This window comes from Carassius auratus, unplaced genomic scaffold (genome assembly GCF_003368295.1).
Source record: "Carassius auratus strain Wakin unplaced genomic scaffold, ASM336829v1 scaf_tig00016867, whole genome shotgun sequence".
Lineage (NCBI taxonomy): Eukaryota > Metazoa > Chordata > Actinopteri > Cypriniformes > Cyprinidae > Carassius > Carassius auratus.
Window position 1 is genome coordinate 130,708 of NW_020524714.1, and position 71,875 is coordinate 202,582.

The following is a 71,875-nucleotide window of genomic DNA, read 5'->3' on the forward strand; positions in this document are numbered from 1 at the left end:
GATCTGTGAGAAGAGTATTATACCTCTCATACAGAGAGAAACATCATAAACAAATTTTCTTCCCGTGTTTTTTTTTTTTTTTTTTTGCTGACCTTATTAACAGTACCAAACATTCAGAATGAATGATTATCATATATAGCATTGCTGCTGCTGAAGTGTCACCTTTGAAGCAAATTGTAGATCTACCCAATATTGTTTTTTGTATCACTTATATGCTATACCAGTTTTTATTAATATTTAGTATTTGTTTGCATTTTTATGTCTGTTTTCATCTTAATTTCATTTAAAGTGTTAGCAGTTTTGTTGTGTTTTTATTTTGTGACTTAAAGGCAAACTAAACACAAAAGAGAAAGGTTGCTTTGGCAGCTAGCTGAAATAAAATACTTTATTAAACACTTTATTTGTATAGTACACTACAGGCATTCTACTAACTATAAGTAACTTTGCAAATGCATGTTAACTAGCAGTCATGGTAGCAGTCTGCTTAATATCTGCTAACACTATTTTGATGGTTCCCCAACACATATCCTTCTGATATAAGTAAATTTCCAAGTACATGTAAACTTATTTTACTAACAATAATCTAACAGTTTTCTAATACTCTAGTAGTTATTCAATTATGCAGATTAAAGGGCTATTTTACATGCACTGAAAAGTTAGTTATAGTTAGTAAAATATCTTAAGTAAAATGTCTTAAATCAAAATAAGATGTCAAAAATTTAAATTATATATATCTCATCAGTTGATGTTTACTTAATACAGTAACTAAATACAGTCATATTGTTTTATACAAAAACACAAATGGTGCAATCATAGTGTACTTTTTAGAACACTAGCTCCAAGATAAACCAAATCATTAATTTGGTAAAAGAAAAAAAAAAAAAAAACAACAACATTATACTGTTAAGAAATTATTGCGTAAAACACATTTTACAGTTTTATGGAAATAGACCTTATCATGAGTAGATTTTGCAACTCTCAAGAAGGCCTGTACTTTTCTGGGTCTAGCTTTATTAAATTTGCCAAAGCAGTAATACAGATCAGCTATGTGTTGCACATTCAATATCCAGTCTTGTATCTGCATTACTAAAGTTTAAGAATTGTCTTCTTTGCTGCAGTAAAGCCTGAAAAGATAATATTTTTGGCCCGGGTACAAAGAAGAGTTCAAGAGGCACAGAAGCAACTTTGAGTTATGAGCTAATACAATATTTCAAATTAAATCAATAGCTTGAGTGTAATTAGTTACTTCTTTCACATCATGTCCTTGCCACCCTATCTGAGTTTATTTTGCGATACCACACAACTTTTTTTTTTTTTTTTTTTTTTTTTACATAATACATGATGCAGTAAAACCAAAAAAAAAAAAAAAAAAAAAAAAAACCACTTACATCAGAAAAGAGCAAAAGCTTGTCAAATAACATGGCGCATGGCATCACTGAGACTGGATTGGACAAGATCATTTCTAGGTGCACCTGAACAAAGAGTACACTAATGTTAAGGGATATTCTGGGTTTAGTGTCATAATTAGTGTCATAATATTGTCCTAATATTGTCATAAGTGCCTCAAAGGAAAAAGGTGAGGCACTTGTGAATGGGGCAAATTAATAAACAATCTGTATACTGTATGCCTGTTAAAATTATTTTACTGAAAATAAAATAAAAAGGATTAGTTAGCTTTGGATAAGCTACAATGAGTTTGTTGTACTCCTCTCATGCCAGTATAGGAGCATTCAGACAATAACCATTTGCTCTGTCTTCTGACTCGCAAGGGTTTCTCTAGGAGCTACCCACTGAGTGTATAGAGCTTGCACACTAGTAATTGCAGTGCATTTGAAGGAGTATACTTGATAATGTCCACTATGGTTTCAGACACCACTACATATGGCTTTTTCCATGAAATAGTGCACTATACGGGGTGGCAGGAACAGAAAACAACTGTTGTGCGTTGCTCTGAGCAGTAAAACAGTTTTTTCTGCTTTTGCTTTGTTTTAAGCGAAACATATACTAAGAAACTGGCCATACAATGTCTAAACTGTAAGTTTCTCAGTATTAACTTATTGTTTACTAAATTATTTAAACATCTCTGAGCATCTTTATTTGCAATTCCTGTATCTGTCACATGGTTTGTCACCAGTAATAATTGTGAGAGACATATTGAACTTCATATCTGATGTGTTCAGGAAGTGACTTCAGGAAGCTGTAGCAACAGTCTGTTTGCAGCTACTGTGTGTTCTTCTAAACATTTAGCAAATGAGAATGACTTGGTGAATTATTTAGGAATGTTAATGAACTTCTAATTCTTCAGTGCTTCTATCGATTCCACATACAAGTTTTGATATTATATGATTTTAATATTAATATGATTTGCATTTAACCCATCCAAAGTGCACACACACAGTGAACACACACACAGAGCAGTGGGCAGGTATTAATGCTGCAGTGCATGGGGAGCAGTTGGGGGTTTAGTGCCTTGTTCAAGGGCACCTAAGTCATGGTTTTGCCGGCCCGAGACTCGAACCCACAACCTTAGCTGTCAAACTTTCTAACCATTAGGCCACAACTTCCCCAATTTTTTTTACACATTGACCACAAGGTGTTTTTTTTTTTTTTTTTGGTCATCGCTGACACTTAAACTACTTAAACACATCTGTACAGGAATAATGAACTAAATGTTTGCAAATGGTTAAAGTGCGAAAATGTCTGATGATATTTATGATGGCATCAGGACAGAGACTGACATCATTTGAGAGATTATGATTTAAAGATAGAGACAAACAAACACCAACCACTACACTGTACAGATAATCACATTCATTTATTTGATTAAATGTTCAAATTTGCACGTTTATGGAGCGTATAATATAAAAAAAAAAAAAAAAAAAAAAAAAAAAAACTAATAATAAAACTTGAATATTCAAGTAAAAAAAAAATAAAAAATAAATAAAAAACTGAACTATGTTAAATGCCACACAATATTCAGTTTTGTTAAATGACACTTGTCAATAATTCAAATTTACACAATACAAATTTAATTTGTTTTGTCATATTATAAGCTCCATACATGTTCGGTCATCTAATATCATGTCTGTGATCCTCGGCTAGTGATTGTGTAAAGTGATTATAATTGTCCGTGTGAAAATACAGGTGCGTCTCAATAAATTTGAATACTTCATAAGACCACAAATAAATAAATGAATAAATAAATACATTTAGTGAATTGTTTCCTTCTGGAAAGGATGTTCATTTACTGTACATGTACTCAATACTTGGTAGGGGCTCCATTTGCTTTAATTACTTCCTCAATTCTGGTGGCATGGAAGTGATCAGTTTGTGGAACTGCTGAAATGGTGTGGAATTACAGGTTTCTTTGACAGTGGCCTTAAACTCATCTGCATTTTTTGGTCTCTTGTTTCTCACTTTCCTCTTGACAATACCCCATAGATCATAGATCCTCTCTGGGGTTCAGGTCTGGTGAGGTTGCTGGCCAGTCAAGTACACCAACACCATGGTCATTTAACCAACTTTTGGTGGTTTTGGCAGTATGGGCAGGTGCCAAATCCTGCTGGAAAATGAAATCAGCAGCTGGTCAGCAGAAGGAAGCATGAAGTGCTCCAATATTTCTTGGTAAACAATGGACCAACACCAGCGGATGACATTGCACCGCAAATCATCACTGACTGGGGAATCATACAAGTGGACTTCAAGCAACTTGTGCACAACAGACTGAGGAAAAGAGCTCACAGTCCTCCTCTACCGAGCATTCTGCTTGCCAATGTCCAGTTTCTGGAGAATTAGATGGACGATCTTATGGCAAGGATAAGTTTCCATTGGGACATTAGGGACTGCAACATCCTTTGTTTGTCTGAAACATGGTTCACGCCCTCGGTCCCAGACACTGCTGTAATGTTGTCTGATAACTTCTCTGTTTTACGGATGGACAGAACAGCCGAGGCTGGTAAATCCAAAGCTTAAGCAGTGTGCTTCATGAATAACAAGATATGGTGTGACCCCAGGAATTTCCAGCCTGTCCTCCAACAAAAAACGACCATATAGGTCGTTTGTGCAAGCATTTATTACGACCTATATTTACGTTTTAAAGTTAAAAATAATGACAGTATCGAGTTGCGTCTGTCATCATGAATTGACGTATAACGTCATTACCAATCAAAACGCACGTTTATTTAAATGCAATGTGTGGGCGTTTTACACCGATCTCACAGTATTTCCTACATATTTTACTACTGTAGGTGGCTTATTTGTTCGAATGACCACACCTAACCCCACCCCTAAACCTAACCCTCACAGAAATCATGCTAAATTATGATTTTTGAGCATATACATTTTCGCGCACGTCTGTTCCCTGGGATCGAACCCATGATAGCATGATTACATATCAAGGTATAACGCAATAATCTACTAACTGAGCTACACGAAACACAAACCAGAGGGCAAATAAAAGAGTACAAAACATTCATATGAAAACGACCTTTTACCTATAGGGGCGCAATTGTATTATACGCTCTGATGGGTCGTATTTCAGGGATTTGGACAAACGACCTATACAAGCGTATTGGTTGGAGGACAGGTTGGGAATATCACCACTCTGTCACGCTCCTGCTCACCTCATCTGGAACATTTATCCATTATTTGCCACCCATTCTATCTTGGCCAGGAGTTTTCATCATCATAATTACTGCTGTTTACATCCCACCACAAGCAGACAATGGATTGCCTTTTTCTAAGCTTCATGATCACTCATCAGCAACATCAACAAACATCCTGACTCACCTGTTATCAGTTTAAGAATGCCTACAAAGCTCGCTCACTAGCAAAGTTTCCTCACACCAGAATATAAAAAAAGGCTCATTCAAGAAACCCCCGGTGCTGAGGGTGGTGATGCGCTGGTCTGAAGCCATGCTACATGCAGCTCTTGATGATGTAGACTGGGACATTTTCCGAGCGAGTTCCTCTGATGTCACTGAGTTCACGGATGTAGCATAAAGCTTTGTAAACACGCTAGCCGAGCAAGCAGCTGAATCAGTAACTATAAGGACCTTCTATAATCAGAAACCGTGGGTGGACAGACAAATCCATGCAGCAGTAAACAAACACACTGCTTCTTACAACACCGGCCTTTTGTCGGGAAACATCATGCAATGCTCTCTGATGCTTAGTAAGAGCCACCAAACTCGGATACATGAAATGAATAGAGACTCATTTTCAGCTCAATGTCCCCCTACGTCTAAGGACCATATGTGCCTTTGGAAACAAATCCTCTGCAGAGGTGAGAGCATATGCATTGCTGGCTGATGAACTAAACTCTTTCTATGGTCATTTTGAAAATAATCTAAGTAGCCATGCAATTTTTATTATTATTATTATTTTTCTTTTGTGAAAAACTATTGAAAACTAAAGTCGGTATCATTCATAATCTCTGATAGTAAGCCATTAAACAATGCAACTGAACCCAATAACTGATTTGTGAACAAAATTAGATCAGTTTAATGATCTGAATAAACTGATTCACTGAAAAATACATCTGATCAATATACCAAACATGAGGTGCTTTACTCATTTTCACTGAAAGGTCTTTACATATTCATTAAAAACTCCTGTTTTTTAACCTTATTTTGTTCATAAAGCACCTTACACGATTTGGGACTTGACCTCAAAACACTTCCGTTCTGCAGTTCTCGGTGACTCTGAAAATAGCATCTAAAAGAAGCATAGGTGTCAATATAAAATATGCAATCAATAATATAGATATTGAGCACAATTAATTTATGATATTAATTTAATTTTATATATTCTGATACATTTTAAGTTCACTGGATTAAGGCAGGTAACTCTTTCACCTTCATGTGCTAATTTGAAGCGGGGCTGCTACATCTAACCACATGGTCACCACACCACACATGGTACCATTTAGCATTAATTTTTTTGTTATGCGTATTAAGAGGTATGTTACGGGAAGTCACATTGGCCTCACCTACTAAAACTTGAGTCTCAAAACCAGAGGACAGCAGGGTACAAACACGACTGCTTCCACCATTGACATTACTTAGGTCAAACCTATGACAATGTCTGAGCCTGTTTATGCCAATATAATTACTGATGGAACACATAATGACAGACGTAACAAGAGAAACCAAACACCCCAACAAACAGGTACTAATATACATTCAGAATTTTCTGTAGAAATTAAGAAACATTTATCTTCGTATCTGTCATCTCCAGGAAGTGATTCAGTGAAGAGCAGGAGCTCCAGAGCAGCTGTAGTGTGTTTGGTTCTGCTGTGTGTTCTTCTGCTGACTGCAGTCATAGCACTGTGTGTCCACATCCATACAATCAACACAAACTACACACAAGAGAGAGACCAGCTACTAACCAAGATTAACAGCCTCACAGAAGACAGAGATGAGCTACAAACCAAGATTAACGGCCTCAACGAAGACAGAGGTCAGCTACTAACTAACATTACCATTATCAGAGAAACAGATAAGCTAATAATAAAAAAACAGAAATCTGTCGAACGAGAGACAGCAGCTAATAAATCAACTTCAGCTTCTTTGTAAAGAGGGTAAGTTTCTTTACTCTGTGTATTTGGGTTGTGGTCTCACCTGCAGTTCATGCTATATTTTCTGTGAGCAAGCTAGGGCTTCAAATGATCAATGATTGATAATAAAACAAAACTACTATTAGAATGATAAATCAACTAATCAGCGATTATATCAACGGTAAATCAGTAGATTAAGACCTATTATTCAGCTTTTGTAGTTACAGTATACATGGGTCATTCAGTGTCACTGGAATTACAGCTTGATTTTCTGCTTTACACAGCTCTATATGAATATGTAGTGTATGGCCCTTACGAAAGGAAAATATATTTACAAATATATTTCTTAAAATATATTGTGACATATTGTAATATATTATTTTCCCTTTTTATTTTCTAATATTTTATATATTTGAATACATTTTATAATATATTGATGATACATATATTATATAATATATTGCAAAATATACAAATGATTGCTGCTTTAATATATTGCAATATATTGGAAAAAATAAATATATACACAGTAAAAACAGAAGTGTTAATTTAACTCCTAAAGAGTTGAATTTGACTCCGTTTCAGATAACATTTGGTCCCACTCAAAATCAGTGTAAAATTTACTCTTTGGTCAGTGTCAAATTTTTAGAGTTAATTCTACTCAATATTGTGTAAAAAATAACAATGAAATGTGTAAAATTATTTAACACTGTAGTCTAATCACACTGTTAAGAGTAATATAATTACACAGTATAGAGTTATTTATCTACATTTTAAAAAATGACACTTTCTAAGTGTAATATTTACTTTTCATTTCTCTACAGTGTTTAAAAAAAATATATGAATCATAAGATGCAGTGTTAATGAATTATATATATATCAACTACTATCCAAATAAAAACAGAGCACAATAACAGTAGATCACAGAACTCACAATTTATTGTGAAAAAATAAAGCATTTCAGTGTCATTGAAATTACATTGCAAACCCATTGCCTCGTCTCTGACAAAAACATGTATAAAATCATAAAAAATGTTACCAGAGAAAGCAATATGGCACGACAAGGAGAGTTGTGTCATTCCCTCCATATGACATTTGTATGTCAAAAGGCCTAGGGTAATGCAGGTTGTCGACATGAAAAAAAACAAAATCCTGCTTTGTTCTGATCACCTCATATGCATGGAAATGTTCTTGAAAAGTAATTGTACCTAAAGGCACTGTGAGTAGCAACAGTTTTTCACACATTATCAGAACTGACTCAATCTGATAAAATACGGGCACTTCAGATTCAACTTTGCCACAGATAACCAAGTTTGGGCGATAAACAAACCCATTATGTTTAGCCCAATTAACCTTCATAACCTGAATGCTACTGGGCACTTGCATTGCCATAGCAATTTCAGAACCTCCTTTTACCATATTTAAAGACACCATTTTTCCTGGACCAATGTCTAATCGACTAAAAGTTGTTGAACTTTGCCAACTATATGCCATATGATTCTGATGCTTTTTTGCCAGTGTTTTAGTAATATTTTTAAATGATTTAAGCTGTTTTTTGAAAAAAATTATGCTTGCCCTCATACCTCATACACCAACTATGCAGGACAGGCCCAATTTTCTGGATGCAGCGGGGATAGTGGATAAGAAAATGGTGCTTTGGTAAAAGGTTTTTCTGAGGATACAACTTCTTAAACAGTGTGTGGTGATCCACAATTAAATGTTTTAAATATACACACAAACCTTGAGATAACATGGGCGAAAATATAATGTTTATTATTTGAAGCAGTAAAAGAAGCAGGCCCCAGTGTTGGTCAATAGAAGTTACTAAATCTCCAAAGATAAGAGGAACATTTCGAAGTAAGCACCAGGACTGAACTGCATTCAGTCCCAAATCATTAGATCCTTCACCTAAATTAACAGCTACAGGCCTGTTGTTTCTCTCCATGAAACCATAATCAAAACTTTGTATTCTTGAATTTATTTCTGCTGATGTAACATGTTTTTCCTTCAAATACAGAAATAATAACTTCAATTCGTACTGGCCCACCCCTTCTAACACATCATGCATCACATCAACTGAGAAATTCTCTGTCGTGTGAAAATACTCCAATGAATTTAATATGCATGACCTTTTCACGCCAAAAACGTATGGAAGGGATGGATTACAAGCCATTTCTTGACAGTGAGCAGTGTGTATATCTTTGGTGCGCAAAACTACTTTGGAAGAATCTTCAGAGAATTCTGTCTGAAAGTCCTCCTTTTCTGCTAAACAGAACCTGCAACAGTACCTTGCACTGAAAGACTCCACCAGACCAAACAAACTATGCAAACCCAAATTATCACCTGTAACCTGTACTACAGTGCCACGAACAAAACCATTGAATAATGGAATCTCAATACCATCACTCTCTAACAGTTTAATGTCTCGAACAATGGGAGCAAAAATTTCATTAAAACCATACCGTTTAACATCTTGAGTATGAAATAAGGCGCACAGGTGTATGTTAGCCAAGAAAGAATTCCATTTTGGAGAGAAGTTTCTTAAAGTAAAATATACTCCACCCAATTTATGAATACCTCGCTTAGGACCCAGAGGGTTGGCGACCTCAAAGTCATCATAGAACATCTGGATCTGTATTGTCTGCTTCTCAGTTGAGAACAGGGGGTGACTTTTAAAAAAAGATCCATCACAAATATCTCTCAGTCTAGAGTCGCTGGTAGCTGAGCTTTGCAACATTTCTGCAACATACTGACTTTTAAATATTGACTGCAGTGTAGATAAAATTGGAATATACATGAATTTATCTTGAACTACTACCTGATCATATGTACCAGTCTTTTTATTTCGTCTTGTGTCAAATCTCGAACCAATCACACATTCAAGTGGTTCTACTATTTCCCACTTGTCAGTCATAAATTTTGATCGCTTGTATTCCGAATTTAGAATTGTGAAAGGATTCTCTAACCCCTCAAAACACGCCTCAACTTTCTTGCACATTTCCGTTTCTCTTTCATTACTAAATACATGCTTTATCACTGTCTCTTTAGCATGCTGATGGATATCTTGAACAATCTCTTCCATGGAAATCACTACAGAATTCAGTGTACTTTGACCAACACCTGCCGCCTTTAGATCAGAAATTACAGCTGAACAACTATTTACAATGTATGGGGAAGATAACTGTGACTCAGCCTCTAAATATTCAGTCGACTGTTCAACATGAGACACATTACTTGTATTGACGGTACATTGAGGATATGAAAGATCATATTCTACAGAATCAACTAAACTGCTTCCATGGCACTTATTAAGATGCTTTCTTAAACCAGAAAAACTACCAAAAGAACGTGAGCATCCTTCTTGTCCACACTTCAAAAAAAGAGTCCTGCCCGTACATAGCCCATGAATTACCTTAAAGTGCTTAACAAGGTTGTTTGGACTTCCATGTTCACTTTTGCAAAGAAAACACTTCATAGCTCTATCTCAACTAACGCACCATCCTTGCCCGCAATTCTGCAACTCTAGGGGTCTCCTTTGTTTCCCCCATGTCGATGTTATAGATGGTTGTTTGCACAAATGTGAAAAAGCTGCTTAGGGAAGAACTGTATGACGTACCAAAGACGTAATGGGCTTTAAAGAGTTCGTCAAAAGCTCCAACTGAACCTGTTGCCTTGCATGGAAGTGCATGCTTGTCAACCACAATGAAGTAGGAGTGAATGGTGCTCTGTGTGGATCCCTGGGCGAGAAGGTAGGGCTGACTGCTTTGGGTGATGTTGTCTAGATGCTGCTGCACACTGGTTCCAACCTACAACAAAATACATTCAACAGAATTGTTTTGGTGACTAACTTCTGACAATAGATCAGATCACTACCAACTGTGCACAAGATTGAGCTGAGGAAAGATATATTTTAAACAACTGTTAAAGAATTCATTCACTTTGAAAAATGTTTTTGCTGATAATTATTCACCCCCGTGTCATCCAAGATTCATGTCTTTCTTTCTTCAGTGGAAAATAAATTAAGGTTTTTGAGGAAAACATTCTAGGATTTTTCTCCATATAATGAACTTCAATGGTGTCCAACGGTTTGAGTGTTTAAATGAAGGGTCAAATGTCTTTCTCAACGTAGCATCAAAGACTTGACAATACCTGCAGAGAAATAAGGGTCTTATATAGAGAAACGATCGCCTAATAATTAAAAATAATATACTTTTTAACCAAAATTTGACCTTTCCGACATCATGACGTATTGCGTGGCGCATCTTGAGATTCTACAACACATGCAATTGTTGTATTTTTTTTTTGAAAACAACTGATTGTTTTGCTAAATAAGAACCTTATTTCTCTGCTGGGATCATATCTAGAATTTGAAGCAACATTGAGAGACTTTGAACTATCAAACCGTTGGTCACCATTGAAGTTCATTATATGGAGAAAAATCCTGGAATGTTTTCCTCGAACACATACATTTATTTTTGACTGAAGAAAGAAAGACATGAACCTCTTGGATGACATGGGGGTTATTTAATAATCAGCAAAAAAATAAATAAAAATTATAAGTGAACTAACCCTTTAGGCATACCTTTTGAAATCTGATGAGCTGATCTACAGCTTGATATGCAGAAAGCTTTCCCGGCCTCTTTCTACCTTGTGCAGATGGTGGCAGCAGATGTAGCAGCAGCAAGATGGCCGACATGTCACTGTCCCAGCCTACAAATAAGTAAATAAAAACCTGGTTAACATTATGCCATAGCATAGCATTCAAAACGACAAACTTGCACCATTACAAAAATGTAAACTACACACCTACATAACCCACAATAACAAGTAAAACAGTTCCATTCATACCATTCTCAACTTCAGCAGCTGACTCAGCATTGCGCATCAAATCCAAGAGTTCTGTGGTGGGTTCAAGTCCATGGCATTCCTTTATTACTTTTTCTTTAAAAGTGGTTGGCCACTTCTCCAAGAATTTGTTGGCCGTGGCCTCACCAAACAGAAATCTGAAATCTTGTTCTATCTGCAATGTAACACACAGAAGTGATGAGTGATACCTAATGCTACATTGGATATTTTGGTGATGTTGTGAATTAAGATGTCATACCAGTCCTGGTGTGTCCAGAAATCGTGGGAAGACCAAGAAGACATCTGATGATTTGGCTTCATCGTTGACCATTGCTTGCCGATATATGAAGGTCATTTTCATCTTCTCACGGACAGTCTTTTCATCAGCAGAGTGTCTCAAAACGGCAATAGCTGCTTCCACATCCTCATCAGATGGCTCTCTGTCAAAGGTGAAGGGCTGACGAACACGACCTGGCCCTCCAACTTAAGACAAAATACATTTTTTAAAACTAATTTCTGTACAATTCACAGGTCACCAATATAATCACGTCACTGATCAGTAAACATACCTTTAGGAGATTTGCTGACTGAGGCACCCCTTTCCTCTGCTGTTTTTCTTTGTATTGTCTTCAATCTCCATGCAAGGTATCCTGAACCACTCTCTGGATCATAGTAATGTTCCTAAGTAATTATAAATAAATTATAAAGGAGTAATATTAACATTTCAAAGAGTGAATATCTGCATAATTTTGCAATAACCCATTTACTTACATATCCATGTTGTGAGTATGGGTCTTCTAGATAGGGGAACAAAGCTACTATCCCCTGTGCATACATCACTCTGACACTTTTGGGGGGGATGTTCTAGCATATGAATTCAAAGTTAACATCACACTCAAATTACATTGCACAACACACTTTACATAATTAATATTTGTAAAATAATAACAATGTTTATTTACAGCCCAGCTATATGCTTACCCATGTGTTTCTGTCATCTCAGCAGCAAGTATGTTTATCATCTGCCTTCTGGTGGCATCGGTCAGGGATTTGGTTTTATCATACTCATGCATAATGTGTTCACCACCAGGCTTTGATGTTAAGATTTTTTCAATCAACTATAGATGGAATAAAATGTGCTTTCCGTTATTGTAAAACCATATGTAATAATGATGGAAAAAATTGTTATCTAAAGAACACTTTCCATGGTGAAACAACATTTAGATTGGACTTAACAATATAAGCAACTTGGACTTAGCAATTTCCACTACTTACCGCTTTCGCCTCATAGTTTATGTGGCATGGCCTTTTAGGCTGGCTTCCTTCGGCAGCGGCTTCTTCTTCAACAGGGTCACACATTGTGAAATTCAGGATGACGGTGTCATCAGATGTACCCGAGCCTGATGATGATTGAGAGGCACCTGTTCATTATGAAATTGGTACAAAATATAGAAACATATTACAAGAAAATGTAATCGGTGTTTTAAGACAATAAATGTTCTCATTTCGGCCTTTAAACTAAATAAACTAATTTGTGAATTGTCTGGATGAATACCAAGCCCTCCATTGCCCAGCATGATTCTCAGAGTTCCAGGTGACTCCTTCACTATTTCTTCAAAAACCTCTGTGTCAACTTCTGTGTCTGACTGGTCATACACCTTAATGTCTGGCTGCCTGCTTTCTGGTATGTTGAATTTTAGACACGCTGTTTAAAAAAAAATTAATAAAAAACCATGCATTCCCTTCTCACAAGAAACCAAGTTCATATTTAAGTTTGCCTCATGTATTCCCTAAATGAAGCAAGACAAGTATCTGCAGCCAATTATATGAAAATGAAAATATAAAGCACAACACAATTGATTATTGACCTAACTATATATTATGGCATAATTGGTTAAAGCTGTATTATTTTGTCATTGCGTAATATATAGGCTATAGCTTTAACCTAATGTACCCACCTTCTTTCAAGAAAGCATCGAATGTCAGCTCAGACACCTTCACGTATTTCTGCTCTTCCCCAAATTGAACACGCAACAGCATTTTGTCCCTGTTAACAAAGAAAATATGTATTCAAAATCATAATTTAGGGCTGGTTCAACTAAGAGTTACCTATTCATTTCTCTCATGCACTATGCATTACTTAGATGTTACACTGCAGTTATAAATGGCGACTGAAGAAGACAAAGTTGTGCTGGTTAAATATAACGTAATATATATTTTCTGCAGCAAATTAGGCTAGTGTCCCATTAGCTACCAAATAACTGTGCCAAAGGCCAAAGTTAGCTAGCTCATTAGCTATTTTAGTTCAAACCGTAACCAGTTTAAAATTGTTAAGCCATGTTAAACAAACACGTCACGCAATCAGTGATCTAAGTTATCGTTTAATGAGACTAACGTTAACTATCAGAGGCATGCTAACATTACCAGTAACGTTATATATAAACCTACATGCGTTGCCTGGGAAGCTAAAAAATACGTTAGTTAAGAATAGCTATTAACTGTATTAAATCTTTTGTTGTTATATTGACCGAGTTAAAGTTATTTTAAGCATAAATCATTCTGACAAACTTCATTCGTGAACATATTGCAACACATAAAGAAACACAGTTACGTTACCGATACGGATTGCTATAACTTGTAACGTTAATATGACCTCAACTAATATCAGCACACTTTTAAAATTATGTAAATAAAAAATAAAATAAAAAAGCGTTTTGGTGTGGACAGCACAGGATACTCACCTAGCAATAGAGTTGCTCCTTCTCAATCTTCCTCCACCGAAATGCGTGCCAACCGAATAACAAGCACAGAAGAGTGGCGGGTATTCATCACTGCTATAGAGTTGAAATTGTCACTGCGTTTCTGCAGATTTTTACACTCACTTTTAACTCCACCGATTGAGCAGCTTTACTCCCCAAAATGTTGAAAATACTCTTTCTGGGTTAAAATAACTTTACTCTGAGATATTAACACCCCATTTTTTACTGTGTATAAGAAAATATGCCTAATATATTACATGATATCTTCCAATATACTGCAATATATTTTTGTTTCATAAGGGGGGTCATTCTGTGTCATAGCTATGTAAAGCAGAAAACCAAGTTGTAAATCTATAAACTCTAGCACTGATTTTCATGTTTAGTACTATAAAGCTGCTTGCCTAATGGCAGTCAATTGTATACTGCTATATGAAGAAAACGCGCAATGACATGATTTGATTGGAGTCTTGAACTGCAGAGCTTATGCAAACATTCACATCGCTATGATCAGATACTTTCTTAACTGCTGTTTTCCCATGTTGCCCATGTTTGTTGGGTGATAAATTTGTTGAGGGGAAAGCGTGCATCATATTTACATAATTAGTATCAGGATGTTCACTAACATTACACCACTTGTTTATATCAAACTGTATATCGAAGAGCAAAAAATTACTTCACCTGTGAGTATATCGAGGCCTTAACATATGACAGCATTCTTTTTTTTTTTTTTTTTTTATCACACTTTACTGGTTAGTCTCTGCTGTGTGTGTCTACTATTGCATTGCAGCCAAGAAGGCTGAATTGCAGTGCCACACCAGTCAAACCACATCACTACAGGCCTTTACGGTTATTTGTGTTGTTTAATTTTATTTTTTTGTCAAAATCGATAACATCTACCAATCATTTAATTCATAGAGTAAACCATCTGCTACAATTAGGCAGGTGAGAGGAAAGTGATAATTGCTGACCTTGTCATTTACAGATGAATGGATTTATTATCAATCCAGTTTTTACTACATGTCCAATGAGAGGAAGAGCTGGACTGAGAGCAGACGAGACTGTTTGAAGAGAAAAGCAGATCTGATCATCATAAACAACAGAGAGGAATCTGTGAGTGAAAGATGCTGTGTGTGTTTGTGGTGTTTAGCTGAGATGGTCAGATGAAATGTGTTTATTGTTTTGATATAAACATAATTACTGCATCTGTTTAGGATTTTGTTCAGAACCATACTGTTAAGAAAGAATTCTGGATTGGTGTGACTGACAGTGATGTGGAGGGCAGCTGGAAATGGGTTGATGGCAGCGCACTGAACTCTGAGTGAGAAATTACTGAACTGATTATTATGTAATAATTCTCAGAGTCATATCACACAGTTATCTAATGTTGATCTGTACTTTCAGGTTGTGGGCATCTAGAGAGCCAAATGGAGGAAGAGTAGAGAACTGTGCTGTGACTTATTTAACAGAGAGGCCTGATTTATTAGGGTTGATTGATGTTAGATGCAATAATGCTTATCAATGGATCTGTGAGAAGAGTATATGGCCCTAGGAACATGTACACCTTTAACCATCAAATCAAGGTCTTCAGGATCACTAAGATTCCAGGCAGGTGTTTCGGAGCTAAAGTCTTCCGTATGATGACCGTGGACTGGACACCCCTGATTTTAATGGAATACCTGTTTAGGCCTTATACTGTACTGTGCAAACACATTTCACTTGATAAAAAAATGAAGGAATTGTTCACCTAAAAATTACAAATTGGGCATTAATTACTCACCCAGTTGCTGTTCTGAAGCTTTATTGCACAACTCTGTGGAATTCTTGATTCTGATTGGTCAGTCGCGACATTCCGAGTTGTGTTATCCCTCGATGGCAACCGGTAAAAGCTGATAACTCCTGCTCATCTGGGAAACAGCAGTCGGCGCTGTACTCTTGCTAAGAACATGTTTTTCTTGATGGAAGCTTTGTGTTTGATAAGTTAATGAAATATTAAAACATCAAAATGGTGAACAGTTATTTAATTATGTCATCCTGATATTGTGGACTCGCTCTCTCGTTTCATACAAATGTAACTGCTGCCATTTTGCTGCGATTGTTTTTGTACGCCGTAATGGATTATAAGATAATTAATAAATTGGTAAGATTTTAAAAGTTTCGGCTTAAATATTTTATTGCCTTAATTATTAATGTGGTGAAATGTTGTGTAAAGAGTGGTTTGACAGCACCGTTTCCCTTAAATGTCCGTTTAGATTGAACTTGTTGCTTGCTCGCAACTGATGTGTTCATGGAAGCTTTTCAATTAAATATTTCAACTCAACTCGATATCTCGTGCCTACTTATTTACTTATGTGGCAAGCAGCCGTGTAATAAGTGAGATAATGTACATCCAGCATGTTTTCTCAGAATAAATCCTGATCACCCTGTCAGGGTTTATTATGAGAGAAAAACCAGCTGGATGTACATTATCCCTTACTTATCACATGACTCTCAGGAATACTTGATTCTGATTAGTCAGTCATTACATTCCAAGGTCTGATATTTTCTGATAATGAACGACTTCAACAGCAAGTCTGCATAACAGACCACTAACCCTGGTATCTTAAATGTGTAATGTGCAAATGTGAATCTTGTTCATTTGTAGCAACTGACTAAAACGTGTTTTATTTCATAAAAGCTTCGAGTTCTGAGCTAATGCAGTATTTCAACTATTTTATTTTATTACTTTTTTTTGCATTGTGCCCTGATCAAACTGATCAACCACTTTATTTAGTGATAATAATAGCGTGGGTGTACTGTATATTGTATCTTATGTTCTTCATCTTCTATTTTGGACCAAAAAAAAAAAAAAAAAAAAAAACAGTTTCCTAAGAATCAAATACATACAGTATTTCTAGAGGATTTGATCTGTTGAACAACACAACACAACACAACACAAAAACACACTATGAACTGCTTTAGAGAGATTTAACAAGATTACATACATTCAGTAACAAAGTAAGCAATGCTCCAGAGCAGCTAGAGTAAGTTGTTTTGTGTTCCCAGTAGTCTATAGGACTTTTAATTAACAATTACCGACCAAACATGTGTTTTCTGGAGAATCTCTAACCTGATTCCTCCTCTTACATCTGCTCTGTCTGTGCTGAACTAATATGAGGAAGAACTACAGCACAAACTCTCATTTAACAGCATGTCTGTCATAATCAGGATGTTGTTCACTAATGCCAGGGTTCTTCAGAACAGCAGCTGTATGTGTTGAGATGCACCAAACTAAAATTTCATTGCTCCAATAGCGTTTCTTCTTTCACATCTGTTCCGAAGACAGGTACTGTTTCTAGAGTATATGTATTGTGTTTCTTTGGCTAAAAAGGATTTGTTCAAATCAGAATCAGACCAGAGAAACAACAGACCGTAAACACTAGTTTCAACACCGACTTTACCAGCATAGTGCTGTTAGTTACAAATCACCTGCTCCTGATTTCAAAACATGGTGAGCAGAGATTCAAGCCTGCAAAAAGGACACAAAAAGAAGGTCAAGGTCACCCATAAAGAAGTTACTTAGCAGAGTAACGTTAAGAAAGTTCAAAACGTTTATTTTGGCCATTCTGAGAATTGCAAGTCATGTGACTTGGTTTCACACACTGTCCTCAGATCAGTTCCGTTCTGCTGTTCTCAATAACTGTCAACTGTCCTAAAATAGAATCTAAACCCAACCCCCCCAGAAATGTGAAAAAAAAAAGATATCCAATCAAAACAAAGTTATATTTTTCTGATTTAGTTTAAATTCACTTGGTTAAGTTAGGTGACTTCTTTCTCGTGTAGGCCTATAATTAAACTAATTTGAACTCGGCAGCTACATTGAAACCACATGGTGACCACACAAAAATGCCCTCTTTTTTCTATTGTAGAAAGGATATCACATGCTCTTGTTCAATGACAAACTTTTCCACCTACTGGCCTCACCTACTAAAAGCAGAGGACTACAAAAACTCAAAAAGAGCATCTACCGTTTAAATGAGAGAGGTCATGGGAACAAAGGTGTCTCAGCCTGTTTATGGCAATATAAATACTGATGGAACACGGGATATGGACCGACGCAAAAAGAGAAACCAAACACCTCAACACACAGGTACAAACACAAACATCAGGAGATCAATTTTCAATATTACCAAAGATTGCTTACTAGCATGCATATTTTTATTATATATTGGCAGTTACCTTACTATCACCTTACTAATTAGTAATAAGAGGCAAATTGGGAGTTTATTAAGGCAGAGGTTAGTTAATGATGAAATTTGGTCCCTAAATTAAAGTGTGAACAATAAAATTATCTTTTTATCTGTCATCTTCAGGAAGCAATTGTGTGAAGAGCAGAAGCTCCAGAGCAGCTGTGGTGTGTTTGGTTCTGCTGTCTGTTCTTCTGCTGACTGCAGTCATAGTGCTGTGTGTCCACATCCACACAAACAACACAAACTACACACAAGAGACAAAACAGATGCTAACCAAGATCGCCAACCTCACAGAAGCAAGAGACCAGCTACTAACCATGATTACTAACCTGGCAGAAGAGAGAGAACAGCTACGAAACAAGAACATAAACTTGACAAATGAAAAATATGGATTACTAACCGAAAACAAAAACCTGGTTGAAGAAAGAGACCAGTCCAATCAGGAGAAAAGTGAACTGTTTAAAAGTCTTCGTGAAATCGGTAATGTTTTCTTAACTTTAGTACACACATGCACACACTAATTCACATTCAGTATACACTATAAACTATATGTATATTGTGTGTATGTGTGTGCGTGTGTGTGTGTGCAAGTGTGTTAGTACAATATATAGTGTGTGTGTAAGCATGTGGAAAGGTTCTGCCATCTACAATGGCCATTCTTGGACAACAGACCTACTTTTAAATTGACTGCTTCCATGGAATAACTAGCAACAATGGAGTGCTTGGGAGAATGCATAAGATAATTGTCAATTGTGTCTGGAATACCAGCTCAGGTTTTTATTTTTTTTATTTTTTTTATTGGCCTGTCATCAGTTATTCGGTTGATTGATTAATTGATTATTGATTGATTGTTTGCTCGGGACAGTGTTCAGCAGCAGTGTCTCTATTAAAGTGAAAGTTTAAAGAACAGTGGCATTATCTCCTCCATACTACGATAAGCGTTTCAGTTGTGAAACTATTTATTTAATAAAGCAGCAGGTAATTACACATTACCGTGTGCGTGCATTGCTCTGTGTGTGTGTGTGTGTTTAATGAGTACACAGGAGAGAGAACCTGCCTTCCATAAATAATAAAACAGTTTTGTAGAAACTTAATGTTTGTTATATTTATTTGCTTGCTCTGTGTTTTTGTGGATTTTGGTTCTTTTGCTGCTGCAGACTGTAAGGACCTTATGAAAAGTGATATGTAACTCTAATGTGTTTCACAAAAAAAAATGTAGAAGCTGATCTGGTTGTGTTAACAGATGGACATATCTATCAGTCCAGTTTTTACTTTGCTTCTGCTGAGACGAAGAGCTGGGCTGAGAGCAGAAGATACTGTACAGAGAGAGGAGCAGATCTGATCATCATAAACAACAGAGAGGAACAAGTGAGTGAATAATAGAGTAGGGCACACAAGTTTGTGTTGAAGCCTCATTTACAGAATGTCTACTGCAGAAGTTAAACACTGCTGTCTGGTTAATTTTACTAGGAGTTCATTCAAAAGATTGCTGGTGGCAAAGGAGTCTGGATTGGTTTGACTGACAGTGATGTGGAGGGCATATGGACATGGGTTGATGGCAGAACACTGACCTCTGGGTGAGAAAACAATGAATTGAACTGAGTATTATCTAAAAAATGATTCTCACAGTCATCTAATGCTATATTTTCAGCTTTTGGGCGACTGGAGAGCCCAATGGACAAACCGGAGAGAACTGCATTGCCTCTTATCCATCAGGGTGGTATGATTATCCATGTACCACTGCATTTAAATGGATCTGTAAAAAGAAATTGTAAAATTATACTATATTGTGCTATATTTTAACTCAACATCTGAGTTAAGCTGCTGCTTACCATCACCATAGTTGTAAATAATGGCAGTAAATTATGATGTATTATTACAATTAATAAAACATTATTTAATAAATCAGTCCAAATGAGGAGTGCATGCTGTTATAAACCACTCAGACCATAACAATGTCTCTTTTCTCACATCTGTCCGGGACTGTAAAAACAATAGGTGCAAAAAAAAAAAAAAAAAAAAAAAAAAAAAAAAACTGTCACTGCCTGTAATGATGACTGACTCGACATGGGATCCATTTGCAAGCTTTTATTAGAACACTCGTAGTCGTACAGGCGAAGGGTCAGGATCAGCAAACACAGTATAGTAGAGATATCAGAATCGTAGTCAATACCAAGCAGTGGGTCGGGGTAACCAGCAAGTATCACAGTCCGTATTACAATCTGGGTTCAAAGGTAGGCAGCAAAGGTTCTAGGATCGATAATCATCAAGGGTTGGCAACTGGGATAGCAAGACAGGGTATAACGCTCAGAAATGTTAGCCGTGGCAGAAACAAGACTTCGCAATGAGGTGACGCCAAGGTCTGGCTTATATGGCAGTCTCTGATATGGAACACCTGGCCGGTGATCAGTCCAAGGTACGGGGCTGTTGGGTAATGTAGTGCGTATCAGTGTAAGTGAGTGTTTGGATGCCTGTAGGTGTCAGTATTCGGGCGATGGTGCCCTCTGCTGGCCTCTGGAGGGACTCACGGGGTTCGTACTCGTGACAGAGCCCCCTCCCTGCGAACGCCTCCTGGCGTGAGGTGGAGGGCGACGTCGGGGTCTTCCTCGAGGTCGAGGGGCCGGTTTCTCTGGATGTTCTCTATGGAAATCCGTGGTTAAGTTGGGGTCAAGAATGTCCTCGGCATTGACCCAGGAATGTTCCTCTGGACCGTACCCCTCCCAGTCAACCAAGTATTGGAGAACTCGTCCCCGACGTCTTGAATCAAGCAGCTCTCGCACCTGATAGGTCTCCTCGCTCTCCACCTGAACCGGTTGGGGACTCTGCTCACGGGACCTCCCCTCACCCTCCTCCTCAGGGGCAGCAGCGGGCTTGAGCAGTGACATGTGGAAAGTGGGAGAAATACGATATGTGTCAGGCAAAGCAAGGCGGAATGACACAGGAGTGATTTGTTGTGTGATTTTGAATGGACCCACGTACCTAGGACTTAGCTTTCGGCATGGCAATCTCATCCGAAGGTCTCTGGTGGACAGCCAGACCCATTGACCCGGTTGGTAGGTGTGTCCAGGGCGTCGACGACGGTCGGCCTGTTCCTTCAGGCGCCGTACAGCTTGTTGAAGATGTACATGGGCCTGATTCCATGTGTCCTCGCTTCGTTGAAGCCAATCAGTAACAGCGGGAACATTGGTGGGTTCACCTGACCAGGGGAACATGGGTGGTTGGTACCCTAGAACGCATTTGAAGGGGGTGATTCCAGTGGAAGGCTTGATCAGGGAATTCTGAGCATATTCGGCCCATAGGAGAAAACGAGACCAGTCCTCTTGATGGGAGCTGCAGTAGGAGCGAAGGAACCGAGTGAGCTCCTGGTTGAGGCGTTCCACTTGACCATTGGCTTCGGGGTGATAGCCAGACGTGAGACTTACGTTGACCCCTAGGGCTTGAAAGAAATCCTTCCATAAACGAGAGGTGAACTGAGGACCTCTATCCGAAACGATGTCGTCAGGTATGCCGTAAAACCTGAACACCCAATTACACAGGAGTTCGGCGGTCTGAAGAGCAGTAGGGAGTTTGGGTAGAGGTATGAGGCGACAAGCCTTGGAGAATCGATCGATGATCGTGAGTATGACCGTGTTACCCTGGGATAGGGGTAAGTCTGTGATGAAGTCTATGGCAAGGTGTGACCAGGGTCGTTGAGGGATAGGAAGAGGTTGAAGGAGTCCAGCTGGCAGTTGACGAGGGGTTTTGTGCATGTTACACGTCTGACAGTTCTGAATGAATTTAATGGTGTCGGGGTTAATGGTCTCCCACCAGAAGCGGTTCTTGAGGAGATGGAGTGTGGCTGTGATGCCGGGGTGACCGGAGGCAGGAAGACAGTGAATATGACTCAGGACCTGATCACGGTGAGGGGCAGGTACGTAGGTTTTATCCGGTGGACAGGCGGCTGGTGGTGCTTCTTGTGAATTGTGTTGTTCAATAAGAGTCATGATATCCCACTGGATGGGAGCAACCACCACATGGAAGGGCAATATGCGTTCGGGGACTGAGATGGAAGGGTCGTCATCATGGATACGTGACAAAGCATCGGCTTTAGTATTCTTGGAACCTGGGCGATAAGTGACATTGAACTGGAACCGGGAGAAGAACAAGGACCATCTGGCTTGGCGTGGGTTGAGTCTCTTGGCGGAGCGTAGGTATTCCAGATTTTTATGATCAGTAAAGACGGTGAAAGGATGAATAGCCCCTTCGAGCCAATGTCTCCACTCTTCAAACGCTGCCTTCATGGCTAACAGTTCTCTATCACCCACATCATAATTCCTCTCCGCTGGGTTGAGCTTGCGTGAGTAGAAAGCACAGGGATGAAGTCTCTCCTGAGGGCCTGGTCGTTGTGAGAGAACGGCCCCAATGCCAGTATTGGAAGCGTCAACTTCGACTAAGAAGGGAAGAGAGGGGTCAGGGTGATGCAGGATAGGAGCGGTGACAAAGCGTTCCTTTAATTCCTTAAAGGCTTGACGGGAGGCTTCGGCCCAGGTGAGACGATGGATACCTCTTTTGATCATGGAAGTGAGAGGACTGACGACTGTACTGAAATTTCTGATAAAGCGTCTGTAGAAGTTGGCGAATCCCAGGAACCGTTGTAGCTCCTTGAGAGTCTGAGGCTCTGGCCACCTGAGTACAGCAGAGACCTTACTGTCGTCCATAGCAACTCCCCCCGGACTGATGACATAACCCAGGAAGGTAGTGGATGTGGTGTGAAACTCACATTTCTCGGCTTTGGCGTACAGTTGATGTTCGATGAGGCGCTGTAGCACAGTTCTGACGTGTTGAATATGATCCTGTAGGGTGTTGGAGTAGATGAGAATGTCGTCAATGTAGACCACAACAAACTTGTTCAGCATGTCCCTGAAGACATCATTAATGAACGCCTGGAAGATGGACGGACTATTGACCAGTCCAAACGGCATAACCCGGTATTCATAGTGACCGTTGGTTGTAGAAAAGGCCGTCTTCCACTCGTCACCCTCTCTGATGCGAATCAGGTTGTAGGCACAGCGTAAGTCAAGCTTGGTGTAGTATTGAGCTGTGCGAAGTTGTTCTAATGCAGCTGGAACCAGAGGAAGGGGATAACGGTACTTCACCGTGATCTCGTTGAGACCACGGTAATCAATGCAGGGTCTTAAACTGCCGTCCTTCTTTTTGACGAAGAAGAAACCAGCGGATGCAGGGGAAGTGGAAGGACGTATGAAGCCTTTCTCCAACTCCTCCTTGATGTATTTAGTCATGGCTTCGGTCTCTGGGAGTGACAGTGGGAACACACGACCCTTGGGTGGATTGTGACCTGGTAGAAGATCAACAGCACAGTCATGGGGTCGATGAGGTGGTAAGGTGTTTGCTTGGGTTTTGCTGAAAGCTGCCTTGAGGTCGTGATATTCCGCTGGTAGGTTGGGAACCTCGAATGACTCCTTGTTAATCGCCAACGAGCGCACTGGAAGAGGAGAAACGGTAGACAGGCATTTTGTTTGACATTTAGTACTCCACTTTAATATCTGACCTTCCCTCCATGATACTAGCGGATCGTGCAGTCTCAGCCATGGTAGTCCCAGAATTATGGGTGTATTAGACGTGGGCAGAACGTAGAACTGAATGACCTCCTGGTGCAGTAAACCGGCTGTGACGGATAGACTTTGTGTAAGGTGAGTGATGATACCAGTTCCCAGTGGACGACCATCTATGGTAGCTACAGACAGAGAGTTAGCACAGGGTATTAATGATACGTTGTTTGTTCTTGCAAACTCAGCTGACATGAAATTCCCAGCCGCTCCAGAGTCCAGTAAAGCGAATGTGGTCACTTGAACGTTGTTAATGGTCAGCCTCAGGGGTACAAACACACTGTTTACTGGATGGAGAGAGTGTAAGGATTCACTCACCAATTTGGATGAGACAGATGAAGGACGTGAAGGACAGTTGACTCGTTGATGACCAGGGGATCCGCAATACAGACATAGACGATTTGCCAAGCGGCGATTCTTCTCCTCAGATGAGAGATGATAGGTATTAACTTGCATGGGTTCAGAGTCCTCGACAGACTGAGCTGCTTTAATGACAGTACTGACATGAGAGCGAGGTTTACGTGAACGCTGCAGATTGTCAATTGCTATCGTCAACTCGATGAAATCGTTCAAACTTCTCCCCTCATCTCGACATGCTAGTTCAGCTTGTAATTCATGACTTAAACCCTTTCGAAACAGAACTTTAAAGGTGTCACTCACCCAGGTCGTTTGTGCTGCCAATGTGCGGAAGTTCATAGCATACTCAGCAGCTGAAGATCTCCCCTGAGAGAGCTCTAGCAAGCGTTCGCCAGCACTCTTTCCCTCCTTGGGATGATCGAAAACCTCACGGAAGCGTGTGAGGAAATCATTGAAGGAGGAGAAGGATGATCCATCCGTGCGCCATACAGCGGTAATCCAGTCAAGAGCCCTTCCGGTTAACAACGAGCAAACAAAGGCAACCTTACTGTTGTTAGTGGAATAGAGCATGGGTTGTTGTTCCACAAACAGCGAACATTGTAGTAAGAAGCCTTTACATTTGTTAGGGTCACCGTCGAATCTCTCAGGAAAAGCCAGTCGTGGGTTAATCTGAGAGGGCGTGGGAACCGCATGTGCAATGGCGGCCGCTTGTGGCGCGGGTGTCGTGACAACAGGACTATGGAGATTCTGAATAGCCTTCACCAATTCCTCCGTGACGGCGGTAAGATGATTTAACTGTTGCTGATTAGCAGCGATCTGACTTGCCTGAGCTGCCAGGTTGGTGCAGAGATGTTCATGGGCTGCTGGATCTTGTCCTGGCGAAGTCTTCTGTAATGATGACTGACTCGACATGGGATCCATTTGCAAGCTTTTATTAGAACACTCGTAGTCGTACAGGCGAAGGGTCAGGATCAGCAAACACAGTATAGTAGAGATATCAGAATCGTAGTCAATACCAAGCAGTGGGTCGGGGTAACCAGCAAGTATCACAGTCCGTATTACAATCTGGGTTCAAAGGTAGGCAGCAAAGGTTCTAGGATCGATAATCATCAAGGGTTGGCAACTGGGATAGCAAGACAGGGTATAACGCTCAGAAATGTTAGCCGTGGCAGAAACAAGACTTCGCAATGAGGTGACGCCAAGGTCTGGCTTATATGGCAGTCTCTGATATGGAACACCTGGCCGGTGATCAGTCCAAGGTACGGGGCTGTTGGGTAATGTAGTGCGTATCAGTGTAAGTGAGTGTTTGGATGCCTGTAGGTGTCAGTATTCGGGCGATGGTGCCCTCTGCTGGCCTCTGGAGGGACTCACGGGGTTCGTACTCGTGACACTGCCCTTCAATACCCTTTTGAAAGTTATAATATATAGCATTATATATATATAGTAATATGTACAATTCAGTAAATTTTCTGTAAATGTAACTTTAAGGCACTTATCTACATCCTTTAGGGGCAAATAAGGCAGAAAGTGTCTCTTTTGAAAGGGTACACATCCATGAACCGCAGATATTGTCAGGTGCTCTGTTCATGAAGTCTAGGAACTGTTCAAATCAGAAAGACCTACACAGAGATACATCCAGTATTAGTGTCTCAATAAGAACCTTCAGTAAATGTTTGAGAATGCTGCTGGGTTCTGTGAAATGACGTTAAAATATTTGTCTTCTACATGACCTAAATATGGAAGTGGCTCTGAGGGACAGAGAAACCAAAGTGCATTCAATCTCAACTGTATCTGCTGTTAGTAATAACAACCAACAGCTTCTGTGGAACAGAAAATTATTTTTGAGATTTAAAAGTTGGTAAGTGGAGACATCAAGCCTGACACAAAATCACCATTAGAAGTAGCTTAAAATTTATACTTTTAGATCCTCAAATCATTTGCCCCATTTACCTTTGCAACTGAAAGCTTCTCACCATCAGATGCTTCGCTGGGGATTCAGGGCCCCTTGTACAGGTTCAGGCCCTCCCACCATTAACCCCTATACAAAGCCCCTGGTCGCTGTAACCTAGTTTTTTTTTTTTGGTGTCATGAGTTACAAACCTGCAAGCAGCAAGTCAGCAGGGTTTTTTTTTTTTTTTTTTCAATGCATTCATTTTAACCTCTGCAGAAATATTTTCCACTATGTACGATAGGAAGTCAGTCAAAAGCAATAACTGACGCAATACCTCAGATTAGATGCAACTGAGATAGGTTTCTGAGCAATATTAAATTCAATAAATTCAGCAACTTAGAATTAAGAAGCTGTTTCTGCTGCTCTGAACTTCTATAACCAGAACATTTTTTTTATGGTTGCTATGCAAATTAACTGGTATGAACAGACTAGACTTCACACATTTTCATGCACTTTGATATACTTTGTCACACTTTGGACTCATCTGTTGAAAGTGCCGCCTCAAAAAGCAGACAACTGCAGAGAAGCAACAACGTCTATCGTCACACGGCTGATTCACAGTGACTGAAAATGTCAGAGAGCATTTATGGCAATATAAACACTGATGGAATATGGGAAATGGGCAGCAGAGATGGAGAAGAGATGAACACCAACACCAAAGCAGATACTCATGACGTCAGGACAGGAAAGGAGAAACAAACATCTGAACACATAAGTACTGAGACTCATTTTATTGTAATAAGAAGTGACATTACTATTTTAATTATATATATATATATATATATATATATATATATATATATATATTAGGGGTGTAACGATACGCGTATTCGTATTGAACCGTTCGGTACGAGGCTTTCGGTTCGGTACGCGGTACGCATTATGTACCGAACGGTTCGTTGGACTAATTAATTATATTTGGAAAATAAAGAAAAAATTGTGAAATATAATGATATGCGTTCAACAAGGTAGCCCAATAACCCAAACGACGTAACAGGCAACTCCCCTGACACCCCCGAACAAGAAAAAAAAAACACCAGCTTATATGTTTATGTTAGGCTACTCAGGTCAGGCGTTCGCTCACTCAGTACGCGCTGAAGGCTCGTTGCAAAATGGCCAATGCGTTTAACAGACCACAAATAGAAGATCCTCCAATAACCAACAGGTCTGGTGTTTGGGTGCACTTTACCAATCGATCGGGGCATCCAAACAAGCACGGTAATCAAAATGGACTAGTACTGTACTGTGTCGCAATTTCCTGAGCAGTACGATTTGCAACGAGCCTTCAGCGTGTGCTGAGTGAGCGAGCGCCTATAGTGGAAAACGCATGTTTTAAGAACATTCTTAATGTAATTTAGCCCCGTTACTATATTCCTTCACGAGCCCATTTCAGCCAGACCGTAATTCCTGCTTTGTTCCAAAAAACATAAGCCCTATAGAGAACCAATTGAGTAAAAACACACTCAATATAAAGAGTTATAGAGTTCCATATGAAAAGTTACATCTTTGTATTTGTTCATAACTACTACAACAATATAACATTTTCCATTTTTTTTAATAAGGAGCTGTTTTTGTTTTATACAGTATGCTGCTAAGAAAACACCATAGAAGATGGGTAAAGAATAGATCATTGTTCAATGTAAAAAAAAACAAAAAACATACTTTGTTGCCAATTTGTTCTTTTTGCTGTATCTAAAACGTACCGAACCGTACCGAACCGAACCGTGACATCAGTGAATCGTACCGAACCGAACCGTGAATTTTGTGAACCGTTACACCCCTAATATATATATATAATTGTCTAATCTTTTATATTTATCTTATTGTCTGTCATCTTCAGGAAGTGATTCGGTGAAGAGCAGAAGCTCCAGAGCAGCTGTAGTGTGTTTGGTTCTGCTGTGTGTTCTTCTGCTGGCTGCAGTCATAGTGCTGTGTGTTCACATCTACACAAACAACACACACTGCACAGACGACAGAAAGCTACTAACCAAGATCACCAACCTCACAGAACAGATCGACCAGATACAAACCAATTACACAAACATGACAAATGAAAGGGATGGATTATTAATGAGGATTGACAACTTGACTAAACAAAAAGACCAGTTCAGTCAAGAGAGAAATCAACTGCGGACGATTCTCAATGAAACAGGTGAACTTGAATTGCTATTGCTAAAAACAAGTTTCATTATTCGGTGTACTGTAGATGGGAATCACGAGCTAATAGCTGAACCTTTTGTTGTGTTTACAGATGGATGGTTACACTCTAACTTCAGCTTTTACTTTATTTCCTTACTGAAGAAGAGCTGGTCAGAGAGCAGAAGATACTGTACAGATAGAGGAGCGGATCTGATCATCATAAACAACAGAGAGGAACAAGTGAGTGAAAAAAGAAAGTAGAGAAAAAGAGAAGGCCTATATATGTTCTTATATGGTATGTGGATGTCTATTTGAAAGTTGCTTGTCTGCTTTTTTTTTTTACTAGGAGTTTGCAAAAAAGTTTTCCCATGGTAATGAATTCTGGATTGGTCTGACTGACAGTGAAGAAGAGGGCAACTGGAAATGGGTTGATGACAGCAAACTGACCTCTGGGTGAGAAATTACTGAACTGATTATTATGTAATAAATCAGTATCAGTATCATATCACACAGAAAGTAACAATGAACATCTAATACCAATCTGTTCTTTTAGCTTGTGGAGGTCTGGAGAGCCCAATGGAAATAGAGGAGAGAACTGTGCTGTGTCTATTTCATCAGGCTGGTTTGATTCTCTATGTAATAAGGCTTTTAGATGGGTTTGTGAGAAAAGTCTTTGGTAATTAATTACATATTAAGTTGACCACCAATATGTGAAATAAGTAACACATATAGTCACTCTAGTTAGTTCCAGCTCTACCTCACATTACAGTTCCAGTTCACCCTACATTACAACATGGATCCAAATGATGATGATCTAATGATGTGAACTAATAGTGTGTGCTTGGGGCGGGACTATCGGTTGGGGAGTAACAGGAAACATGTTTAATTCAGTACCTCCATTTTATAATGCTAATAGTGAAGAAAGAACAAACTTTGTGCACTTGAGGGCCACATGCTTTTACACTTCATACACTGATATCAGATCAGTTTCATTCTGCTATTTTATTCAAACTTATTCAAAATGTATTTCAAACTGCAGTCCATGAAAAACAACACAGAAGAAATCTATGTGGTGCAATGGCTATTTTCCCTAAGTTTGCCACCTGAACATGCACAAATAGAATTTGACTTAATTAAAAAAAAAGAAAAAAAGAGAAAAGTCCTTCGTAGACAGAAATGGGCAACCATTGGAAAAGAATGAGAAATGTGTATATATATATATAACAGTCACTCACACATACAGAACCAAATAAATGACTGAGCCTATAACTAAGATTTTTTTTTTCTTTTTTACACCACACTGCTCACGCACATACACACAAATAAAAATACACACACACTTAGAAGTCAGATCAAAGTCTTATTGCAAGATTTGCTGATATTACTGAAAATTAAAAAAAAAAGTGTCTAAAACATGTTACTTGTTAGGTTTATTGCTTTCCCTTACCTGTTTGACACTATTTGGTTCCATTTTACTTTTTTGAGTTATTAAAATTTGATTCGTTTTTTTTTTTATTTTTATAAATGGTTACTTTGTCTCCTACTTTGTCTTTTCCATGTTACAACTTTGTATAGTATCACCCAACAAAAAGTATTTTTGGTAAAGTATGTATTTATTTATTGTTTATTGTTATTATTTTTATTTTTTTGTTAAATCCAATCCATGGAGGCCCCACCTTGCAAATTGCAGGGCTTAAATGATTATCTGCTAATAGTTTGGTGCCAGATACCACAGGACATGTTCAGGTGTCTAGTGGAGTCAATGCCTTAATTCATCAAAAGAGGCCAAAAAAGGGTGACCTGCACACTTAGAACGGGGATTTTAATGTTTGTAATGTGGCTGAGTAATAACTTTAGGGCTTTTTGCACTAGAGGAATCTTTTCATAGTTCTGCTAATACAACTATTAGCAGAAGTTCCCGCTTTTTGGTGTGTTCACTTCACAGGAAAAATGAACATTTTAAATATAGAGACTACGTTTAGGGAAACTAAATTAGGTCATACTTCAAAGTAAGATAAAATCAGTTCTATAAAAACTATTAGTGACGTAAGTTCATGCTGACTGGCCAAATGCATATAAAACACTGGCTACCCAGCATTTAAAAAAAAGCGATGTAAAACTATTTACTCCACAAACATGATAAACAGAGATAACGGCATTTACCTGTTGTCTGCAGCTTTGTGTTTTTTTTTTCTTAGCCTCTTTAACACTGCAAGTTATCATAGAACATTTAGTCAGATTGTCATGCTCTTTTTAACCATGTAAACAGTGCATTTACACAACATTTCAGTTTTCACAAAACCCACAACAAACAACAAAAAACTCTCTGAAAACGGTGTCCTCTGTTCACCGGTTGTAGACGTTTATAAATGCTGCACATAAAAATGGTGCTGTCTTCCGCTTCAGAGTTCCTGCTGCCGGTGTGAATGCATACTTAACATAATGTTAATAATGTATAAAATATTAACTGTGCAGTGTAAGAATCTTTAGTAACATAACTGTCTGAGATCACGATGAAGTGATAACTGTGTAGTGGTTATTATGAGTGCTCTTTGCAAGCTTCCTATGCAATCCATTTAAAAAGGTAGAACTTTGCTTTTCAGTCAGGCACACGTTGTAAAGTTTTTGGAATGACATCTGCGTATTTATGCAATATTCTCTCTCAAAGTAGTAGTGTTTGACATGGTGATAATCATAGCTATAGACAGTATAAAATACGCTCCAGTGATTATTTCTGGAACCTGGTTGATACGTTAACTATATACAGTACAAAAACAACAAAATACAAATTCACTAAATGAAAGAATCAAATAAATGTATATTTAGAAATTAAGCACTTAACTAAAATAAGTATTAATAAAATAAATAAGTAGAAAAGGCTAACTATAAACAGCTTGCTTTCATTTAGTGAAAGAAGCCTACTCTTCACCTGATTTAGAAGAAAGCTCCTCCTCTGGTCTCAGTGATGCGAGGACAACCTTTTAGGGTACATGTAATATCTGAGCGAGAACAGAGCCAATTCAGAAAAGAACAATGTATATTAGTGTATTGTATAAAAGCACACATCCAGATTTGTGTAAGTGAAGGACATACGCTTGTGAGTGAAGATTTGTGCTGGGGCATGACATGGATTGTGTAACATTATGCACTCTCAACATTGTCAATAAGATCACACTATAGAAATTGCATAAAATTAAGTATAAAGAGGAGAATAAAGTGGCCCTAGGTAGCTGCCTAGACAGGCCAGGATCGGTTGCTGCCAGACACAGTTAGAAATGTACTAAAAACAAGCTTATAGCAAGACATCTGGTAGGGGGAAAATGGGGTAGACCTGCCCCTGGCTAGATCAATGACAGGGGGAGCTGGGCAATTAATAGTAAATATGACCAAAACAGGGTATCACATTTTTTTTTTTTCAGTAGCCTAATAATACAATTGATAAATAGGGGCATTTTTAGTGTTTATGAGGAGTTCTAACTCTGTGCCAAAAGTTTTATTTACATTTTAAATGTTCCTTTATCAGTTTAAAAATGTGTGAGTGAAGTGACATACAGACATGTATGGTGACCCATACTCAGAAGCTGTGCTCTGCATTTAACCCATCCAAAGTGCAATATCATATCACACAGAAAGCAGCACTGAACATCTAATACTGCTCTGTACGTTCATGTTCTGGGCATCTGGAAAACCACATGGAGGAATAGGAGAGAACTGTGGTGTGTTTTAGTCATCAGGGTGGTATGATTATCTATGCAATAAAACATGAAGATGGATCTGTGAGAAGAATATTGTAAAGTATCACATACCATGATTTACATGTTTTTTTTTTTTTTTCACAGTATGTTTGACATGAATAATAGGGTTTACATTCTAATTCAATCGCATGTAAAAAAAATAAAATAAAAACTAAATAATAATATTAATAATAATAATAATAATTATTATTATTATTTCAAATAGAGATCATGACTCTACTATAAACAGACATATTTTTGTGGAAAGCATTGTGCAATAAACATTTCCAACTCATAACCACCCTCATCTTGTTTTACTTAAAAGTCATATGAGCACAGCACGCAGAGTAGTTCTGTCAGGACCACTATTGTCAAAATAATAGATACTTAGCATGGACTTTTTGGCGGCATTGTTTGGCGGTATGGTACTGTTCTGGGCAAAAAAAAATCTATATAACTATAGCTACATGTGATCAGCTGAGAATCAGCTGAGGCAAGCTTGAATCACGAGACCTGTCAGATCTAACGCTAATGCTTAATTTCAGGACCACTATCATCAAAATGATAGTTAGCATTGACTTTTGTTTAATAAGTTTGTATGTACAGACATCTGTGGAGGCCATTTTTGGTAGATTTTACAAGGATTTTTTAAAATAGTGTTCATATCCATATCGTATCGACCAAAATTAAGTAATATATTGTGATATAAATTTATGCCATATTGTCCAGCCCTATTATAATCATGATAAGACATTTTCATACTGTTACATCTCTAATGTTGGGTAAAACAGGTTAACATTTTAAATTATGAGGAATTAATTTATTAATTTATTTACTCTCTCTCTTAAAATGATATTTCACCCAAATATTTAAATACTGCCAATGACTACCAGCAACTATTTGACTACCAGCACTCTTCAAAATATCATCTCCTGTAAAAGAAACTTATACATGCTGAGGCAAGTTATACGTCTTGCATGGTTGGAACAACTTGACGTTGAGTAAATGATGACAGAACTATCCCTTTAATAAAACACGCAAATGGTTTCATGTCATCACATCACATCTGTACTATGACTTTTGCTTGTGTTTGCAATCAATGAAGTGGGCCTAATTGCCGACAACCTGCTGATGTGAAGTAGTTTTGGCACATCGCTGGTGCAATGCAACTGCTTTGACAGAAAAGACAGTAGAAGTAAAATGTGTCTAATGCTATAAGAGGAAGGCCACAGCACCCTACCCCCAATCTCACAAAATTAATTTCTGAGTATTTCTCTAAATAGTCAGGATAAAAATGTAAGTGTCTGAACAAGATGTCATATGACCACAGTGATGCATTATTAAATTGAAACCCAAAAAGCAGAACTTCAGAGCAGTCTAGTCTACTTGAAACAAAAGTTTCCACACTTAACTCTAGCAGACTGAATGCAGTATGTCTAACTCTGGCAACATGAACATTTCTGATAAACATGGGATGGAAAGAGAATATGAAGAGATGGATATAAAGAGCAGTAATGTCAATGCAGAAAGAGAGTACATGAACAACAAGAGATACCAAACACCTCGAAATACAGGTACTGAGACTCATTTTATTATTATAACAAATGGCAGATTATGTCTAAACAAATAATGTTTTGCATGGCACACAAAATTGCTAATTTGACAGCTGTCACATGAACATGGTAGTGCATCAAGGTACTGAACATAAGACTTCCTAACCGAGCAGAAACAGCTGTCCCCTCTGGGAAGTCGTGGCCTAGTGGTTAGAGAGTTTGACTCCTAACCCTACACTGTAAAAAATGTACTGTAGAATTTACAGGATTTTACTGGCAAAAAAGTTGCCAATAAAATCCTGTAAAAATGATGTTAATTGCTGTAAAATGGATTACAGGAAATTACTGCAAAGCAAATTACAGTTAATTGCTCTATGTGAAATACAGTAGTTTGTAGTATTTTTTTACAGTAACATTGAATTTTACAAGTTTATTTTACAGCAATATTTTGTAAATTCACTAAAGTACAGTATTTACCTGGCAAAAAAGTTGCCAATAAAGTCCTGTAAATATATTTTACAGCATTTTTTGTAATTTCATTAAATTACAGTATTTAACTGGCAACAAAAGTTGCCAATAAAATTGTGTAAATACCCCGAAATACAATATGATGTTGTAATAATTTAACACTGAAACTGCTTTAAAGAATAATTTTAACAGTAAACTATAAAATACTGATATAAATGCATTATCATGAGCTCTTTCTTAATACATTTACAAATGAATGAAAACCAATTCAATGATGATGCAAATAAGTATTTATTAAAACTGGCAGAAAGACATTGCAAGGCTTTTACTGGTTAAATAAAATTTTCAGTTTTTCAAAAGTTAAATCTTATCATAAAAATAGCATAGCATCACAAATAACTGTTTTAAAAAAGCCATATTCAGAGTAGAACATTAACTTTCTATAAAAATGAAGCTCAATCAACAGAATTTGTATAATTTTTTAAAACATTAAAAAAAAAAATGTTTTAAAGAAAAGGATTCAAATAAAATGCTGGAAACAACATTAAATCACAAATTCTGTTGTTTGAGCTTATGTTCTATTAAATGAAGAATATTCCTGCAAAAGACAATTTAATAAATACATACTGAAAGTCCATCAACTTTCTGAGATGAGCACACACATGAGGGTTGTCCCTCTTCTGAGACTTTTCCACTTGTTTTGCCTCTATGTGTCCGTCTTGTATCCAGGGAGTGTAGTGATTCCAAGAAAACATCTGCACATAAAAACAAGCAGAAGCATCAGGATAAAGTTAAGTATTGAATGAAACTAGCTCAATAAAATACATTTCAAAATGCCACTTATACAATACAATCAGCATTTACCAGTACTTAAAAGGTTACTCCACCCCAAAATGAAATTAATCACTTACCTCAATGTCGTTCCAAACCTGTAAAAGCTTCGTTCGTCTTCGGAACACAATTTAAGATATTTTGGATGCAACTGGGAGGATTGTGACTGTCCCACTGACTGCCAAGTCAATACCTTTGTCAAGGCCCAGAAAAGTATGAACGTCATCATCAGAATAGTCCATCAGTGGTTCAACTGTAACGCTATGAAGCGACGACAATGCTTTTTGTATGAAAAGAAAACAAAAATAACGATTTATTCAACAATTCGCCTCCTATGAGTCAATGTAGTGCCATTTTTGGAGAGTATCTGTTGGACACACACTACATAGCCTGTTCTGTGTCAGCTGGGTCACATGGACACGCTTTCTATGTTTATTTACGCTTTGATTTGAACGAAAACAGCTATGATAACGACTTTGTTGAATAAAGTTGTTCTTTTTGTTTTCTTGTAGCTTTGTAAAATTACAGTTGAACCACTGATGGCAGATGGACTATTCTGACAATCCTTTTCATACTTTTCTGGGCTTATACATTGCTAATTGTTTGGCAGTCAGTGGGACAGACGCAAGCCTCCCGGTTCTCATCTGAAATATCTAAAATTGTGTTCCGAAGATGAACATAGCTTTTACGGGTTTGGAACGACATTAACAGTTAACAGTGATGAATGACTACATTTCATTTTGAATTAGCAACCTTTTTCGCGAATGAAATTACTTAACTAAAACTTGTTACCTTTGAAAAAATTAATGTTTGCAAAAGATGCCTGCTCCCGGGACGCACAATGTATGAATTCACAACCATCAAATACTCAAAAGCCACTGGGTGGACCTGAAATGAATAAATATAAGCACCTACAAGAGATAAAGAAAATAATCTTGTGATTTCTTTAAAGCATTATGTACTGTAAATGAGACCAAAATTAACACCCAAAAATGCATATATTTAAGAATAGACAAACTATTATAAATTTTATAATTTATGATTATAAGTTGTAATATTACTTTGTAGAACTGTACCACCAATCAAATTAAATAATTAGCAGTGCAAAATTATATGAAATGTGAAAATTCAATTAATAAATGTTGGAAAAATGCAATGCTACTTATTAAACCCGAAATACAACAACAGTTTATATTGTGTCTAAAAAAGTAAGTAACTTGTTAACTAATTGTTTATTGAACTATGTATTTGCAATCGTGATACTCAGCAAAACAGCTCACTTGTGATGCTTCTTATATGTTATAAATAAACTCAACAGTTGAACATTTAACTTACCTCATGCATTGTCTGTGAGTTTATGTGTGCTGTTAAGCTTTTTTGATGTTGAATGAAACGTTAATATAATCAGAATCATTCTCGCGTTTCGATGCTTCCTCAGTCTTTTTTTTTTTTTTTTTTTTATCAGGCTAACTTGTGCAGTCGGGCATATAAAGATGTCTTTCACTTATTATAGTATGGCGTGGAGTCAATATGGGATAGTTGAACACATATTAACGAATGAAATTTCAAATTTTGCTCTTAGTCAGTTATTTAGATAGATATTAACATTAGTTACTATGACAATCGTTCGCATTAGGTAAACACTACTTTTAAATGTTATCAATAAGAACATTTTACATTTGGCGTAACTATGCTATGATAGCAATTCCCAGTTTACTGCACAGAAGTTACCAAGGCCACTAAATGTCAGGATAGGAGGCTATTGTGACATGAAATCGCTTATATATTAACTTAAATAAATATAAAAGGTTATATTTCTTAAGTATAATTAAGTGAACTTACCAGGAATTATGAATAAAGCCTCTTATCTTCAATCGTTCTTGGGCTGCTCCAGTCGGCTGGGTTTCTGAATTTGAATGATGTGCGCGCAATCCCATAATGCCACACTACAGTAAGTTAGTGTAGGAAACACCTGCTTCTTGTAAATGAATTACAGTTGACGTGGAAATATACTGTTAACAACTGTAAAACCTTATTTGACCCATAATGCATTGCGAATTACAGCTGCATCTTGTAAAATGTTTATACAGTAAAATTCTGTAAATTTTTGCTGTAGAAACTACAGGTTGTGGGTTTGAATCTTGGGCTGGCAATACCACAACTTAGGTGCCCTTGAGCAAGACATCGAACCCCCGGCTGCTCCCTGGGTGCCACAGCATAAATGGCTGCCCACTGCTCCGGGTGTGTGTGTGCGCGTGTTCGCTGCTCTGTGTGTGCACTTTGGATGGGTTAAATGCCGAGCATGAATTCTGAGTATGCGTCACCATTCTTGGCTGAATGTCCCTATTTACATTTTTAGTGGTACATTTTGTGATGGGCACTGGGAGCAATAATATTTGAAGTTGGACTGCAAAAAAAAAAAATCTACCCCTAACCAGTAACGACACACTTTTAGGCATTAGTGAGTTATCTTAAATCTGTCGTTTACATTTCAGTGAGGATAAGAAACTACAGAGCATCTGTGGTGTGTCTGGTTCTGCTGTGTGTTCTTCTGCTGACTGCAGTCATAGTGCTGTGTGTCCACAGCCATACAAACAAAGACCTGACAAAGGAGACACATCTGCTTGGTAACTTTACGGGACACAATCTGTTTAAAATATTGTTGTGTAGTTCAGTGCAGATGGGAAAAGTGCTAACAGTTGAACTGGTTGTGTTTACAGATGGATGGATTTACTATCAATCCAGTATTTACTTCATTTCCTCTAAAATAAAGAGCTGGTCTGAGAGCAGAAGATACTGTACAGAGAAAGGAGCAGATCTGATCATCATAAACAACAGAGAGGAACAAGTGAGTGAAACATATTTTGTGTATGATAAGCAATCAGTCCAATCAATTTTATGGTATATTTGTAATGATTTCTTCAGGATTTTGTGAAGAAAATATCTGCTGATGCTAAAGTCTGGATTGGTCTGACTGACAGTGATGTTGAGGGCACATGGAAATGGGTTGATGGCAGCACACTGACCTCTGGGTGAGAAAATAACTGATTTGAACTGATTATTGTGTAATAAAAGCAGTACTGAACATCTAATTCTGATCTGTTGTTGCAGGTTCTGGTATCCTCGAGAACCCAATGGACATATAAGAGAGGACTGTACTCTAAATGATTCATCAGGATGGGCTGATTATCCATGTAGTGACAATTATAAATGGATCTGCGAGAAGAGCCTTGTATTGTATTCGATGCACTGAAAATACATGAAGTACAGACTGAATGTAGTGTCGCACTGCTTTATGGCCAGATGAGACACAAATATGCAGACATACATATAAGCAGGCTGCAGGCGGTTGGTTTATTTATTTTTGGCATCTGGTCATTTTCATTATCACAAATTTACTTCTCTTAAATTAAAAAAAAAACAAAAAGCTCTTTGCTGTTGCAACGTACACAATAATAATAATTGTAAAAAAAATCTGATTTTTTTTTCTTTCATATGTGCTTATATAGGCTCCTTTTGTGTCATTTTGGAGTTTCTAAGTGTCTGAAAAAAGCTTGCAAAAAATACAGATTTTTGAGAATCACCGTTTAATGATTATTTTTTGGTTTACTTTGCTGGATATATCAAATTATGACAAAATAAAAATTTGAAACAAGATACAAGGTCTATGCTTAATTTCATGAAGTGTGCGATTAATCACAATTAATCACAGAAAAAGGGTGTGATCAATCTGATAAATTTTTTTTATCATTTAACAGCCCTTAAAATACATGTCTAAAATGCATGTGGAAGTGGCTCTGAGGAACAGAGGGAAATTGCACAATATATTTGACTGAGTTCGCATTAATATATTAAAATTTAGGTACTAACACTCAATTTTTATGGGTAAATAAGACACAACGATGCATCTTTTGTAATGGTACTGCCCCAGAGATAACTCTTGTATCATTTTTTTCCAGTTTTGTGAACAAAAGCAACTAAATAAAAAAGGTGAATGTCAAGATATTCTGTAAAAAAAAAAAAAAAAAAAAAAAACCTGAATGAATACCTGAATGCATATACAGTGGCTCATAATCAACTCAGTTCAGTGTCAGCATTACTATATAAATAACGTTTTTTTTTTGCCTTCTTGAGTGATTTTGTACTAATCTGTTCTGCTTTCCTGACTAACAGCTTACAGAAGAGGAACTAGCAGCTTTGGAGGAAGACAAAGATTTGAGATGACAAAGAGATCAAAACAGCGTGTCAGAAATGTCATTATTTTACTACATTTAATAGATCATTTGCACTCAGTTGATGAGCTGAGCTGAGAGCAAAAGTTCAAAATGTATAATATGTGTCATTTAGGTACTAGTATTAAGGTACTACAAACATGCACTAAATAAGGGGTAAATAAGGGACAAATGTGTATCCTTAAAAAAGGTTGAGCTCCAATTACAGCTTTTACTGAGAGTGTAAAGAGAGAGAAGCATATCTGATCATAAATAAGCAGATTATCATAAACAACAAAGGAAAAAGGGACTAAAATAAAAGTTTGAAGTGCTTTATTTTCATAAAACTCAAATTTGTCTGTCTTTTGTTTATAAGTCTAAAGTTTCTATGGTTCAAATCCAAAATCTCCTTCACTGTGATCTCTAGCCCTTAGACACTTGATGAAAAATGTTTCTTAAATTCACAAATGATTGCACAGGACTGAAAATGTGCAGAACTACATATTTTCATAACTAGTTGGAGGGTTTTATGACAGATTAGAACAAATAATTATGCAGGAAGTCCTACAAGCAAACAGTTTACATTGGAAAAAACATAGATTTCTCAGTACTTCTTTTTTTTTCTTTTTTTACAAGCAGACAGGAAACGACTCCTCGGTGTGGTCATAGAGGTTTAGTTAATGTTCAGCTTCTTAAAGCGTTAGTACATAGCGGTGCACTCCACACACCAGAAACTTTGACTCTAGATGTAACACACACCAGTAGAAGCATCGGGATACGAAAGATGGAAAGAAAAGGTGCAGTGGAGACAATCACTGATGTCAACAGAGATGCTAGATACCGTCATAATGTCAGGACAGAATCAGAGAACACCGACACCAAGAGACACCAAACACCTCAACACACAGGTACTGAGAATCATTTCATCATAGTATCACAAACTAACATGTGAGTTAAATATGTGTTTAAAAATATTTGTGATCTACAGGAAGTGGCTGTGTGAAGGTCAGAAGCTTCAGAGCAGCTGTAGTGTGTTTGGTTCTGCTGTGTGTTCTTCTGCTGACTGCAGTCATAGTGCTGGGCGTCAATCTCCATGATATGATTGAGGAGTTTTACATCAAGAACAAAAACATCACAGATGTAATAGACGAGTTAGAGAAAAGAAAATCCAACTTGGCCAGTGATGTTACAGAATTATCAGTTAAGAATACAAATCTATGTAAACAAAATGAAACATTACATAAGGAGATGAAAGAATTGTGGCTGAAGATAAGCAAAATGGGTAATAAAGAACTACTCTAAAACTACACAAATATTAAATATTAAAAGGAAACAGGCGATATGTTTTGGGTATAACCTGCTATAAATAAGTTGTCAATAAATGTGGATGGGAATACCAAGCAAACTATTGTACTCCTTGTATTTACAGATGGATGGAAGTGCTATCAATCCAGTCTCTACTATGTTTCCTCAGATGTTTCCCCAGTGATGAAAAACTGGAATGAGAGCAGAAGAGACTGTAAAGAGAGAGGATCAGATCTGATCATCATAAACAACAAAGAGGAACAAGTGAGTGGAAATGGGGTGTTTGTCAAGTGCTGAACTATAATTTATACATTTGTGGGCTTTCTGAGACATCTTCATGCAAAAAATAGATTCATATGTAAAACAAATACAAGAGCATTTACAGGGTAAGGTTGTGTTTATTATATTTACAAATGTGTTTGTTTATTCAAACATATTTCCATTGTATTATTAGGACTTTGTGAAAACGATTTCTGGTGGTTCTGAATTCTGGATCGGTCTGATTGAGGTGGACAGCACATGGAAATGGGTTGATGACAGCTTACCGATCACTGAGTGAGAAATCAATTAATTAAAATATGTACTTCTACCTAAAATATCTCAGACTATTATTCTACTTCTAGAACCAAACTGATCAAATTAAATACCTTCAAAATCGTTTAAGTTCCATCCACCAAACTCCACTCAGAACTACAGACTCTTCTGACATAGTCTACCATCTGCCAGTTCATCTATCCATCCATTCAACTACTCACAACCTAGATACACACCGGCCCCTTTTGTCAAAAAAAAAAAAAAAAAAACTAAGCAAAACAAACAAAACAAACAAACAAAAAAATCATTGGTTGTGGTTGCCAGAATTTTAACGTAAATTACAGTAGCAACATTTTAGGTTTTAACTTAAATTTACAGTTAAATAGTGACATTTCATTTACTGATATAATGTTAATATACCAGCATATTGAAGTATTGGAATTTGTTTTGTACCTGTGTAATACACTGATAGCGTGATGAGAGTCACATGATGAACCAAAGCCTATTACTTATAGAAGGGGCAAAGTATAATTCACACAAACACTAAACACCATCATCGTAACACACACACACACACACACACACACATACACACACACACAAAAAATAAATAAATAAAAAAAAACATCATATTTTAAATTAAATACACGAAATTACATATTCTTTGTCTGCATAGCCATTAAAACAGTCAAACTTACCAAATTATTTTAAACAAAATCAAAGTTAGTCCTGTCTTTATCTCACAGGCAGACATCTAATTCTAGTCTGTTGTTGCAGGTTATGGGCTTCTGGAAAACCTAGTGATAGCTCTGGTAATAAGGATTGTGCTGTAAATCTGTCATCAGGGTTTGCTGAATATTCATGTGATCAAAAACGTAAATGGATCTGTGAGAAGAACATTTGAAAGAAATAATTACACTGTTAATAAAGGGTTGTAAAAACATGATGGGTCTCATTTCAGTTATTCTTCATAACTACATGTTCTCATGTAATAAAACATCTTTATCACTGAAACTCTGAGTAAGCTTTTTTATTATTCTATTGCATTTTGTTACTGATACAACATCTAGCAAAGTCACACTTAAAGCTAAAAAGTTTCAAGATTAACACCAACTCAGCGGATAAGTTTGGGGTTGATAATTGGTGATAAGTTTGTGGTTGATGATAATGATGGTGGCTATTTAGTTTTTCCTTCAATTCTGCCTGGTAACACTTGTGACGCAGAAACTACACACTTCACATTTAGTTCATCCAAAAAAAACAAATTATGTTATTAATTACTCACCCTCATATCGTTCCAATCCCATACGACGTTCATTTGTCTTTACATCACAAAGTGAGCCGTCTGACCCTGCATATACACCAATGCAACAGTCATGTTTAATGCTCAGAAAGGTAGTAAGAACATTGCTAAAATGCGAGATCCATGTGAGATCAGTACCTTAACCTTAATTTTGAACATGGTAGTTGTGTTGCTGTATAGGCAGGGTCAGAAAGCTCTCGGATGTCATCAAAGAAATCTTAATTTGTGTTTCAAAGATAAACAAAGGTCTTACATGTTTGGAACAGCATGAGGGTGAGTAATAATAAAAAAAAATTATAATTTCAATCATTTATAAAAGAAAATACAAATTCAACCAAAGGCAAAGCAACATGACTAGTTTTTCTACAAGTGTGTGTACGTAGATCTTAATCTTTTATCATTTATCTACAAAAATGCTTTTATATAAGCAAACAGGATATGACTGCTCAGTGTGGTCACAGTGGTGTGGTTAACGTTCAGCCTCTTAAAGTACTGGTACACAACGGTGCAGTCCACACACCGGAGACATACACAGTTTGATTCTAAAAGACCGACAATGTGCAAGGGGAACAGCACAGGTACTGAGACTCATTTCATTATTGCAATAACTAGCACACACATTTTAGTCCTGTGCGTGATTAAGATTTATCTTCATATCCATCATTTTCAGGAAGTGATTCTGTGAGGATCAGAAGATACAAAAAAGCTACGGTGTATTTGGTGCTTCAGTGTGTTCTTCTGTTGGAGGCCATTATTTTGCTGATTACTGAACACAGAACTAAGAGTAACAAGTTTGAAAACAGTGAGGAAGACTTCAATAAAACAAAAATGAAGCTACTTTCTGATATTCATGACATGTTAAATGAAAAGGTCAAATTCGAAAATGAGATTAAGGAAATTATCCCAAAAAACCTCCAGTTAACTGAGGGGAACAAACTGCTGTCAAAACATCTTCGTGAAATGGGTAATCTTGAACTATACACTAAAACTACACAAATATTAATTTTTAAAAATATATTGTATGTGTGTAGTACAAGCTGTTATTAGTAAGTTTCAATTCAGGGTAAATTAGAACAAAAGGCTTGCAACTAATCTGACTGTGTTACCAGATGGATGGAGGTGTTATCAATCCAATCTATACTACATTTCCTCTGAAGAGAAAAACTGGAGTGAAAGCAAACAAGACTGTTCGAAGAGAGGAGCAAATCTGACTATTATAAACAGCAACGAAGAACAAGTGAGTAAAACACTAACTCAAAATGATTCATTTAATCATATTAAATGTATGTTAGTTAAGATATTAAAACATTATTTTTATTATATTCTATAATTAGGATTTTTTTAAAACTCACGACGATGTCTGGATTGGTCTAAATAATATGGAGGGAACATGGAAATGGGTTGATGGCAGCCCACTGACCTTGAGGTGAGAAATAATTGAATTGACCATATTATTATGTAATAAATGTTTCTCCCAATCTGTATCATATCACATAGAAAGCAGCACTGAACATCTAATGATGGGTTGTAATTTCAGCTTCTGGGCTTCTAGAGAGCCCGATGGAGCAAAGGAGTGTGTTGTGACTTCAAAGAGTCCTGAAAAATCAGAGTGGAAGACACCTCCTTGTAGTTCTACTTTTAAGTGGACCTGTGAAAGAGAACCATCTAATAAAATAAAAAATCTGTAATATGACCACTAACAAGAAGCAGGTAAAATTATAAATGTGTCCTTGTATTGCCTTTCTTTGTAAGCTAAAGATTCTTTCTTCTAAAGTGTCATTGTAATAAATCTTTTTAACTAAGTCATGAATTTAACTATTCAGATAATAAATGTGTTTCTATGTTGTTGGTGCATGTGTGAATCTTTTGAAGCTTTATGCATTTTCAAAACACATAGCAGCTAGAATTGCATTGCTGTTAGGGCTAGGCTAACAGCTAATGTTCACTATGACAGAAGCATGAACTAGCACCTGTTTGCTAATGCTAATATTGCACTTAGCGTTCTTTACACAGGCCCCAGTCTGCTGTTAACTGAGGGCATCCTGAAAGATGCATGTAAAATCTTAAAACCACTGAGAAAGTATCCAAAGGCAGATAAGTAATTTCTTCTTAATGGATTCACTACAGGGGTTGATTAGCTCTTCCTACGAAATATAAATAAAGGACAAAAAAAAGTTTACAATACAACACAAAAGTCACAATACATTTGGATCACAATTAATTCTACTGAAAACCTCAAGAGCAGTCTTATAGAAGCAGAAGTTTCATAAGTTTCAGAATTAGACAGTCTCCATGAACAGATGCAGAACAACATTCACCAATTGAAGGGTTTCAACGTTACAGGAGATACAGGAAATGAACAGGAAAAAGTTCAGAGGATATCATTATTGATGTCAGTGCATTAAAATGTACTTGCAATATATGATCATTGCTTAAGTGACTATGGACAGAGGAAAACAGCAAGGAACCTTAACTTCATATATACTGTATGTATTTTATAATAAGTTTCATAGTGAAAGAAAAAAATAATTATTAAAAAAAAATAATGACATTACATGTTATCGTCTTAACAGGATATCACATGTTTCTGACCACAGCTGCAAAAGCTCAAAACCAGAAAACACTTAGCTTAGAGCAACAACTTTACCAAAGTTTGTGTATACTGTCTATCTATAATATCTGTATTGAATGCAGTGTAAGTCGCTTTGGATTAAATAGTATACCGAATCCATAAATGTAAAGGAAAATGCAAAGAGATAAACACTGCGATGATTTGACTCCAGAGTCACAATAAAACATAAATAAAAAGAAAAAGAAAAAGAAGGTGAAGAGATGGAAATCTATGCGAATGCCAATCCTATAAACAGTCATGATGTCAGGACAGAAACAGAGAACTCAAACACCAAGCAGCTTAACACATGTGTACTATTATAACTACTAACACATTTTAGTTAAGTTAGTGTTAAGGGCCAGATAATATGGTCATGTCAATATGCTATGGTATAATAAAACAGGGGCGTAGCCATCAGAACATTACAATATAACGTTTCTATCTATATAACAATTTTTGAACAGTAAGATTTTTTTTATGTTTTTAAAGAAGTCTTCTGCTTACCAAGCCTGCATTTATTTGAAATATTTGTACTATTAAAATAAAAAAAATATATAAAATGCAATTTTTTCCTGTGGTTTAAAGCTGAATTTTCAGGATCATAACTCCAGTCTTCAGTGTAACATCCTTCAGAAATCATTCTAATATGCTGATTTGCTGATTATCAATATTTTAAACAGATGAGCACATTTTTTCAGCATTCTTTGAGGATATAAAAATAAGTTTTTTAGTTTTTTATCAGAATATCAGAATTTGTGTGACTGGAGTAATGATGCAAAAAAAAAAAAATCAGCTTTGAAATCTCAATAAATTACATTTTGAAATATATTAAAATATAAAAGTTATTTTAAATAGGCTAGTAAAAATATTTCAAAATTTTACTTTTTTTGCTGTACTTTATCAAATAAATGCAGGCTTGGTGAAAAGAAGATATGTCTTTATAAAACATTAACAAGCTTACTGTTCAAAAACTTCTGACTGGTATACCATAGGATACTATAAGGAACTTAAAATGTTCTCTAATTTCTATCTTTTTATTGGCTTAGAAATCTATAACCACTAGACAATAACAAATAATGATTTGTTTATATACTACAAACACTTTTTTTAATCACATAACAAGGCAGAACAGTTTTTATACTGTAATAATAGCATTTTTCATATACTTTATCACCTGCTGGAAATGACTTGAAAAAAACACATATTGTCGCAATCGTGTCTGTTTTTTCTCATAGACTGTATAAAAGGTTTTTCTGTGAAAACAATTGTTTATATACAGTGATAGTTGGACGCTGTTGCCCATATTAGGAGTTTCCTGGTATGATTAACTGCGCGAGAGCGCCCTCCGGCTTCGAGTATGAATGAAACACACACTGCAGGAGAGTTTAGCGCTCCGTGATGTTCGTCTCGCCTTCTAGGTTCAAATAAAACATCAGGTCATGTGCAAACTATCCTGTCTCTTTGAGTTTAAATTTTAATTTATTCACACCAGTTCTTGAAAACATCTATACGAACACACTTGACCGAAAAAGTGCGGGGGACGAATTTTCGTGTTATCAAAAGTGGGGGGGGACATGTCCCCCGCGCCCCCCGCGTAATCTACGCCCCTGTAATAAAAGATGTCTCCTGTGAGGAAATGTCTCTTGGTGACAGAAACCACTTACTGGATTCACTTCGTCTAAAGAATACTGAGACAAAGGAGTTTTTCCCATAGTGTCTTAGCAGATGCAGTACTCATTCCCATATCTCAGGGAACTGATGTTATGCTAGTAACTCAGTATGATATCACATGTTCATGACCACAGCGGTGCCTTATAAAAGTAAGCTCAAAGCAAAAGTCCAGAGCAGTGCAGTCTACTTGAAGGAAATACTTCTAATAATCTCACATTTACATCCATCTCATTAATGCTATGGGCAAAGATGAAGATAAAGAGATGAACATATATGCTAATGAAGATTCTGTAAACCTTCATAATGTCACGACAGAAACAGAGAACACCAGGAAATACCAAACACCTCAACACACAGGTACTGTGACTCATTTCATTATAACAACAAGACACATTTTACACACACACATAACACATTTGAGTTATATGAGTGTTTAATAATCTTCAGGAATTGACTGTGTGAAGATCAGAAGATACCGAGCAGCTGTAGTGTGTTTGGTTCTGCTGTGTGTTCTTCTGCTGACTGCAGTCATAGCGCTGTGTGTCCAGATCCATACAAAAAACACAAACTACACAGGAGACAGCAGTGAGCTACTAATTAACATTACCAATCTCGCAGAAGAGAAAGACCAACTACTAACCAGGAATACAGATCTCACAGAAAAGACAGACCAGCTACGAACTAAGATTGTCAACCTCACAGAAGCGAGAGACCAGCTAGTAGACAAGAACATGCAGCTGGCAAAAGAGAGAGATGGATTATTATCAAGTTACCGGGATCTGATTAAACAAAGAGACCAATTACATCAGGAGAAAAATGAACTGTTGAAAAGTATTCATGGAATGGGTAATTATGGACTATATTAAAACTAAAACAACCACTTGTTAGTAGATCAGTGTTGTGGGAATAAAGTGCTAATAGTTGAATTGTTCTTGTTTACAGATGGATGGATTTACTATCAATCTAATCTTTACTTTGTTTCCTCTGAGAAGAAGAGCTGGACTGAGAGTAGAAGATACTGTACAGAGAGAGGAGCAGATCTGATCATCATCAACAACAGAGAGGAAAACGTGAGTGAAACTAATTTAATAACTATAGTCTAGAGGAAGAAAACATTTATACATTATCATATAAATGTGTTAATTTTTTTCATTTTCTCAGGATTTTGTGAAGAAAATATCAGCTAATGCTAATGTCTGGATTGGTTTGACTGACAGTGAAGTGGAGGGCAGATGGAAATGGGTTGATGGAAGCACACTGACCTCTGGGTGAGAAAACACTGACCTGAACTGATTATTACGTAATAAAGGATTCTCACAGTCAGTATCATAACACACAGAAAGCAGCACTGAACATCTAATGCTGATCTGTTGATGCAGGTTCTGGGATCCTCGAGAACCCAATGGACATAGAGGAGAGAACTGTGCTCTGACTTATTCACCAGGATGGGCTGATTATGCATGTAGTGATCTTTTTCAATGGATCTGTGAAAAGAGCATTTTAAAATAAGTCATCACATGAACTGCAGGTTCATGTAATAAGATACATATGGGTACATTTTCCCCTTAGAATAGCTTTATTAAAACTGCTCCTGCTAAAACACAGGTTTCTTTTTCCCTCCATACAGAATATAATGATATACAACACCAAACAGTGAAATGAAAGTGCAAATACACTAGGGCTGTAGCTATCGAATATTTTAGTAATCGAGTATTCTACCAAAAATTCCATAGATGAATCGAGTAATCGGATAAAATGTGTTTTTGCTTAATTAAAGTCCAATATTAATTATGCAAGAGAAAATACGACTCCTGGGTCTCTTAAAATGAACAACTAAGTTTCCTTTTTAAGAATTTTTTTTTTTTTTTTTAAATGCATAAAATGCAATGCATACATAAAAAATTAACATTTAATTACTACCCATTGCTTCTCTGTCTGTACTTATACTGTGAACAATGACAATAAAGTTGACAGATGAATTAAGTGCATTTAAGTGCCATTCAGTTGGGGTTTTAAATAAAGCATTTTCTGAAATATTAAATATTAAACACATTAAACTTGATTGTATCAATCAATCAATTCAACCAATCATTTATTTCTATAGCCAGTTTAAAAACAACACACGCTGACCAAAGTGCTTTACAGACCCGAAATTACAAACCAAAAAAATATTGCACTAGATCACTAGATGTCAAGGAAATGTTGTTTTGAGCAGTTATTACAATTATTGGGTTTTTGTTAAAGTCACACTAACCTGCCTAGAAATGTTTCACCATCTATCCATAATTGACCTGTTTTGTTTTCAGTGGAAATATTCGTATGTATCCATCTTAAAATATGGAGATACCTAATAAAATATGACATTTAAACTATGTACACTATGTCAAATTTTTACAGTAATCATGACTGTCAGTTCCTCAATTTCCCTCAAATCAAAAGGCGGCATGCTTTTTTATGAATGAGGGAAACATCCTCATAAATATGTGAATAATGACTGAGCTAAGCAGAGATCAATATACTGAGATTTTTCAGATGAGCTGGATGTTGACTACTGAGAATAGTGTTAATGAACTTCCATCTGATCTAAAATGGCTGTCACAGCACTATAAAAGAGACAACTTTCTGTAAATGCTCATGGGATAATGAAAACTGCTGAATGAAAATGAAAAAAAAATCACTTCTTCACAAAATTCATTTAATCACTTTTGACATTGATCTGGATCTTTAGTCTTCTCATTTTTGGATGAACTGTTGCTTTAAGCTGAAATAAACTCTCCTCTCATCTTCTGAGTTTCTTTAGCAGAGAAGGTATTTTAAAGAGGCAAGTGTTCAGTCGACACAGTCGGGGAGAGTTGGAGACATACTAAATGATATTTCGAAGGTCATTAGAATGAAGAACATGACAAAGAAGTCGCTTTTGTATGTGACTTGGCCTTTAACCAGCCTACGGAGGGCTGGTGTCTCATAGCAACTGCAGGTGATACTATGTTTCTTACATTAGAAGTCTGTTCTGAGGTCTTGAGCTTCAAGTTCTAGAAACAAGAAAACCCCAAATGTATCAAAATCATTTTCAGCCAAATGTTTACAAAAGGGTTTCATAAATGCTTGCATTAAAACACACACAAATACCAGAGAACATTATCTGTTACCATTTCCGTGGTTGCCCACATAGGAGGGCAGGTCTATGTGTGTGTGTGTGTGTGTGTTCATCATATGCATGACACACATGATGAAAAACAGCTCATAGAAACCATTTTAAACTGATCTGGTCAACTCATTGGGGAAATATGCAGTGGACACACATTTAATGTCAATAGCCAATCAAGTATAAAGGTAATAGAAGCTTGGCAGCGAGTATTTGGACCATGTAACTGAGGCCTTCACCTCTCTGCTTTATTGATTTACAACCTTTTCAAGCCCTTCAGCAACCTTTATTGATTTCTCACTTTGTTACAATTATTGGGTTTTTGTCCAGTACCTGAGCCAAGAGACATTCAGAATAGGCTTGCCACGATAGACGGTCCTGACGGTGATACCGGTGTTAAGCTGCAACACCAGTTACGTCATTTGCCCACCGCAGCAACGACCCACCATTGTATTGATTTTTTGTAGCAATAAAAATCATTTTGGTCGCACATTGTTTGCTGATTTCCACTTTGTGTCATTTATTTATTTTATTCAACATCAAGATTTGCTAATAAATATTCCACATTTTACTTATTGGTTAGCCTTTTTCCAGTTTTTATACCTATTTAAACTATTAAAATTGTTTACTATTTTATATTAGGCATAGCCTGCCCTATAGCATGGTTTATTTTTATTTGTTTTGCTAATAAAAGTCCTATGTTTTATATATAGGATAAAGTAAATTTGATGTTGCATTTTGTTGTTGCATTCAACTGCCGCTAATTCTTAAAAAGCGCACAGCACTTTTAAGCTATTTAGAATAGAATATATATATATATATATATATATATATATATATATATATATATATATATATATATATATATATATATATATATATATATATATATATATATATATATAATATTGCATGACACTCAACATTTTTTTTTCTTTTATATACAAACAAACAAAAAATATATAAAATTGATGGGTATCAATAAATTGTCTTTCAAAACAACACTTTCTAGAACAACAACAACAAAAAATATTGCTAAAATTATAAAGTTACTTCAAAAGGACTTAAAATGTATTCAAATTAAATAAAAATATATTTTTCCTCCAATTTTTTTTTTTTTTGTAAACAAATAAATAGCTGTTTCTTTCAAAAATAAATAAATCAATAAAAATATTTAAAAACTTTACTTCTGAAACTTTAACAAAAAATACTGTTATAAATAATAAATAAATAACTGTTTAATGTACTAAAAATGTTTAATCAAAGTATTTATTTTGACTCGGAGCCTCTGAGGAATCTGAACTGTTGGCCTGGTCGGGGCAATTGAAAAAAAAAATAAAAAATTTACTGTCAAGCCCTGACAAGGTCACGGCAATCACCGTTTACATTCCTGCACCGTTCTGTGTAATCGTCTTAACCTGAAACAATTTCCGACAATAACATGCGACCATAAGCCAACACTATTAGAGATAATGAGACATTTATTCAAATGTGATTGCATGACTCTCCAACCTAATCTGGGTTAAATACAAACATGCTTTAAAAGGCCCTGCAGCGGCTTTGTCTGAATGAGATTGTGACTATGGTGACAGAGTGTGTTGGGTTAATTATGGCCGTCGTCCACTATTAGCGGTGACGAGGCCACATTCCACTGGTCTGTTCCGATAACTTTCGGCCAGCTTGTAATGAATTGCAATTCAGAGCGGAGAGGAAGCTGCATGTCAAAAACAATTAGACTCGATCAGACTGACTCATAATCACTCTAATTATCCATATTTACATCCTGATTAAATACGTATCTGCTACGATAAGATGCCAATAGTGTATTTATTTGAGACCAACTCCAGGATGGCGAGATAACGAGATGAATGAAGAAATATCGGGAGGATACAATAACCTCGCAACACCGGGGCAGTTTTTCAGGGCCTTTCCAGCCCCTATTTGACAATTACTGACAACTAAATCACAGCCTGACAACAGGAAATCCTCTTACCAGATCATTCCGTGTAACACCTCATGATTTGAGACGGCCCGGTCACTTTGTGTCATTCAGTGACTGTCAAGTTCAGACCGAGCGGCTGCGGAAATTGCTAGGGAAGAAATGGGCAAGGACAGAAAAACCGGGACATGCTGCTCAAAGAAGAGAAACCTGATTCCATCAGAGAGATGAGAGATAAATGGATTCTATGTAAAGATTGAGAGGGAAAGAGAGCAAGACAGCGCAGGTGTGAGACAGACAGAGTGAGAGAAACAGGAAACGCCTCTCAACTCTGTGATTTAACGGTCCGGAGAGCCGTGCCCGGCGGCAGACGGGGAAACAGTTGGCATGCCTCTCATTACGGTGTCATGCTAGTGTCCCTCTCTCTCTCTTTGCCACCTGTCCAGAATACCTAATGCCACCCTGGCATTTTGCCACCACCATTGGCTGACATCATCAAAGCTAGCAAAGGTGGGGCGTCACCCCAGACTGGCAGAGAAGAGATGGGAAGTTGTCTATAGCCATATGTTTTCCCCCTTTCAAACCACAGGTCATTACTGCCACAATTTTTTTTTTTTTTTTCAATTATTTAAGTTTAATTAACCCGTCTATGTGGTCCCTATTACAGGCCAAGAGCTTGATCCTGACAGAAGCCGAGGGTCTTTAGAAGTGCTAAGCATTTGTGAGATCACAGAAAAGCAGTCTGTAATCACATCGTCTACACAGAATACTCAACACAGTTGTCTGACAAAACTGTTGGACAGCATCAAACCCCAACAGCTTGACATGGAGACAGTGCCTACTTCATAATGTGCCATTATAAGTAAAGTTTTGAATCAAGAACTGATTTGGGTTTTAAATAACCAAACACTAAAACCAATTGATGTTCTGCACAGCAAACAATTCCTAAAATGTTCGTTATAGTCAACAGTAATATAAAAGAGTAAATTTCCCAAGTTAGCGACTCCTACAAATTATTATTTTTAGTAAGAAAGTGGTTGCTTTTAGTAAAAAAAATAAAAAATAAACCTGGCTTGACCAGTGAAGCTTGATTCCTGAGCTAATGAATCTTACAAATGGTTCTTTTGAATAAAAACTAACTAGATAAATAAAAACAGTGTGGTGTATGAACAGGTTCTTTTTAGTGCATGAAAAACAAGGAATGACAAGTGATGTCAATTGTTGAACAAAAGACTCTTGAACGATTCATCTTGAATGATTCATCAGAGTGAACCAACAACAATGTGGTTCTAGTTATTCTGTGATTTTGAGTCACTAAATGTTACTGCTTATAAGAGAACTGGACTTCACTCTTTAAAATCGATTTAAAAACAACCAGTGTAGTCTGATTACCATACAAATGATTGTTTCTTTGTTCCCATCCCTAAATATAATACATGGAAAAATGCAGATTCTGTCAAGATAGGAAAAGATCTGGATAGTCAATAGCAGGAGCGTGGTAACCTAACACATGTGCAACCTTTTAATAGCCTTTCCACAATCAATATGCACATTACAACTCCTGAAAAATTCAATACACATATAATTCAATACGTTACTTGAGCTAAAAAGCTTCCTTGGCTATATTAAGAATGATATGAAACCATATAACACATTTCAGTTCTTAAATTTCAACCCACTGTGGACATAAACATCCAAGCATCCATGTAATCAGAAACTTGTTTTTTTTTTTACTTTCTGCCATAACCTTTTGACGTAAACAACTGAACAAGTATCCCCTCCCCTCCACTATTCCCTAGCAGCAAGGCCTAATGGGTAATGTAGTCCATGCTTGTCCTACTGAAGAATCAGTCTTCTCGGATATAAGTTTATTTATTTTTTTTCATTCTCTACAATATTCTGCAAGGCGACAGTGTCCTAAATGCAATTACTGTACACAGCAGATCGGAGCGGAGAGTGTCCGCGGGGATCGCCGGTAAACAGGATGCAGTCAGGGGGTGCAGGAGTTCTGCTGCTGCCTAATTTAATTGGCACAGCTACTCAGCTAGCCCCAGGTGACCACTACATGAATCATTGTAAAGAATACGTTTAAAACCACCCCAGGCTATACTGATGCACATTTCTTTCCTCAGGATCCCTTTGTGCTGATGTTTTTTTTTTTTATTACTTTCTCTTTGTCCCTGGGAGGATCTGTCGTCGTCGTGATGAGTTTATAAGGAATATATTAAGAGCGTAAACAGTGATGGTACCGCTGAGATGAAAAATAAAGATGAAAAATGGTTTGAGGGGAAGAGAGAAAGCGTGACAGAGAAAGAGAAGACGGTAACCAAAGCCTGTTTATCAGTCGAATGATGCACAAGAAAAAATATTGCATCTGATTAAGTATGTGCAAGGTTTCTTTACCTTTAAGCTTCAAAATACATTAAGTTGTTAAGTGTTAATCACTCAAAATGATTAAGGATAAAACTGAAGTTGTGAGGAATATGAATATTGCTTATGCCCTTGTTTATGATGTTTAATTATGTATACTCAATGCATTGGAACTTAAAGGGACATATGACAGCTGTTATTAAGAATGATTATAGGTTTACGTTTATTTGAGCATTGCTGATGTTGCTCTGTTACAAACTTGTTCCCTGTAGAATTTAAGCCATTTCTTGCCCAAAAATGCAGTTTTTGGGAAGAACTGACTGTTTGCAACTACTGTTTCATAGTCCAGTCGAGATGTTCTTTCTAAACGAAACATTTATTAGTAACTTTTAAACAAACAAACAAATAAATAAATGTAAAAAAAAACAAAAAAAAAACAATTGAAGTCAGTGTACAGTATATGCTGGGTAATGGCCTCTGAAAATGTAACAAAACAGAAAATTTATTTTTTAAATCGAAATAACAGTTCATAATGTTACTGATTTTTTACTGTATTCTTTTTTATCAAATAAATGCCTTGTTGAGAATAATATATATATATATATATATATATATATATATATATATATATATATATATATATATATATATATATATATATATTAGCAATTATGACTGGTTTAAGATTTCATTTTATTTTCACATATTTACAAACGCACACAAAAATAACTCGTACACATTTTACTACACAATTTCTGAGACCTTACTTATTCATCATTAGCGACCAACACAATTATGTTCGTCAGATCATGCTAACAGCTCTGAAGAAACATTCATGCATATTGTGAATCAATTCAAGATGTCTTCTAAAGACAGGAGCTGATTGCTTGTCATCCAAAAAGAATTAACAAAAAATGTATATAGCAGTTAGTTGGAAGTGAAACATGCAGTCAAAAACCAGAACAGAACCAGAAAAAAACTCTAAACCTGTTTAGCAGTTCCATAATGTCCTCTGAAAGACAATCCCATCAGCACCATCTCAGTTCCTTCCCCAGAACCTCATCCCCCAAGTCATGTTCTTTAATTAATAAAATATATCTAAATGTTACCTTTGCTGTAAAAATAGGAAAACTTTAACACAAGCCCATATCAACATTAATCTTTCTGACAATGGGATCCAGACCCTGGAAATAATCATCCCGTATTCTGAGCGGGCTCATTAACTGATTCTCTGATACTTCTAAACAGAATGCCGGATGATCCGTTCACATATCATCTTGAGGCTATGTCGGCCGTAACACAGTCGAGAGCTTGCAGAAGCCCACACTCATCACTAGAACATTCCAATTACCCTAACAACAAACCCATCGCTCACATCGCCATCTTCCTTTAATTTGAGGCATCGTCAGATTAGCGCTTGACTTCTTGCCTTCCCTAAATGGCATTACAGCATTTGTAAAACCAGCACAGACACAAAACAGCCTCAGCAGATGACGTCTGATGACGTTTCAGCAGAATAAAGGAAAATTTGAAACCGTGCTTACCTGAAACGGCGAGAATATCTGATCCGCCGAGCAGCACATGAGGAGACAGAGAGAGAGAGAGAAAGAAATGGTGATTAGACCTCAGGTAATCAATCAATGTTAAATCATGACCATTAGATTTAATCACCGTTAAATCTAATTAACTAGCCATTAAATGGACTTCTTCAGGTGGTCAGCATTCCTGCGATGGAAACTGTCACACAACTGCAGTGACATTACAAAAGTACATCAATTATTCTCTGACAAGAACTACTTTATTCAATGTAGAGGAACCACGTTAAAAGGAAGGCTGCTACTAATTATTCATGGTGGAATGAATACTTAATTTATTGAAATTAAACATTAGTACTCTGGAGCAGCCTTGTTTATGTCTTCATAAAAAGCGTAAAGGGATAGTTCACCCAAAAATGAAAGTTACTTCATGATATACTCACCCTGAAGCTATCCTAGGTGTATATGACTTTCTTCTTTCAGACGAATACAATCGGAGTTCTAATAAAAATATCCTGGGGCTCTTTCAAACTTTATAATGTCAGTGAATAGTTGATATGATTTTAAAGCCAAAAAAAGCTTCCATCCATTATACAAATACTCCAACTGGCAACAGAAGGTTAACAAGACCATCTGAAGGGAAGCGATGTGTTTGTGAAAGAAAAATATGCATATTTAAAACTTAATTAACAGTAATCTCTAATTTTGTTTCCTTTTGTCTTCTCTTGGCTTATATCCATATTCTCTGACTTTTTTTTACACAAATGCACCCCTTCGCTTCAGAAGGCCTTTATTAACCCCTGATGTCATGTGGAGTGCTTTTTATGATGGATGGATTAACTTTTTTTGGGCTTCAAATTCTCAACACCCATTCACTGCCATTATAAAGCTGGGAAGAGCCAGGACATTTTTAAATATAAGTCTGATTGTATTTGTCTGAAAGAAGAAAGTCATATACACCTAGCCCGGCTTGAGGTGTAATTTTCATTTTTGGGTGAACTATCCCTTTAATGTCATTCTACATATATGGATACATTTCTTTCCTGTTTACAAAATCAAGCTAATCATATTTGCTGCAAAAGAACGGCTCTCCAAGTTCAGATGTTGAGAGGAATTAGCATGGAAATATGAATGGTTGACCGCTTGTCATTATGCAGATTGCATATTGAATTGTATGTGCTCATTAAAAGAGATGAAGTCAGTGTGCATCTGTTTGGGTTAGGGATAGTTTATGGTAATTATAATTAGCTGTATTTAAATTTTAAACCAGCTATACAGTCTCATCAGAGACAGAAAAGGTGATTCACATGGTGTTTGGGATGATGTTTCCACTCGACACCTTGTAAGTTTTTTGTAAGACAAACAGGAAAGGCAGAACTTTAGAAAGATGGATAGAAAAAACAATAAACTGATGGATTAAACTGAAACAACCACCATGCTGTGAGATTTACTGCTTATACACACCAGTCTGACCACACATACAGTCAGTTTGTGAGAGAAAGAGGAAACCGTAACCAAAAAAGCACTGACAAAAGACTAAGAATGGCTTTTGGAGGGCAGGTGGATTGGAAAAACCCGGACATCAGCCATCGGGGGAATGTGAGAGTGTCAGTAATCCAGGTGGATAAGGGTGAAGAGAGATGGACTGCTTGCCATAAAGGATCTCTGCCAAGGTTCTGTGTGACACCTGTTCTACCAAAACTTGAGCTCAAAACAAAGGGCCGGGTGCCCTGACACTGCAATTACCACAGCCATGATTAAAGAACAGAGTGAAAACTCATTGATGAGTGCACTGTGATGAATAAAAAAAACATCTATTTTGCTCATTTTGTGGTTTACAGCACCATAAGGTTATTCAGACAATCTGGCTTTACTTTGCAACTGGCACTGAAGCCCTCAGAGATCCTATTCATCTCTTCATTCAAACCCAGAATCCTTTGCTGCATTGCCATAAAAGTGCATACATCTGACTCATTTCTGTAAGACTGACAATCTAAAGCAGGGGTCGGCAACCTACGGCACGCAGAGGGATAATCGCTGGCATGCGTGCAATAGGGAAAACTGCATACTGACGAACATTCTGAGGTAATTACTTCTCATAGTCTCACAGCCTTTTAGATATATATACTGTATATGCATTATCTGTAGAAGTATTGTATATATAGAGGTCAAAGTTCAGGTTGAACCTGCACACATGAAAGGAAATGTTCAGCACAATGGCAGGGGTGTTTAAGTCTTGACGGATATTTCTCCCGTCACAAACCATATAATCACACATGCTGAGAATAAAGGAATTGACCCGTCATTTCTGTGATTGTGCTGCCATTTTCAGATGTTAATTCCATTTCCTGTGAACTCTCAAAGCAACTGATCACACACTGAGGAAATGGCTCGCAATGCACAACAGGTGGTCTTCAGATTTACACAGCTCACAGAGATCAAGTCTCCAGAGCCAAGTGATTAAAAAATGAACACGTACTTCATTCCTCAACTGGGGTCACAACCCCTTGCTTGGAAAGTGTCACAGTCAGGAGGGATAAAAAAGATGCTAAATGTAAATAACAAAATGCAACGAACCATATAATCGAGGATTCAATAGTGACCTGATCAACCTGTCATCTTCCCTTAACACAATGGGGGAAATCAAGCCACATTTTGAGGAGGCGTGAAGGAAAACTGGTCACAAGAAATGATGGCAGGGCAAGAAACTTCAGTGCAAAGGTGGTTTTATTTACAGTGTCCATACTGATTCACAGTCTATTTACAGCGCACCAAAATGCATAAAATATGTATAAGTGATATCTGTAAAAATAGATAAAAATATTATATTATAATATTTATAACACAGAGCTTTGCTGTTAAAACCTTCTACACAAATGGTAGTACACACAAGACACTCGCAATATTTGTCTCTACCTACAACCCCTCACAGAACAGATTCGGTTTGGTATTTAAATCAAATGCCCCAGCCAAGATGGACTCTATGATATTTTTTCAATGCAGGAATTTAGTGACTTTCTAGCCCATTACCGGAGTTTGCCATTTGCTTCCAGTAACCTGGACTGTGACACCACACAAACAGAGCCAAGTGAACTATGAACAACGATACATAATATGTGACCCTGGCCCACAAAACATAAGGTTTATATATATATATATATATATATATATATATATATATATATATATATATATATATATATATATATATATATATATATATATATATATATATATATATATATATATATAATACTAATCTTTTTTTTTTAGATATATTTAAATATTATATTATATTTATATCATGTATCATGACCTTTACTTAATATCCTAATGATTTTTGGCATTAAATGTACATAAAATATGTATTTTTGACTATTTCTACAAATATGCCTCAGTGACTTAAAACTGGTTGGTGGGCAGAGGGAGGCTTCAAGAAACACTGAAACAGTTGAAGAAAATGTGCAAAAGCTTCAAAACAATTTGACACCCATCCCTTTTGTGACACCTAGTGAGGAATGGTTAGTGTGCACGGCTATGTTTGTTTTACATTTATTTAACTAGAAAGAGACTCATTGAGATTAAACATCTCTTATTCAAGAGTGTCCTGGCCAAAATAGGCAGCAGTACAACCATACATAAATACAGATTGTTTTAATGGTTAAAGATTGTAAGTCCCAATATTATTTACACTGATGTAGGTCAGAAGGTAGGATGGAAGTAGACCTAAAATAGCCTTGTATATGATATACCAGTGAAGTCTATCGCATTGCTAGAGAAGGCCATCCAACATGTTCATACAATTATTCACAATGGCGAGTGAACCAGTAATGAACCTCAAAGCTCCATGATATACAGTGTCCAGTGCATATAAACTTTGAGACCAAGCATGTATGTAAAAAAACATCACCATAGTCAATTACAGACATAAAAGTGGCATCAACCAGCTTCTTTCTAGATCTGAATGAATGGCAGAATTTAATTCTGAAATAAAACACTAGTTTAAGTTTTATTTTATTTTTTCTAGCTGCTGAACATGAAAGATAAAAGAAAGAGATTAATCTATTAAAATATCAAGATATCTGTATTTTTAAAGACATTCAATCCTCGTACCCTGGGTAGTGAGGATTGGAGGCAGATTTGATTTAGATTTCAGATTTGAAAAAAGCACCCCTTTTTTAAGCATTTAAAACAAGTTTTAAATCATAAAAATTCTGTTGAAGCATGTTAAAATAAAATTGTAATTAGGAGAGAGCCTGGTCTGCAGTGGGTGCTGAGCATACAGTACAATGCCAACTGCATAAAAATGAAAATTTCCTTTAGACACATTACTATCAATATTATTTATATAGAGGCTAAAACGCAGTGGTCACAAGACTGACCCCTGAGGCACGCTTTTTGTTATTTTGAGATAGCGAGAGGTATTGCCCTCCATCTGCAGTTTGACAGTTTGTTCAGAAATTGTAATGTGTAGTTTTCAACTGAATGAACTCTTTGTGAATATGTTATTTTGGTCATGAAAAAAATAAACATTAATAAAAGACATCAAGCCAAAACTGCAATTATTATTATTATTATTTTTTTTTTTTGTTTTGTTTTGTTTTGTTTACATATTATAAAGATTTATATTTAAATATATAAATTGTTCTGCTGTATTAACACTTTTATACTTTGCAGGAGTTAGGTTCAGTTTCGCGTCAGCCATCCCTAAACCCATGTAAACTTGTCTGATGTCTGTGTTTATTGTGGGATATTAAAGTAGGGTGCAGTAATTGAGTGCATATGTGTGTGTTATATATGCAGCCATATCATAAACCTAGCTCTTGTGTGCACGCATGGGTAGGAAACGGCAGAAAATTGGGGATAGTGGATTGTGTGTGGGTGGCATGTAGTGTTGTTTTGCGACTGTGGCAGAGCCCTCTGTTAGACACATCAATTGCCGTTCCTTTCAACCACACAAATTCTCTCCAACATATCCTTTCTCTTTCTTCCCTAGCTCCCCATCACTCCTATTGGCAGAGCCATTATATTGGGTTGGCAGTGGCATCTGCGGATTTTGGCTGGCACCAGATGTTTCATCAAGAACAGCAGTGATTCCGAGAGGGCGAGGCTAAACTGCCCGTTTCCCACCATGAGCTGGCACCACAGTCAATGCGAAAGGTCTCTAACAGGCAGAACTGCCACCAAATGGGGTCCGCTGGAGTCCAGGAACACTGAGCGAGACAGAGTGAGGCTCAGTCCCACAGAACACAGCACCTGCTGACCATCGCATGGAGGCACAGCGGGGCATTGGGTGACCTTTGAGGATGGAGATCCATCATAGCTGCTGAGTACACAACACTGATGCATTACTTCAGAGAGAACAGTATTAATACACCATATACAGTACATACACATATAGACATACTGTATATATATATATAGAATAGAGCTGCTGGAATAGGTGTTGACAATGAAAGGGTTAACTGAATATTCTTTAAGCTGCTGTGAAATATCAAAGTGGATCATCTGTAGTTCCTGTTTGAGTTCACGATGTGGCGTCTCATTGATGTTACGGTGCATCATATGAATACAAAGACAGTTCTGATATTCAAACTGACTATATTCATGACAGTATAAGCAAATCAGCCACGGCAACCTTTCAAATACATTTTCAAGGGATGTTAGAGAATCAAACGAATCCCAGTTTCGAAACGATACACAAAGATGCACCGCAATTTAGTCATTCAGAAATAAATAATGACTCTTGAAGCTGCAAGAAGCATAGGAGAATATTTTCCAGAATGTGATAATTACTTAATTGCAGGTTTATAAATGAAAACACATGGAGATTTCCATGTCTGTGTGCTTTTCTTTTTTTTGGCAATCAGAGGCGTTTCAGCTGAACGACTGCTTTAAGTGCATAGTTATGTAATCTCTCTAAATGACCCTGCATAACAATAATTAAGCAGCAATGTCATTGTTCAAATTTCCCAAGGCCAAGGACACAGCGGCATGAAATACAACCACATACTACTGAAATGAGTCATGATAATAGCACTAATTAAGCTTACATACAATCGCAAGATAACTGGAACTATCATTTCCACTTCATTTCATGGGTTTAATGGCCTAGCTTTACAGAAAGCGAACGATTTGTCCTTTAAAATCATACAATGCACAAAAAACAAGAGTGGGTTCAACCACAGTATATTATATCATGCCATATAGTCACATACTAGAACATATTTTGCCATTAATATAAATAAATATAGAGAGACAAAATACAGTATATGGAGTAAAAATAAGTGCACATTTGTATTCCATAAAACTAGCAGTCAAGATTCAGGAAAAATAACAAAACAGCAGAATGGATATCCAGTGAAAAGAAAAAATAAGAAACAAAACAAAACAAAAAGACAAAAGCATTCAGAAATGCCTGTGCTGAAGGCTTTAAGATCACATAAAGTGCTGTTTGAATGTTGTTGGACTAAGGCAGAAGAGGGATGTTTTGCTAAAGCATCCTGGTCGCAAAAAGTGACATTTTCTTAATAGTGTGGTTGTCCCTGCACTTTCAGAATCTGATAAATACACCTTCCGCAGTCATTACAAACCTTAATGGGCCAAACTGTATTTATGATGAGCCTGCATCCCACATACTGATAACAAATCCCACATAAAATGATTCATCAAAATGTCTAAGTTGCCAACAATAAACAAACCAATTGTTCACGTCAAAGCACCAGACTGATGTTCTCTTCTTATCACGGAAAAAAAATGATTCCACTAAAGCCGAAGAGTTGAGCCGCATAATTGATTTGCTTTTTTCTGCCATCTTTCCATTTGCAACAGAAACATAATGGGTTTTGTGAACAACATTGCAAATGGGGAATTACATAAAAGTTACTGAACGACAAACAAACGGACTAGCGAGCAGACAAAATCTCTTTATTTATTAAAAGATTAGAGGAGCTGAAAAAAAGCAGAGGGGATCCAGATTTATGTTCGGTTTTCAATATCTAAACCGCATTAAACACAAACACACTTTGCTTTCGGCAGATTTATTAGCTTGTGGGGAAACAGGTCTTGCATGTTCAAACATGCTCTGTTTAATTGTATTGACTTAGGTGCTACTTTCAGAGCAGAAGATATTACTTTTCAGGCCGCATCTAGCAAGACATGCCACATTAGTAGCAATCAAAACAACATTTCTATCTGATGTGTGGAGACGATGTCTCAGACTCTGCAGAAAAATCCACAGTTACATAAAAGCAATAGTGTTACACTAAATAAACAAACACACACACACACACACACACACACACACACACACACACACACACACACAGATATATATATATATATATATATATATATATATATATATATATACATATATATATATATATGTGTGCCCTCTAGAAGCTTGCGTTCTGCAAGTGAACGTCGCTTGATTGTGCCATCCCAAAGAAGCACAAAGTCACTTTTACGGACTTTTAAATTAAATGTTCCCTTCTGGTGGAATGACCTCCCCAACTCAATCCGAGCAGCTGAGTCCTTAGCCATCTTCAAGAATCGGCTTAAAACACATCTCTTCCATCTTTATTTGACCCTCTAACTTTAACACTCACTATTCTTTTCTTTAAAAAATCTAACTACCTTTCTAATCTTTTTGTTTTCTATTTTCTTTCCATTTATTATGCAATTTTATATGTATGTGTGTGTGTGTGTGTGTGTGTGTATATGTGTAAAGACCTCTAACTAGCTTGCTCTATTCTTTTATTTATTTTATTCTATCTGTTTTCTTTTTATTTATTATATTAGTTAAAAACCCATCCTACGTGTACTGTGTTAACCTAACTGAGACTTGTTATAGCACTTATATATCATTGCTCTTTTTGTTGTTTTTGATTGCTTCCACTGTCTTCATCTGTAAGTCGCTTTGGATAAAAGCGTCTGCTAAATGAATAAATGTAAATGTAAATGTAAATATATATACATATATATATATATATATATATATATATATATATATATATATATATATATATATATATATATATATATATTTACATTTACATTTACATGATATATATATATATATATATATATATATATATATATATATATATATATATATATATATATATATATAGCAATCCCTGGCTCGGTTGGAAGAGGTGGGCAAGAGCGCCGTTCAGTAATATATAGGTCAGTGAGTGTGAACGCTAACCGCGCTGAAGTGCAAATCTTCAAATTCTTGAAAATAATCTTCTTAAAAATCATCGGAAATAACTTTTTTGCTGACTTCAAAACTCAGTAGCAACTATAAACAAGTCAGACAGAGAGCTTTAATTGAACGCTTTTAATTATAGCTTAATTTAATTTTAGCGACATAGTCTTTGGCAGTAATCAGCGCATATGAATGCACAGGACTCATTTGCTGTAGAAGCGCAGCCACACATACTGAAAGCATTCACAAAATGAATGAAACATATCACTGCAGCTTGAGACAGGCTATTTTAAAAGTAACTGTTAAAACATGGCGCAGTAAAAACGTGAAGCTGAGCGCCAGTCAAAGTCGCAACTTATAATAAATAAGTAAATAAAAATAAAAATCCAGGATGATATCTGTGCATTTTTTCCCAGTCCTTCCAAAACTTAGTTGCTCTCCAGCTAAAAATTCCAAACAATGCCCCACACAAATACAATCAAATAACATAAACACTGTACTTCTAAGCTCATGTATGGAATTCAGTGATTAAATTACTGCATATTTTACTTCTTATTATGTGCATGTTTATGAACATGTTCCCAGACTCACCACCACACACAGGCAGTGAGGAGAGGTTCCAGGGGAACAGACGGACAGGGCAGAGGAGACCTATTTGCTGGGGCCGCTGCCAGGTTCACCCACTGCTGGGACACATGGAGCATTTACTCTGACGGGGCTCCATCCTTTGATACCACCATGTACTTTTTCCATGATCTGAGGGTGTGCATATGTCAAAAAGGAATTAATGTGGACATTCGGGCCACATCACACCTGCACCAATTTGCCAGTGCTGGCAGGTAAAGCCGGTCTCAGCTGGGACTTCCAGTATGCGAGTGTTATCAGTGACTTTCTGAACTAAAAGACTTGCAGCCACGTTAATGTCTTCATAATGTTCCTGCGCTGATTAATTACGCTGACACTATAAGACAAAGCCCCAGACCAGAGACGTCTAAACTTTGCAATTGCCAAATCTAAATGAGTTTATGAAATACCAAATTCCAGAATGGCGATGGCTTTCTCTTTCCTTTCAGAAAAGGCCTTCAGCTCCTTCATTTTCTCAAACTGCTAGGTCTCTCTCTCTCTCGCTCTCTCTTTTTTCTCTGGTCTGTCCTTGAGGGAATGAAATTAGCCACAATGATTTACTCCTGTCATGTCTCCAGGGCTATTCTGCTTCTAATGGACTCATTTACCTTGCTTTAATCACAAATTCACAGCTTGGTCTCCTCAGTCCCTTGACGCACTACAACTTCCATTGCTTTGATGTCCTCTAGTCTGAAAATAGTGGGTTAGGACGGTCCCTCTCCGACCTAGCAGGGCTTGTATACATATTCAGAATTATAATGAAGAGGATATTGGCTAAGTTATAAATTATCTCATTTTTTTGCCGCTGCTTGTTCAAAGTCAATTCAAATAAGCTAAAATGAATAGTTGACGTGAGTTTGTTATCTCAATATAGAGACAGAAATAGCTGAAAGTGTCTTATGCAGTCTCACCAAGCATGTATTTACTTGCACAAAACACAGTAATGTTGTGAAATATTATTATAATTTAAAATAATCATCGTTTAATTTAATATTAATGGTATTTAAGTGATCAAAGCTGAATTTTCAGCATCATTACTCCAGTCTTCAGTGTCACATGATTCTTCAGAAATCATTCTAATTTACTGATTTGCTGCTCTAGACATATTTATTATCAATGTTGACAATTATTTTGAATAGAAAGTTAAAAGAAACAGCATTTATTTGAAAAAAAAAAAAAAAAAACTTCTCAAATCTTTGATGAGGGAAAAATATTTAATTAATTTTTTAATGTTTTAATCCCCTTTTACTGTCACTAATTAATTTTAAACAGTCCTGCTGTGTTACAAATGATTTTTTTAAAAGTACAAATATTCCATTTAGCCTCTGAATATAAGTTCACAAAACTGCATGCATAACAATGATAAAAGAATTAGGAAAATGTAATTTAACAGGCTTTTAGATGAGATAAAGCACAGTACTCACAACTGAACATTATTCCGTGAAAAATGGTCTGATCAAGGCTGAACTACTTCTCTTGATGGCTGACTTATTCTGAACTCACATTTCAGTGTATGAAACAGAGGAACATGTACAATGTGGATGAGCTATGTTGATGGGGCATAATTCTGAAATAAAGCTACACGGACAGGAGGAATCAGCTGCAGGATTCAATGAAGCATAAAGCTCTGTGAGCACCACAACCGAATAACAGCTGCCTCTGACCTTTTTATGAAGCGGTAGGCTAGGATGCATGAAGGAAAATCTTTGTTTATGTCTCCTCACAACACAGTCGTTTTGGTAGTCGACAGCATTCACATGTTAGACATCAACATGATGGCTGAATAGAGGCATGAAGGGATTTTCTAAAGGATCCCAGTTAAGCAGGGGATCACTGCTAAACCAAAACAGCTTGTCAGCGCTGGGCTGTATTTATACTCTTTCTGGAACCTTTATGAAGATGTCTGGCTACATTTCTCTCTTCTCTGGATTCCCAAGTAAAAAAAAATATTTTATTTTTTTGTGGAAAATGCTTGATTTCCTTTAAAATAATGTTGTGTGGTTTGCTGTTTTCTTGTTCTACTCTAATGACTGTTCTTATAAAGCAGTGAAATCATTGACTGTCTGCTGGATAACTAACAATATTACAGATTGATGTGATGGAGTGAAAAAAAGAAGGAAGAAAATACAGAGAGAAAATAAAAAAGAAAGAAAGAAAGAAAGAAAGAAAGAAGTGTGTAGACAGGATGGAAGCAAGTACGAACAAAAATACTGTAATAATTTCAATAGTGGAAAAGTATGCAGGACAGAAGGAAAAGTAATGTGAACTCCAAACAGAATTGTCAATTTGAAATATGCTTGTTCTGATGTTCTCTTGATGTTTGTTACAATGAGGCAAACCTTCATTCAAACATGACTTCAAATGTATTTTGGTACAACAGGGGTTACTGCAAATGTGGTTTCACTTCAGAGCCAAGTTACTCCATTTATCCATTATAAATGTTCTAGGGAGAATGCCGGCAACATAAAACAGCACATGACACAGTGTGCTTACAAATCCGGCTTGTCATCAAATACTCGGCAGCCTCAGCCAATCAGCAACATGAATGTGATTCTTATCGTCATTTTTCTTTGTATTACACTGAATGTTTCACAAACACCGTCTGAGTTGTTTTTAAGTCTTTTATCCATAGTTTTAAGCCGACTGCAAACGCTTCAGCGTCTGTCATGTTTCTTCTCATAAAACAACAAACGTTTTAGACCTTGTATTCAGAAAAGACCAATTTTTACAGTACTTCTGGGATTCTGGAATATATATGTACAGTACATACATGCACACACTGTTGTGGTCAAAGATATTACACATACAGTAAAATGTTTTCATACAGTCCACAAGAGAAAGTAATAGTTTCATTTATATAAAAATAAACCCATTCAATATTTTGCATACGCTTGATTCTTAATAAAAGTTTTTTTTTTTTTTTATAGTTGTTCAAATAGTAGTCCTGAACAGTTAAACTGCCTACTGTTCTTCAGAAAAGTCCTTCAGGTCCCACAAATTATATACTTTCGCATATTAGAACCCTTTCTATCAATTTTGAGATCCATCTCTTTACACTGAGGTCAGCTGAGGGGCACATTTACAACTATTACACTCACACACACACATACACACAACCACACACACACACACACACACACACACACACACACACACACACACACACACACATATATATATATATATATATATATATATATATATATATATATATGAAGACAAGATCACCTTTTTTGGATATGTTTTTCTTTTAAATGCACATTTTTATCAGGCTTCTATACATTTAGGTTCAGTTATTCAGCTTATTAGCAAATGGCAAAGTCGCATAAAGATGAAGAAATGCCAAAGAAATGGAAGGACAGTTATTGTATGCCTTATTTTCAAAAATGTATAAATATATTTTCCTATGAAACAAATTTGAAAAACCTCAAATCAGTTTCATTTTTCACCCGCTTTGATTTCTTTTATGAGTTTATTTTAATATTATTCTTTGGCATTTTTTCCACTCTGATGCAGTGAAAAACAGACTTCTAGGTGCATAAAAAGTCATTTTGCATTGCATTTAAAACAGAAAAAAAGCAAAAGGAAAAGCTGTCTTTTGCCTTGAAAATCAAACTGCTCTATCTGCCTTCACACTGAGATAAACCAAGAGCACGCTGTGGAAAATGACTTCCCAGCATCCTCTTCCAAGCCACCTACTGATATCTCATATGTGTTTTTTTTTCTTTTTTCTTTTTAAGGAAAAAGAAAACACTTAGAGATGAAGAACCACTCGGCTTTTCCCTCCTCTTATAAATGATTGAATAAGCACTTTAAACCGGCCGTCCCAACATGCCAGCTTAGATCTGGTCACTGCAATGAACAGAGATCTGACAGGACCAGCGACTGCCCATTCTGTACTTCAACCTTGATAGTATACGTACTCGGCAAGAACTACTGGAACATCTCAGCTCTGTGAGGTTTTGGGTTGTTTTATATCAGTGGTGCAACTGCAGTGCCCCTAATTACAGTGTCTTGACTTTACCAGTATACTCATATAGTACAGCTCTAGCTTTGGACAAAGAAACAATTGTGAGAGAAACGTCCCTTGACAAGTGCAAACCAGAGTTTGGGCAAAATTGTGCTGTTCAATGAGAAGAACTAATGTGAAATTGGGTCCCAGTACTGTTTTTAGCCACTCCGTTTGATTATGTACAGTGAGAATTATTTGTGACCATAGCAGAAACCCTCAGCTCTCGCTTTCAACAAACCACATTTCACTTCTCACACCAAAGTGAAGCTCTGTGGTTTAAGCAGGATGTGAGTCATGGGCATGTGGTACACAAAACGAAGAGCCAAAGCCACAGCTCGAAACAACAGATCATCATTTTGTGAATATATACTTGGAGTCTTTTACATTTTTTTGTTGTTTTGTACCATTTTTAGTAACGGTATGTGCAGGGGCGTAGCAAGCTTTTCAAAAGTGTGGGGGATGGATGTGGTTTGTTTATAAACAATACAAATTTTGAAAACATTGACAGAGGGGTACAAAATGCAGGGCTTAAAGTTCTCTGGCACTGTGCGGGATTTCCGGCTTGCAGCGTTTGGCTGGGAAAAAAATAATCCTACATTAAAAAAAAAAGAAAAAAAAAAAATTCAGAAAAGGGGAGAAAAAACGCAAAATCAGAAAAGGGGAGAAAAAAAACGACCACACAAAGCTTTTTCTCTGGTGGTATAAATAATGTAACAATTTACTGTTTATTATATACATTGTATATATTACAATTTAATATATACATTTATTTCATAGTTCTTCAACAGATATGCAAACAATATCCCAATAATAGCAATTAGCATTAGTCTAAAAACGAAATATAATACCAAAAACACTCGACATGTCAACAAAACGATTAACAGAACATCTTCCCAAACACATATCAAGCTTATTTAAAAACCTCTAAAGCATAAACACTCATTCAAAGTACCTGGAAAAGGGAGATGTAAATAACCATAAGTTCCCGCCTCCTCAGCACGAGCTGACCGATAACACCCCAAGAGAGGCGGGACTTAAGGCAGAACAGCCAATCATCAGCCGGTCACACTCAAAGCCAGTGTCAAGTTTGAGAGGGAGGGGGGAGGAGGCAGCCGCGGCGAGCGCAGACACAGAGCGGTCAGAGAAACGGAGGAACGACTGTAGTAAGAAGTTTGTGCAAAACTGCGGGAAAAAACTGCAGAAAATGTGCGGGTGTCGAACCCTCTCACTGGGAAAAGTGGGGGTGTTAAAACCCCCACATCCCCCACGGGTGCGACGCCCCTGGGTATGTGTATTGGCAGTTTTAGCATCTCATAAAATGGCACCATATAAAGAGCAGGGCAAGAAATGATTACAATTGCTTCAATGGCTGTGTTCCAGGAGAGCACTTTACATGTTCATTAGCTTTAGATATTATGTACTGAACAAGACCATTAACACCTCAACGTACTTTGCCTTTTCTTAGTACAGTAACTTGATATATATATATATATATATATATATATATATATATATATATATATATATATATATATATATATATATATATATATATATATATATATATATATATATATATATATATATATTCCCCTTTATGCTAAATAAAACATAACATTAACATACTTTTATCTTTAAAACATCCATTGTGTTTTGTAACAATACAGTGTCCAATTTGCGATGCTATTTTACAAAAAAAAAAAAATAAAATAAAAAAAAAATATATATATATATATATATATATATATTTTTTTTTTTCTAAGTAATAAGTAATTTTATTTATTTATATTTGTATTTATTATTATTTATTGTTATTTATTCATCATTTAAATGTAAGTTTTGATTTAATTCCATTTTTATTAACACTAATGATATTTGGAGTTCAAGTCAAACACAGATTGTTTAGTCAATTTGTTTGGTGATTTAAAAGAGACCAGAGTTCCATTGACACAATATATTGACTTTCACTATAGGTGCTTTGCCAAGGCATTACATAATCAATCAATAATTAAACATCAGGTAAATGCATTAAGGTGGCACATTTTACTTTCTCATAGAAGTTAAATAACGGCACTTCTGATGGACCTAATTTTGTGATTTTACAGACTTGTACTTAAACAGATCTCAAATTCCAATATGATTATCCAGGATCTGCCTAGACCGATTAAATTAATAAATGACTGGCTACCTGAAGACTAGCACCATTAAAACAGACATCTACAGTACATTGTTTGTCTGGCTCTGCTTTAAAAGCCACAGTCAGATATTTGTGAGGAAAAGCAAAGACATCTTCCTGATGTCTTCTTTAACCCAGCATCACCGGGTCGTGTTCACAGGTCGGCACCCTGCACGACGGAGTCAGAAATAGATCATGTGAAAGATGATTAAACATGGATTAGCTGCAGTGTCACGCTGGACCACTTCATACCTCACACTGAGAAGATGAGAGGAGTGAGGCAGAGAGAGAAGCTTGGTCAATAGAAAATAAATAAATTAAAATCACAGCTCGGTCAAAGGGAGACTAATAGGCAGTTTCAGATAACTGCATAACCGCTCCTCGTTCTGTTAGACGAATGTAAGCTGATGATTAACAGCCGAATTGTCTCTTTGTTAGCATAAGAAACAATCAGCATATCTGAGCAGTAAATCAGCAGAAGGCAGCTCGGATTCAGCCCGAGGGACGTCAGAGGGAAGAAGGAGACGTAACCTAACGATTGTCTGTGTTGTACAGCACTGCTGTTGAGAAGAGTTTTACAAATCTGTGGAATGTGTCTCAGAAAACCTGTTTACACTGGGTGATAATGTGCAAATAAATAAATAATTGAATAATCTTTTTTTTTTCTCTCCTTTTCCCCTTTTTTTAATGAAACCTAAAGTGTTCATCCTAAAGTGAAAATTTGCTAAAATTGAACCAAATTTACCCAATTTCAAGAAATATGGCATACCCTGCTCACCAGTGGATCCTCTGCGGTGAATGGGTGAACAGCGGATAAAAACATCACACAAAGTATTAATAATCCAGACATGTTTAATTTCAAATCAGTGCTTCCTGAATCAGTAGAGATATATGCACAGATCAAGGCATTCGTATGGATTTATGGACTCATATTTAGGCCAGAAACCACAGTTAAAAGTTGAAATGCCTTAAAGGGATCCCCAGGTATTAAGATATGTATAGTTTAATATAACTTAATGATGTGTCTAATTGAAATATGTAACAGAAAACCCGTGAAAGATGCGTTATTTAAAAAAAATAAGTATTTTTAAACTATAGGGGGTGCCATTATTTTATGTACACAGTGCATTCTGCATTGGTGATGTCAAATGCACTCGGCGAGCTACTGGCACTTTTTCCCGCGACACAACTCAGAATACACA

General features: G+C 36.6%; 6 protein-coding genes and 1 long non-coding RNA gene across 9 annotated transcripts; 6 read left to right on the forward strand and 1 right to left on the reverse strand.

Annotated features, from left to right (window-relative positions):
* The first annotated feature begins 4,834 nt into the window (after positions 1-4,834).
* Positions 4,835-16,994, forward strand: LOC113075336 (hepatic lectin-like). Its single transcript, XM_026248041.1, has 5 exons — positions 4,835-6,168; positions 6,238-6,490; positions 15,144-15,270; positions 15,372-15,478; positions 15,562-16,994. Exons 1-5 carry the CDS (start codon positions 6,075-6,077, stop codon positions 15,707-15,709), a joined length of 729 nt encoding a protein of 242 aa, XP_026103826.1. The 5' UTR covers positions 4,835-6,074; the 3' UTR covers positions 15,710-16,994.
* LOC113075332 (uncharacterized) lies at positions 7,473-13,894 on the reverse strand. 2 transcript variants are annotated; one of them, XM_026248034.1, is made up of 7 exons: positions 12,383-12,661; positions 12,173-12,265; positions 11,971-12,082; positions 11,661-11,884; positions 11,405-11,576; positions 11,139-11,266; positions 7,473-10,362 (listed from the first exon to the last, which is right to left on the reverse strand). In XM_026248034.1, exons 2-7 carry the CDS (start codon positions 12,236-12,238, stop codon positions 10,045-10,047), a joined length of 1,020 nt encoding a protein of 339 aa, XP_026103819.1. In that variant the 5' UTR covers positions 12,239-12,265; positions 12,383-12,661; the 3' UTR covers positions 7,473-10,044. The 2 variants fall into 2 exon arrangements, 1 of the variants encoding a protein (XP_026103819.1); XR_003280915.1 differs by lacking the exons at positions 7,473-10,362; positions 11,139-11,266; positions 11,405-11,576; positions 11,661-11,884 and adding exons at positions 12,677-12,822; positions 12,957-13,106; positions 13,360-13,894 and having other exon boundaries at positions 11,976-12,082; positions 12,383-12,519.
* A 132-nt stretch (positions 16,995-17,126) lies between the features above and the next one.
* On the forward strand, positions 17,127-20,432 carry LOC113075341 (uncharacterized). Its single transcript, XR_003280920.1, has 2 exons — positions 17,127-18,286; positions 18,510-20,432. It is a non-coding gene; the product is annotated as an uncharacterized LOC113075341 (long non-coding RNA).
* A 6,153-nt stretch (positions 20,433-26,585) lies between these two features.
* LOC113075335 (C-type lectin domain family 12 member B-like) lies at positions 26,586-29,033 on the forward strand. Its single transcript, XM_026248040.1, has 2 exons — positions 26,586-27,015; positions 28,141-29,033. The coding sequence occupies exons 1-2, from the start codon at positions 26,871-26,873 to the stop codon at positions 28,698-28,700; spliced, it is 705 nt and encodes a 234-aa protein (XP_026103825.1). The 5' UTR covers positions 26,586-26,870; the 3' UTR covers positions 28,701-29,033.
* Positions 29,034-33,046: 4,013 nt separating this feature from the next.
* LOC113075337 (C-type lectin domain family 17, member A-like) lies at positions 33,047-39,038 on the forward strand. The gene is made up of 5 exons (XM_026248042.1): positions 33,047-33,747; positions 37,521-37,652; positions 37,746-37,873; positions 37,951-38,057; positions 38,137-39,038. The coding sequence occupies exons 1-5, from the start codon at positions 33,606-33,608 to the stop codon at positions 38,276-38,278; spliced, it is 651 nt and encodes a 216-aa protein (XP_026103827.1). The 5' UTR covers positions 33,047-33,605; the 3' UTR covers positions 38,279-39,038.
* Positions 39,039-39,099: 61 nt separating this feature from the next.
* Positions 39,100-42,533, forward strand: LOC113075342 (CD209 antigen-like protein E). 2 transcript variants are annotated; one of them, XM_026248046.1, is made up of 5 exons: positions 39,100-40,144; positions 40,225-40,518; positions 40,711-40,805; positions 40,996-41,096; positions 41,853-42,533. In XM_026248046.1, exons 1-5 carry the CDS (start codon positions 40,021-40,023, stop codon positions 41,977-41,979), a joined length of 741 nt encoding a protein of 246 aa, XP_026103831.1. In that variant the 5' UTR covers positions 39,100-40,020; the 3' UTR covers positions 41,980-42,533. The 2 variants fall into 2 exon arrangements, with proteins under 2 accessions (XP_026103831.1, XP_026103830.1); XM_026248045.1 differs by having other exon boundaries at positions 40,666-40,805; positions 41,853-42,530.
* Positions 42,534-42,757: 224 nt separating this feature from the next.
* LOC113075345 (C-type lectin domain family 10 member A) lies at positions 42,758-48,393 on the forward strand. The gene is made up of 8 exons (XM_026248049.1): positions 42,758-42,956; positions 43,049-43,342; positions 43,488-43,615; positions 43,713-43,804; positions 43,916-44,062; positions 44,153-44,159; positions 47,822-47,928; positions 48,040-48,393. Exons 1-8 carry the CDS (start codon positions 42,935-42,937, stop codon positions 48,167-48,169), a joined length of 927 nt encoding a protein of 308 aa, XP_026103834.1. The 5' UTR covers positions 42,758-42,934; the 3' UTR covers positions 48,170-48,393.
* Positions 48,394-71,875: the final 23,482 nt, after the last annotated feature.

Bases quoted from the DNA above. Each gene is read 5' to 3' on its own strand.
- LOC113075336 (XM_026248041.1), top strand. From the start codon at position 6,075: ATGACAATGTCTGAGCCTGTTTATGCCAATATAATTACTGATGGAACA. The intron at 6,169-6,237 runs GTACTAATATAC...TGTCATCTCCAG, and splicing joins CCAAACACCCCAACAAACAG to GAAGTGATTCAGTGAAGAGC. The intron at 15,479-15,561 runs GTGAGAAATTAC...CTGTACTTTCAG, and splicing joins GGCAGCGCACTGAACTCTGA to GTTGTGGGCATCTAGAGAGC.
- LOC113075332 (XM_026248034.1), bottom strand. From the start codon at position 12,238: ATGTATGCACAGGGGATAGTAGCTTTGTTCCCCTATCTAGAAGACCCA. The intron at 12,083-12,172 runs GTAAGTAAATGG...ATAATTACTTAG, and splicing joins CATACTCACAACATGGATAT to GAACATTACTATGATCCAGA. The intron at 11,267-11,404 runs GTATGAATGGAA...ACTTATTTGTAG, and splicing joins AGCTGCTGAAGTTGAGAATG to GCTGGGACAGTGACATGTCG.
- LOC113075335 (XM_026248040.1), top strand. From the start codon at position 26,871: ATGTCAGAGAGCATTTATGGCAATATAAACACTGATGGAATATGGGAA. The intron at 27,016-28,140 runs GTACTGAGACTC...TGTCATCTTCAG, and splicing joins ACAAACATCTGAACACATAA to GAAGTGATTCGGTGAAGAGC.
- LOC113075337 (XM_026248042.1), top strand. From the start codon at position 33,606: ATGTCTAACTCTGGCAACATGAACATTTCTGATAAACATGGGATGGAA. The intron at 33,748-37,520 runs GTACTGAGACTC...TTTACATTTCAG, and splicing joins CCAAACACCTCGAAATACAG to TGAGGATAAGAAACTACAGA. The intron at 37,874-37,950 runs GTGAGTGAAACA...TGATTTCTTCAG, and splicing joins TAAACAACAGAGAGGAACAA to GATTTTGTGAAGAAAATATC.
- LOC113075342 (XM_026248045.1), top strand. From the start codon at position 40,021: ATGGAAAGAAAAGGTGCAGTGGAGACAATCACTGATGTCAACAGAGAT. The intron at 40,519-40,665 runs GTAATAAAGAAC...TTGTATTTACAG, and splicing joins GCTGAAGATAAGCAAAATGG to ATGGATGGAAGTGCTATCAA. The intron at 40,806-40,995 runs GTGAGTGGAAAT...TTGTATTATTAG, and splicing joins TAAACAACAAAGAGGAACAA to GACTTTGTGAAAACGATTTC.
- LOC113075345 (XM_026248049.1), top strand. From the start codon at position 42,935: ATGTGCAAGGGGAACAGCACAG. The intron at 42,957-43,048 runs GTACTGAGACTC...CATCATTTTCAG, and splicing joins GTGCAAGGGGAACAGCACAG to GAAGTGATTCTGTGAGGATC. The intron at 43,805-43,915 runs GTGAGAAATAAT...TTGTAATTTCAG, and splicing joins GGCAGCCCACTGACCTTGAG to CTTCTGGGCTTCTAGAGAGC.